General features: G+C 46.2%; 1 protein-coding gene across 1 annotated transcript; it reads right to left on the reverse strand.

Moving 5' to 3' along the window:
* Nucleotides 1-11,329: 11,329 nt before the first annotated feature.
* LOC147107900 (lysozyme C-1-like) lies at nucleotides 11,330-58,812 on the reverse strand. The gene is made up of 5 exons (XM_086006086.1): nucleotides 58,569-58,812; nucleotides 24,775-24,939; nucleotides 20,710-20,883; nucleotides 13,095-13,170; nucleotides 11,330-11,652 (listed from the first exon to the last, which is right to left on the reverse strand). Exons 1-5 carry the CDS (start codon nucleotides 58,810-58,812, stop codon nucleotides 11,589-11,591), a joined length of 723 nt encoding a protein of 240 aa, XP_085862212.1. The 3' UTR covers nucleotides 11,330-11,588.
* Between the last annotated feature and the right edge of the window lie 13,277 nt (nucleotides 58,813-72,089).

A 72,089-nucleotide genomic window follows, 5' to 3' on the forward strand; every position in this document is an offset into this window, starting at 1 on the left:
CTGGCCGGCGCAGGGTGACGCATCATTGCCGGCGTTTTCAGCAAGGAAGGACCAGTTGTCCGTATGCCGGGGCACATTGATGTGCGGAGCCAGGGTGGTGGTCCCTCAAAAATTACAACATAAAGTGTTGCGGGACTTACACGAAGGTCATCTGGGGGGTGTGAAAATGAAAAGCCTCGCCAGAGCCTACGTCTGGTGGCCCGGCATTGACAGGGACATCGAGGAAGTAGCAAAAGCATGCCAAGGGTGCCAGATGGTACAGAACGTACCACCCCAAGCCCCACTACATCCGTGGGAGTGGCCCTCAACGCCGTGGCAAAGGATCCACGTGGACTTCGCTGGGCCCTTCATGGATGCGATGTTCCTTATTGTAGTGGACGCCCACTCAAAATGGCCGGAGGTCATAAAGATGTCATCAACGACAGCCGAAAAGACGGTCGCAGCCTTAAGGACCATTTTTGCCCGAAACGGGGTGCCCGAGCAAGTCTGTTCGGACAATGGGCCACAATTTGTGGCAGAAGAATTTCAAGCATTCCTAAAAAGGAATGGAGTGCTACATTATACGTCCGCACCATATCATCCGGCTACAAATGGGCTGGCAGAGCGATTTGTACAGACTTTTAAAAAGGCCATCAAGGCGATGGGGGAGGAAAGGTTGCCACTACAACACAAGGTGGACAATTTCCTATTCGCGTACCGTAATGCTGCACATACGGTGACCAACCAGGCCCCCGCCGTCATGTTCTTTAATAGAAGGTTAAGGTCTCGCCTCGAATTGCTCAGACCAAACATCCGGAGAGATGTGGAAAACCGAGTATTTCGTAGGGCTCCTGACAGACAGACACGGAGCTTCGAGGTGGGGCAGCAAGTGTTGGCCCGTGATTATAGAAATGAAAAGTGGCGGTCTGGTACGATAAAGGCCCGCCAGGGACCTTTGATGTACACAGTGGATACTGGGGACGGCATAATCAGACGACATGCTGATCAACTTGTGGAGTCCAGAAACCCAACTGATTCACTACCTCAAATGTCTCAGCATATTGTTCCAGCGGAATCACGGCCCAGCTCGTCGCTACAGAAGTCTCAGGATGGCGAGGAGTTCAGCACTCCAGTGAGCTCCACGGCACAGGATGTGCCATCAGACACCGACGACTCCAGCGATGAAGTGGTGACGGAAGTACCGCCGCCTACACCGAGACCGACTAGAGAAAGACGTTATCCTAGTCGAGACAGGAGGCCTCCTCAGAGACTGAATCTATAACATGTTTCTTTTTATATATATATAGGTAGACAACTCTGATGTAAATATGTTATGTATGTTGTGTTACCAAATGTTATTAGCCCTAGTTATGGTGCATCTGTTGACTTAATTGCACGGGTACGTTTTAATTAAAAGGGGAGGAATGTTGTGTATGTAATATGTATGCTACTTTAACCCTATGGCCAGGGCAGCACTACTTTGTAGGGCGTAGTGATACCGTAGTACCACTCCTGGCCATAGGGGTATAAATAGTACTGCGGGTACTGATCTCCCCTCAGTTCCCGCCTGTGGGTATGAAGTAAAGACCTAAGTTAAACCCTTCCAAGCTGTCTCTTCCTTTTTGTATCAAGTATATGCGCATACTTTACAGTCTGGACAAACTAGATGCAGGTAGAATGTTCCCGATGGTCAGAGAGTCCAGAACCAGGGGTCATAGCCTAAGGATAAGGGGTAAGTCACTTAGGACAAAGATGAGGAAGAATTTCTTCACCCAGAGAGTGGTGAACCTGTGGAATTCTCTACCACAGAAGGCGGTTGAGGCCAACTCTTTAAATATATTCAAGAAGGAGTTAGATATATTTCTTAGAGCTAAAGGTATCAAGGGATATGGGGTGAAGGCAGGTACGGGGTACTGAGTTTGGATGATGAGCCATGATCTCATCGAATGGCGGAGCAGGTTCGAGGGGCCGAATGGCCTACTGCTGCTCCTATCTTCTATGTTTCTGTGTTTCTATGAGGATAAATTTCTACATTCAGAGGGTTGTGAATCTTTGGAATTCTTTATGCTGTGAATGCTGAATCATTGAGTATTTTCAAGGCTGAGAAAGATAGATTTTTGGACTCTAGGGGAAATCAAGGGATATAGGGAGCAAAATTCCCCTCGTTTGCGCCCCTGGTTGGAGGCGCTAACAGGATGCAAATGGCTTTCGTCCCCCCGAGACGATAACTGCGCCTCCTGCGAAATTCCGTGGGCGGTTAGAGGCGGCGCTACCAGTTATCGCCCCGATCTTCTGCGCCTGGAGATCATGATGACATCGCCGGACGCAGCGCCCCGGTAGTGACTCGGAAGAAAAATTCACACTTGCGCCTCACGGTGGCGCCGGGCGATGTTACCGTCAGCTGCAGGGGTCGCGACCAGTGAGGCCGGCTGCTGGTGGGGTGCAACTTAAAGGCCGGTGGGCCAAAAAAAAAAGGCCGATTTAAATTTTTAAAATTTTTGGCCACCGGTCGCAGTGTCCGTGCCGCGATCGCTCAGCCTGGCACTCTGCTTGATTGCTGGGCTGATCGTGCGGCACTCCCGCTCACCGGTGGCCCATACATCTACGAGGAAACTGTGGTGTATGTAACCTGTTCCACCTTAAGAGAACTACCTTAAGAGATGTACTACTTTCTCTTGGCTGCTGTATACTGTAATACCGGTGGTGACCACACCGGTATATAAGTGTTGTGTAGGGATTTGCTGGGCAGTTCAGCCCTAACCTCCAAATAGTAAAGACCTGTTAAAAGTTATTCTTGTTGTCTGTGTCCAGTGATTGATCATAAGCATAACTGGAACACACAGACTCAACAGTGGCGACGAGTCCGATCTTACCCTGCGGCAGTTTTACATCCAAGGCAGCTTCGTCCTCAGAATGGGCGTCGAGAAGAGGCATCCGCCCTCATCAACCTGCTGAGCACCATCGCACGGGAGGCATCGAGAACCCGGGTTAAAAAGAAAAATTCTGACCACGAAGCCCTCCATCAGCGACAGGCAGTGATCATCCCTTCTACCACGGTGGTGGGTAAGCCGAACAGCGACACGAACAGAAAGTCGGCCGCATTGGCTGTGGAGTAGGGGAGGGAAAACGGAGGAATAAGGGTGGAGAATGCGACCACGGCCGGTAAAAAGGGCCGGGCTGCAATCGAGGCCGAGAGGCGCAGCGACTGGGGCAGCTTAAGGCACGAGAGCTGCGGAGAACTCAAACGCAGCCGGTGTAAAGGACCGGGCTGCAAGCGGGGCTGCGAGGCAAAGCAGCGTCGGGGAATTGAGAATCGCTGGGGAGGCGAGAACGGCAGCAGCACGGCAATCGCCATTGCAGCCAGCGGGGGAAGAAGGCAAACGCGGGAATCCGCCATTGTAGTCGGCGGGGGAAGAAGACGAGCGCGGGAAAGACCGCCAAGCGCGGGAAGCCGCCATTTTAGTAGGCGGGGGAAGAAGACAAGCTCGGGAAGCCGCCATTTTGAGAAAAAGAAAAATTTTAAAAACTTGCAAGGATGCCTAAACATGGGAACATTAATACCTTTGATAGCGATATCGAAGATTGGACCACGTATGTAGAACGCATGGAAGTTTATTGTAAAGCAAATAAGGTACCAGATGATGAGAAAGCACTAACCTTATTAAGCTCAATGGGTGCGAAGACATACGGGCTATTGAAGCACCTTCTATCACCAAATAAACCGGCGGATCAGACTTTCGCGAATATTGTTACTGTCCTGAAAAATCATTTAAACCCCACGCCGCTGATGATAGCGGAACGATTTAAATTTTACAGAAGAACGCAGCTGAAAGACGAAAGCAACGCTGAATTTTTAACTGAACTGCGTAAGCTATCAAAGTACTGTCAGTTTGGAACAGGACTAGCAGATGCGCTGAGAGATAAATTTGTGTGTGGATTGTTAAAAGAAGGAACACAAAAGCGACTGCTTGAGGAGAATGATCTTACGCTTGATAAAGCTGTCACTATTGCAGCATCGCAAGAAGCCGCAGCGAGAGGCACGGCGGAAATGCAGCTACGGTCACCGGAACTCAGCACCAATCAAATGGTCTTGGGTACAGTAAAATGTTATCGTTGTGGAAAGACAACGCATGATCAGAAGCAGTGCTGGTTCAAAAATCAGGAATGCAGAAAATGTGGCAGGCTTGGTCACGTAGCTAAAGTATGCCGGTCAGGAAAGAAGACCAGCAACAAAAAGTCACCGCAGGAAAAGTACAGAAAGGTACACAAGGTGACAGAGAACAGTTCGAACGAACAGAAGTCAGATTCAGACTCCAACAGTAATGAACTGGGTAGTCTAAGAGTACACAATGTTGGTAAGGAAGCAGACCTCCAAACAATTTGGGTCACACTTCAGATAGCAGGAGTCCAAGTGAAGATGGAATTGGACACTGGATCGGCATTGACGGTCATGAATAAGCAAGATTACAAAAGGTTATTCCCACATATTCCCCTATGGGATACGGAGATTGTATTGAAAACATACACGGGGCAAAGAGTATACCCCATCGGGAAGATAGAGGTAAAGGTGGTCCACAAGGGCAAAGAAAGCCGAGGAATGGACTTATATGTGCTACCTGAGGGAGGTCCACCACTACTGGGACAGGAGTGGATTAGGAAAATAAATATGGACTGGCATTCCTTAAAAGCACTAACGGTAGATTCCGGTAAAAAAGATGTCAAACCTAAACGATTGTCCAGAATATTGGACGATGCTAAAGAGGTGTTCCAACAGGGACTGGGAACACTGAGAGGAATTACGGCAAACATCAAGGTTGAAGAACATGCAAACCCGAAATTTTTCAAAGCCAGACCGGTACCTTATGCGATACGACCTGCTGTGGAAGCTGAGCTGGAAGGGCTAGAACATTCAGGAGTACTGTCTAAGGTAGATTGGAGTGAGTGGGCCATGCCCATTGTTCCCGTCATGAAGCGTTCATCGAGCAACAAGCCGGGGGAACCAGGGAAGGTTCGCATCTGTGGAGATTTCAAGATCACTGTTAATCGCCAGAAATGTGAGTTCTTTCAGAAGCGGATCTCGTACTGTGGTCATGTCATTGATCAGGAGGGGCTTCATAAGTCTCCTGACAAGATCGAAGCTGTTGTGAAGGCTCCCGCTCTGGATAATGTATCCCAGTTGAGGTCGTTCCTAGGGTTGATTAACTATTACCATAAGTTTCTTCCAAATTTATCCACGGTGCTGCACCCGCTGAACACTCTTTTGCAGAAGGGAGTGCCATGGAAGTGGAGCGAGGACTGTAAGAGGGCCTTTCGCAAAAGCAAGGCATTGATCACCTCAGAGGAAGTGTTGGCTCACTTCAACCCAACGCTGCCTATTCGTTTGGCTTGTGATGCTTCTCCATATGGTATTGGGGCAGTACTCTCACACAAGTTGCCAAATGGCCTGGAGAGGCCAGTCGCGTTCGCATCCAGATCATTGACTTCCGCGGAGCGCAACTATGCTCAGATAGATAGGGAGGCTCTCAGCCTTGTGTGGGGAGTAAAGAAGTTTAATCATTACCTGCAGGGCCAAAAGTTTACGCTTCTGACAGACCACCAGCTGTTGGTATCCATTTTTAACCCTAAGAAGGGTGTTTCGGTGATGACAGCACAGAGACCCCAGAGGTGGTCCCTTTTCCTAGGGGCACATCAATATCAGATTGAATTCAAAGGTACAAAGCAGCATGGTAATGCTGATGGGCTGTCGCGCCTGCCACTACCTACAGAGGAGGAGGCACCGACGGCTGACCCTGTTGAGTTATTTCACTCGACCATCATCGAATGTTTACCAGTCACCAATGCAAGTATTGAAAGAGAAACCAGGAATGACCCGACACTGTCCCGGGTCTACGAAGTGACAGTGAAGGGATGGCCAGCACATGGTGATCCACTGTTACCGGCATTCTCAGCAAGACGAGAACAGCTGTCCGTCTGTCAAGGAACATTGATGTATGGAACAAGGATGATTATTCCTCCTAAGTTAAGAGAGAGAGTTCTAAAGGAACTGCATGAAGGTCACTGGGGGGAGTCAAGATGAAAAGCCCTGCTAGGGCTTATGTGTGGTGGCCGGGTATCGACCAACAGATAGAGGGTCTGACAAAAAGCTGCTCAGGGTGCCAAAAAGTGCAAAATGCACCTCCGATTGCACCGCTGCATCCATGGGAATGGCCTTCAACCCCATGGCAACGTGTGCATATTGACTTTGCTGGTCCATTCATGGACTCCATGTTTTTAATTGCGGTGGACGCACATTCTAAATGGCCAGAAGTGATTAAGATGACTACCACTACCTCGGAAAAGACGATCGCGGTGCTAAGAACGATATTTGCAAGAAATGGATTGCCAGAACAAATATGTTCAGACAACAGACCGCAGTTTGTGTCAGAAGAATTCCAGAAATTCATGAAGAAGAATGGGTTGAAACATTATACCTCTGCCCCATATCATCCGGCTACAAACGGGTTGGCCGAGAGATTTGTACAAACGTTCAAAAAAGCAATAAAGGCCATGAGCGAAGATCAGATTCCACTACAACACAAGGTGGACAAATTCCTACTGGCATATCGAAACGCCACTCATGCAGTGACAAACCAAAGTCCTGCCATGATGTTCTATAACAGGAGGTTGCGGTCCAGGTTGGACTTGTTAAAACCAAATGTGCGGAGGGAAGTTGAAAACAAACAGTTCCAGCATATAAATAACAAGACCACTCGGAGTTTCAAAATAGGACAACCAGTGTTAGCCCGGGACTATAAAAAGGAGAAATGGCAATCTGGAACAATTCGGGCCAGACATGGACCCCTGATGTACACGGTAGATATTGGTGAAAATGTAATACGGCGTCATGCTGACCAACTGGTAGAATCGAGAACAAGGGTCGAACCCATGGTTACGGCAGAGACAACCGTGGAAGAAGTTAGTGAACCTGAAGCATCTACCTCAGAAGTGAATGCACCTGATGATGATGTCCAATCCATAAGAGACCAACTAGATGAGTCACCCCAGCAACGAGAATCAGAGACCCCTGAAAGGCGTTATCCAACTCGAATCAGGAGGCCTCCTCAGAGACTGAATCTTTGAACTGTTTTGCATGAAGTTGTATATATATATATGTTATTATGTTATGATAAATGGGGATATAACTGTTAAGCTAAAAAGGGAGGATTGTGGTGTATGTAACCTGTTCCACCTTAAGAGAACTACCTTAAGAGATGTACTACTTTCTCTTGGCTGCTGTATACTGTAATACCGGTGGTGACCACACCGGTATATAAGTGTTGTGTAGGGATTTGCTGGGCAGTTCAGCCCTGACCTCCGAATAGTAAAGACCTGTTAAAAGTTATTCTTGTTGTCTGTGTCCAGTGATTGATCATAAGCATAACTGGGACACACAGACTCAACAGAAACCTGCAGAGCTCGCAAAGTGGGGCACTTCCCTTTAATGCAGTGAAGAGCCCCTGCAACACGGCAGCGCCAAGCGTGGCCACACGTGGTGCTGCTGAGCACATTGCCCCGAATCGGGACATTCCCACCTCTTGTGCTCCAAGAGGCAACTGGAGCGCTTGATTTAATGTTCCACTGCCCTCTTGGAGCAAAAAGAGGGAATTTAACAAATGTTTGAATAGCCTGGCGCTAACTTTCCAAACATATTTCACTTAGCGCCCCAAATGGCCCTCTGGGGGATTTTCTCCCCCATAGAGATCGGGCAGAAAAGTGGAGTTAAAGAAAGAAAGGCTTGCATTTCTCCAGCGTCTTTCACGACCACTAGATGTCTCAAAGTGCTTTACAGCCAATGAAGTATTTTTGAAATAACAATAGAAAATGCTGGAAATACTCAGCAGGCCAGGCAGCATCCGTGGAGAGAGAAACAGAGATAACGTTTCAGGTCTGGGACCCTTCATCAGAACTGGAAAAAGCTGGAGATGTAACAGATATTAAACAGGTGCAGAGACGGGGCGGGCGCGTTAGGAGGGGAGGAAGGAATTGAAAGAACATCTTGTACTTTTGTAAGAGGCAGGAAAGATAAAATGTTGCAAATGGGAATGGCAAAAATCATACTGCATGAAAAATGGGGGCAGGGATAATTATCTGAAATTGTTGAACTCAATGTTGAGTCCGGCAGACTGCAAAGTGCCCAATCGAAAGATGAGGTGCTGTTCCTCGAGCTTACGTTGAGCTTCATTGGAACAATGCAATAGCCCGAGGACAGAGAGACCAGAGAGGGAGTGAAGCGGTGAATTAAAGTGACAGGCGACCGGAAGCTCAGGGTCACCCGTACGGACTGAACGGAGGTGTTCCGCAAAGCGGTCGCCCAATCTGCGTTTGGTCTCCCCAATGTAGAGGAGACTGCATCGTGAGCAGCGAATACAGTATATTAAATTGCAAGAAGTACAAGTAAATCGCTGTTTCACCTGGAAGGGGTGTTTGGGTCGCTGGACAGTGGGAAGGGAGGAGGTAAAAGGGCATGTGTTGCATCTTCTGCGCTTGCAAGGGAAGGTGCCAGGTGAAGGAGCTGGGCTGTTGGGGGTGATTGAGCAGTGGGCCAGGGTGTCGTGGAGAGAGCGGTCCCTTCGGAATGCTGAAAGGGGAGGTGAGGGGAAGATGTGTTTGGTGGTGGGATCACGTTGGAGGTGGCGAAAATGGCGGAGGATGATCCGTTGAATGTGGAGGCTGGTGGGGTGAAAGGTGAGGACAAGGGGAACCCTATCGTGGTTCTGGGAGGGAGGGGCAGGGGTGAGAGCAGAAGTGCGGGAAATAGAACGAACACGGTCAAGGGCCGTGTCAACCACGGTAGAGGGGAATCCTCGGTTGAAGAAAAAGGAAGACATGTCAGAAGCACTAGTATGGAAGGTGGCATCGTCAGAACAGACGCGGCGGAAACGGAGAAACTGGGAGAATGGAATAGAGTCCTTACAGGAAACGGGTGGGAGGAAGTGTAGTCCAGGTAGTTGTGGGAGTCGGTGGGCTTGTAGTGGATGTTTGTTGAAAGCCGATCGCCAGAAATGGAGACGGAGAAGTCAAGGAAGGGAAGGTAAGAGTCCGAGATGGACCATGTGAAGGTGAGGGAAGGGTGGAAATTGGAAGTAAAGTGAATGAACTTATCTAGTTCAGGGCGAGAGCAGGAAACGGCACCAATACAGTCATCAATGTACCGGAAAAAGAGGTGAGGGAGGGGACCTGAGTAGGACTGGAACAAAGAATGTTCCACATATCCCATGAACAGGCAGGCATAGCTAGGGCCCATGTGGGTTCCCATAGCAACACCTTTAATTTGGAGGAAGTGAGTGGAGTCAAAGGAGAAGTTGTTCAATGTGAGAACAAGTTCAGCCAGGCGGAGGAGGGTGGTGGTGGATGGGGACTGGTTGGGCCTCTGTTCAAGGAAGAAATGGAGCGCCCGAAGGCCGTCCTGGTGGGGGATGGAGGTGTAGAGGGATTGGATGCCCATAGTGAAAAGGAGACAGTTGGGGCCAGGAAACTGGAAACTGTTAAAGTGACGGAGGGCGTCGGAAGAGTCGCGAATGTAGGTGGGAAGAGACTGGACAAGGGGAGAAAAAATAGAGTCGAGATAGGAAGAGATAAGTTCCGTGGGGCAAGAACAGGCTGAAACGATGGGTCTACCAGGGCAGTCCTGTTTGTGGATCTTGGGAAGGAGGTAGTAGCGGGCTGTGCGGGGTTGGGGGACTATGAGGTTGGCGGCCATGAAGGGAAGATCTCCAGAGTAGATGAGGTCAGTGACACACTTGGAAACAATGGCTTGATGTTTGCTAGTGGGGTCATGGTCCAGGCAGAGGTAGGAGGAGGTGTTGGAGAGTTGGCGTTCAGCTTCCGCACGTTAGAGGTCGGTTCGCCAAACAACAACAGCACCACCCTTATCAGCAGGTTTAATGATAATGTTAGGGTTGGACTGGAGAGAATGGAGTGCTGCAAGTTCAGAGGGAGTTAGGTTGGAGTGAGTGAGGGGAGCAGAGAAATGGAGACGGCCGATGTCACGTCGGCAGTTAGCAATGAAAAGATCTAGAGAGGGTAGAAGGCCAGAGGGAGGGGTCCAAGTAGAACGAGAATTTAGAAAGCGGGAGAAAGGATCGGCCGTGCGGGGGGAAGACTCCTGGCCAAAGAAGTGGGCACAGAGACGAAGGCGACGGAAGAAGAGCTCAGCATCGTGCCGAGCTCGAGATTTCCAGCATCCGCAGTATTTTGCAATTATACAAGTATTTTTGAAGTCTAGTCACTGTTGTAATGTAGGAAATGCAGCAGCCAATTTGCGCACAGCGATCTCCCACAAACAGCAATGTGATAATGACCAGATCATCCGTTTTTGTTTATGTTGGTTGTGGGTTAAATATTGGCCCAGGACACCAGGGAGAACTCCTCTGCTCTTCTTCCAAATAGTGGCCGTGGGATTTTTTACATCCACCTGAGAGAGCAGACGGGGCCTCGGTTTAACGTCTCATCTGAAAGACAGCACCTCCGACAGTGAAGCACTCCCCCAGTTGAGGTCGAAGACCAGCCATGATCTTATTGAATGGCGGAGCAGGCTCAAGGGGCCGTATGTCCGACTCCTGCTCCTATTTCTTATGTTCTTATGTAGGTAACTCCTACCACAGTCTTGCACCCTTTGCGTGCCTTAACTCTCCCATTACTGTTTCCACTGCCCGACCACCCTTAGTGAAACCCTTCATTCTGCTGCTGGTAACTCTGTCTTTTATCAATATTGCTACACCCACTTCTTTCCCAATTTCTGTGTCCTTTCTAAAGATCCTGCAGTCTGGAACATTCAGCTCATGCTCAGGTTACAGGGCTCTGTAATGCCTATTACATATTGTCAGTTTCCTTCATAATCTTTCAACTTTCAGATCACCTCAATGTTGCTTCCCTTCTGATACAGGAAAATTTCTGATATCCGGCACTGACGGGACCGAGCTGGTGCCGTACCATCAAAAGTGCTGGACATACCAGCGTTAATGTTGAAACATACGGAACTGAAAAGCTCCATGTGAATCAACAAACCCTGTTGCATAGCAACAGCTTCAAAACAGTCGGCTGCAGCTGCAAGCGTCTCTAGCTGAAGCTGTTGCTATAGCTACAGACCTTGCAGTGCCTGACTGGGAAAAGAAAAGCAACGAGAACTAAAAAAACTGATAGAAAACAGCTTCTGATTTTTGCCGTTAGATCGAGTATTCCAGACATATAACCTCCGGATAAACCAAAGTTTCCTGTAACTGGATCCCAACTTCCTCAACATTCCATCATAGCTTAAATTCCTCACATCCGGAATTATCTCGATTGCTCAATGGGAATGAAACACTTGAGGTTTGATATTTGCTTGCGTTTATTTGTAATGAGCAGTGACAGAGAGCTGGTTCCTTCCCTTACTGGGTTCCCAACAGTCGCAGCAATGCAGAGCTAGCTACTGAAGAAGTCATTTTCCACAGTTAACAAAATGTGCAATAGGGTACATAACACATGGGTGAGGCTGGTGAAGCAAGGGTAGAGTTAACTACTGAAAGCGTCACATGCTGTGATGAGTCTGAAGCGAGCGGGTCTGATCAACGGGATTTCCTCCATCTTAATCAGAAGCAAAAGAACGTGTAATAATCGATCCACTTCGACTTGCAGTTCTTGACCCAGCTGTTCCTGCAAAACCAGAGCGTCAGACACAGGCGATCAGTCAGAGAGAATCACAAGAGCTCAAGTAACAAATGTATTTATTATTTATTGATGTGAGGTATAGAGGTCACATATCCCTGCCGCTCAAAGTTTTCCCCCCTCCTCTCCTGAAGGTCCTGACTCTTACCAGGATATGGCAGTCCCCACTTACCCCACCCAGGGGCCATTCCCCATGTGTGTGCCTGTTACAAATTCTTGGGCTGCACTAGAAATTCTCCTGTACTGGGCTTCACCAGCCTCACCCATGAGTTATGTAGCCTATTGCACATTTTGTTAACTGTGAAAAATGACTTCTTTATCACTGTATACCTGTGCTGCCAAATATCTAGTCATACCATGCGGTGACCTGGGATTGGTGCATAATAATGAAGCTGCTCAATGTGTGTGCTGGATATTGTAATCTCACATGTGTAACTCGTGTCTTCTAGAAGGTGGACTGATGAACATTCTTGTGAGACGAGGCCAATTATAAACCAATAGGCTGATTTATTTTAAGTATAATACATTAATAGAGTAATGTTTACAGTGAAATTTCCACTATTGTGTAGTGCTCCTTGTAACACATAATGTAACAAAAAATGCCACACTCTCCCTGTTAGTACTTTTTAGACCGATAATTTCTCCGGTCAGTACCACATTTAAGCAGTGTTAGGCCACTTACATATATAACTGAGAAGTCTAACACATGTTTGAGGCCCCCAGTATTAGAGCTATCCAATTAGTTCCACGACGCTGCTCTTTCACCACAGCCCAGTAAATTTTCTTCTGAAAGTTGATGAGCTGGAAATATTTCTATGACACATTCGTCACTGGAATACAAGGTATAACAGACCCTTCACTGTAATACACTGTATAACACACCCCTCACTGTAATACACTGTATAACACACCCATCACTGTAATACACAGTATAACACACCCCTCACTGTAATACACTGTATAACACACCGCTCACTGTAATAAACAGTATAACACACCCCTCACTGTGATACACTGTATAACACACCGCTCACTGTAATAAACAGTATAACACACCCCCCTCACTGTAATACACTGTATAACTCACACCTCACTGTAATACACTCTATAACACACCGCTCACTGTAATAAACAGTATAACACACGCCTCACTGTAATACACTGTATAACTCACACCTCACTGTAATACACTGTAAAACACACCCTCTCCCTGTCATACACTGTATAACACACCCCTCACTGTAATATACTATAACACACCCCTGACTGATCGCTGAAATGCCTGTTTATCCTGAGCTCTTTGTGCGGGTCCACAGTGTCATTGCAGTATTTGTAACCTCGATATAGAAACCAGCAGCGCTTCATCACTCAATTACAAATTCAACACTTAAATTCTCAGAGAGAGGGAAAAGATCGAGGCTTGAACATACCAGGCCTCCATTCCTTGTTCAGCCACTATTTTTGCTGCACATTCCATGTCAGGGTGCAAGTTATCGCCCAGGAACTCTGCAGTGAGAAAAGAAATGTGATATTAGATCCATTAGACCTTTGAAAGGTCTAGGACAAAGGTCCCAAGGGTGCAGGGTACTGGGTGCTTTAAATGTTGTTGCTTGTGGCATTAGAATCCAGGGGTTCTTCATCTAAGCTGGGGGTGGGGAGTGAGGGGTGGGGAGTGAGGGGTGGGGGGTGGGGTTCATTGATATGTGTGGAAAATGAGGGAGCAACACTGAAGGAGAGAGGCATAATTTAAATCTACAACATAAAGAAAGGATCAACACCTCATCACGTCATGTAGACGACCCTGAAGAATGTCACATATAGTAAATCCACTTGAAATGCAGTCGCTGTTGCGACGGAGCATAAAACAGCGCCAACCTGATTGGAGACACCAGCAGCGGACAAACCCGCAATGATTTCCCCCCCCAAAAAACGAAGAATGACATCACAGGACAGCAGGCCGGTGATTGGTTGGTGAGTATTAAGGTTTTTTTTCTCTCTCTAGGTGCGGGAAACTATAGCGTACTGCATTCGTTTTATAGCTTAACCATTTAAACTATTTAATATAACTGTAAATAATCATTGAATAAAGGCTTTAACTAATTAAATAAATCAAATAAGGTTAGTCTAAGATATGGCAGGGTAGGTTGTGCATCTGGACTGCAGTATGTGGGAGTTTGGGGCCGGCGAGACTATCCCGAGCGAACACGTCTGGAGGAGATGTCTTCATCTTGAGGAGGCTCGCGTGGAGCATAAACGCCGGCATGGGCTGGTTGGGCCAAAAGGCCGGTTTCTGTGCCGTATATCCTATGTAATCCTCTGTAATTTAGGTTTCCATGTGGACAACAAGGTCCACCAGCTGCCATGAGGAACATGGCCCGTTAATCTGTCCTATGTGAGGTATGTTCCGACACAGAGTTAGAAGGGCCTAGGATGGAAGGCACTTGGTATTTTATATTATTAGGGTCTAAATTCACCATCTCAGCAGGGTGTTGGTATGGGGCGGGGGGCGGGCGTGAATGCCCATGGAAAATGTTACCGAAAGGGCAACACAGAGGGAAGGAGAGACAGTGTCACCCCGCCTCTGACGCTCTCAATCTCAGTCGCTTTGCAGCTGAAAGAAAGAAAAATAATTGTCTTTCTTTAACACAACCTAACACAACCTATCACATCTCTCAGGAAATCCCAGTGTCATTTTACACACAGTCGCTTGCTCTGGGATGCAATCAGTCTTGTCGGGTCGGTGACATAAGAACATAAGAAATAGGAGCAGGAGTAGGCCAATCGGCCCCTCGAGCCTGCTCCGCCATTCAATAAGATCATGGCTGATCTCATCCTAACCGCCAATCTACTATCACAGAACCATCTCCTGAATCTAACAGAATTAGACACACAAAATAGGAGCAGGATCAGGCTACAAGGCCCCTGGGCCCGCTCCGCTACCCACAGGGCCATGTCTGATCCGAACCTAGACTCATGTCCAAATTCCTGCCCGCTCCCCGTAACCCTTAATTCCCTTTACTTCTAGGAAACTGTCTATTTCTGTTTTAAATTTATGTAATGATGTAGCTTCTACAGCTTTTTGGTGCAGCATATTCCATGGACCTACCACCCTCTGAGTGAAGTAGTTCCTCCTCATCTCAGTTTTGAAAGAGCAGCCCCTTATTCTAAGACTATGCCCCCTAGTTCTAGTTTCACCCATCATCGGGAACATCCTCCCCGCATCCACCCGATCCAACCCCTTCACAATCTTATATGTTTCAATAAGATCGCCTCTCATTCTTCTGAACTCCAATGAGTAGAGTCTCAATCTACTCAACCTCTCCTCATATGTCCATCCCCTCATCCCCGGGATTAACCGAGTGAACCTTCTTTGTACTGACTCGAGAGGAAGTATGTCTTTTCTTAAGTATGGACACCAAAACTGCATGCAGTATTCCAGGTGCGGTCTCACCAATACCTTGTACAACTGAAGCAATAGCTCCCTATTTTTATATTCTATCCCCCTAGCAATGAAAGCCAACATTCCATTGGCCTTCTTAATCACTTGCTGCACCTGCATACTAACCTTTTGAGTTTCGTGCACCAGGACCCCCAGATCCCTTTGTACTTCAGTACTTTCCAGTTTCTTGCCATTAAGATAATAACTTGCTCTACGATTTTTCCTGCCAAAGTGCATAACCTCACACTTTCCAGTATTGTATTCCATCTGCCAAATCTCTGCCCACTTACTTAGCCTGTCTATGTCCCCTTGCAGGTTTTTTATGTCCTCCTCACTCACTACTTTCCCTCCCATCTTAGTATCATCTGCAAACTTTGATATGTTACACTCGGTCCCCTCCTCCAAATCGTTAATATAGATTGTAAAGAGCTGGGGACCCAGCACTGACCCCTGCGGAACACCACTAGTTACTGATTGCCAGTCTGAGAATGAACCATTTATCCCAACTCTCTCCCTTCTGTTAGATAGCCAATCCTCTATCCATGCCAGAATATTACCCCCAATCCAGTGATTTTTTATCTTGAGCAATAATCTTTTGTGTGGCACCTTGTCAAATGCCTTTTGGAAGTCAAAATACACTACGTCCACTGGTTCCCCTTTATCCACCCTATATGTTACTTACTCAAAGAACTCCAGCAAATTTGTGAAACATGACTTCCCCTTCATAAAACCATGCTGACTTTGTCCTATTAAATTATGATTATCCAAATGTCCTGTTACTGTCTCCTTAATAATGGACTCCAAAATTTTACCTACCACAGATGTTAGGCTAACCGGTCTATAGTTTCCAGCCTTCTGTCTACTGCCCTTTTTAAATAAGGGTGTTACATTACCAGTTTTCCAGTCTGCCGGGACCTTTGCTGAGTCCAGGGAGTTTTGGAAAATTATTACCAATGCATCCACAATCCCTACCGCCACTTCCCTCAAGACCCTAGGATGTAAGCATTCAGGTCCAGGTGATTTATCCGCCTTGATTCCCATTATTTTACCGAGTACCATTTCCTTAGTGATTTTGATCGTGTTTAGCTCCTCCCCGCCATAGCCCCCTGTTTGTCCAGTGTTGGGATATTCTTAGTGTCCTCTACTGTAAAGACTGATACAAAATATTCATTCAGTGTTTTTGCCATCTCCATATTTCCCACCATTAATTTCCTGGTCTCATCCTCTAAGGGACCAACATTTACTTTAGCCACCCTTTTTCTTTTTATATAACTATAAAACCTCTTACTATCTGTTTTTATATTTTTTGCTAATTTACTTTCATAATCTATCTTCCCTTTCTTAATCAATCTTTTTGTTATTTTTTGCTGTCTTTTAAAGTTTTCCCAATCCTCTATCCTCCCACTAGATTTGGCTACCTTATATGCCCTTGTTTTTAGTCGAATACTATCCTTAATTTCTTTACTTAGCCACAGATGGCTGTCTTTTCTTTTACACCCTTTTCTTCTCAGCGGAATATATATTTTTTGGAAGTTGTAAAATAACTCCTTAAATGTACACCACTGATCATGTATCATCTTACCCTTTAATCTATTTTCCCAATCCACTCTACTCAATTCAGCTCTCATACCTTCATAGTCTCCTTTATTCAAGCTTAGCACGCTTGTTTGAGATCCAACCTTCTCACCCTCTAATTGAATATGGAATTCAACCATGTTATGGTCGCTCATTCCAAGGGGATCCTTTACTAGGACATTTTTAATTAATCCTGCCTCGTTACACAGGACAAGATCTAAGGTTGCTTGCCCCCTGGTCGGTTCAGTTACATACTGCTCAAGAAACTCATCCCTAATACACTCAATGAACTCATCCTCAAGGCAGCCCTGCCCAATTTGATTTGTCCAATTAATATGATAGTTAAAATCCCCCAAAATTATAGATGTTCCCTTATTACAAGCCTCAACTATTTCCTGATTGATACTCCATCCAACAGAGTTGCAACTGTTCGGAGGCCTATAGACTTTGTCCACTAGTGTTTTTTTCCCCTTATTATTCCTTACCTCCACCCAAACTGTTTCATTATCCTGATCTTTTGACCCAATATCATTTCTCTGTATTACAGTGATTCCTTCCTTTATTAACATAGCCACCCCACCTCCCCTTCCTTCCTGCCTGTCCTTCCTGATCGTTAAATAACCTGGTATGTTTAATTCCCAGGCATTGTCACCCTGCAGCCATGTTTTTGTAATGGCCACAAGATCATACCCATATGTAGTTATTTGTGCCATTAACTCGTCTATTTTGTTACGAATGCTACGTGCATTCAGATAGAGAACTTTCAAAGATGTTTTGTGACACTTATTTCCTGTTTTTGCCCTTTTTATTACTTTACCTTTTACTCCATACCTTCTGCCCCTTCCTGACACGCTCTGGTTTTTAATTTCCCCACTGCTACCTAAGTCTATGACCTTCTCTGTTGTCATTTTTATTATTTGCTCTCTAGGAACCTCCCCCCCACTAGTTAGTTTAAAGCCCTCTCTACAGCCCTAGTTATATGATCCGCCAGGACTCTAGTCCCAGCACTGGCCAAGTGAAGCCCGTCCCAACGGAACAGCTCCCTCCTGCCCCAGTACTGGTGCCAGTATCCCAGGAAGCAAAACCCATTTCTCCCACACCAGTCTTTGAGCCACGCATTTAACTCTCTAATTTTATTTGTCCTAGCCAAATTCGCTCGTGGCTCAGGTAATAATCCAGAGATTATTACCCTTGAGGTTCTGTTTTTTAATTTGATCCCTAGCTGCTCATACTCCTTTAACAGAACCAGCTTCCTAGTCCTATCTACTTCGTTTGTACCAGCATGGACCACGACAACTGGATCCACCCCCTCCCACTGCAAGTTTCTTTCCAGCCAGAGGAGATGTCCTTAACCCTGGCACCGGGTAGGCAACACAGCCTTCGGGACTCTCGCTCTCGGCTGCAGAGAACTCTATCTATCCCCCTAATAATACTATCCCCTACCACTATAACATTTCTATTTACTCCCCCCTCTTGAATGGCCCCCCGTTCCACGGTGCTGTGGCCAGGTTGCTCATCCTCCCTGCAGTCCCTGCTCCTGTCCCCACAGGGAGTAAGAACCTTGAACCTGTTGGACAAGAGCAAGGGCTGCGGCTCCTCCAGCTCTACCTCCTGGATCCCCATACCTGCCTCACTCATAGTCACATCGTCCTGTCCCTGACCATGGGCTACATCTGAATTAATTAACTTCATAGGTGTGACCACCTCCTGATACACAGAGTCCAGGTACTTCTCCCCCTCCCTGATGTGTCGCAGTGTCTGAAGCTCAGACTCCAGCTCATCAACACGGAGCTGGAGTTCCTGTAGCAGCAGACACTTGTCACAGACGTAATCACCGTGAGCCTCAATGGGGTTCACCGGCTCCCACATCTCGCAACAGTAACACATCACCTGCTCCATTCTATGTAATTAATTAATTTTTTTATTGTTAGTTATGGACACCCTTTGCCCGATTTTAGATGCTAGTATCCCCTTTAATTAATTGGATTTAAATTAAATCAATCCCTCTAGTTACACCAGTTAAATGGCTTACCAACAGTCACTCTGCACCGGAAAAGCCTTATTAACTACAACTCACAGAGTTAAAGTTTGAAAAGAGCACCTAAGACCCCACTTACCCTAACTCACACTTACCCAAACTCACAGCACTCTTTGATGACTCGCACTCAGTGCTTGCTCGCACTAGGACTGGTCTTTTTATACTGTTTGTTTGTTTACAGCCAAATGAGTCACCCCTGCTGATTGGTTAGAAAACTGGTTTCCACTGCCTGCTGTGCCAATTTACTCCTACTGCAGTGTAACCTTGTTTTACTCTTCTTAAACCAACAGAATCCCAAATATTTAACTTTTCCCCTTTACTTAAACTGCTTAAGTAATCTTATCAAGAATGATTTAAAGAGAAATAACAATTTAAGAACTCTCACACTTACCCAAACTCACAGCACTCTTTGATGACTCGCACCCAGTGCTTGCTCGTACTAGGACTGGTCTTTTTATACTGTTTGTTTGTTTACAGCCAAATGAGTCACCCCTGCTGATTGGTTAGAAAACTGGTTTCCACTGCCTGCTGTGCCAATTTACTCCTACTACAGTGTAACCTTGTTTTACTCTTCATAAACCAACAGAATCCCAAATATTTAACTTTTCCCCTTTACTTAAACTGCTTAAGTAATCTTATCACAAATGATTTAAAGAGAAATAACAATTAAAGAACACTCACACTTACCCAAACTCACAGCACTCTTTGATGACTCGCACTCAGCCATTTTATATAGAGCAAGGTTCCACAAGCACCAATGAGATGAAGACCTGTTAATCTGTCGATTTCTCATTGGTTGACGGGAGAATATTAGCCAGGACACTGTGATGTATTATCACATGGTTTAGTATGAGCATGCTCAGTTCGCTTTGGCCTAATAAAGCAAGCACATGGACCGGCAACTCATCCTGTCTCTGTCCTTCATTTGTTCTACCCACATTTTTGGCGACGAGGATGGGATCCCAAAGCCATTTTAGTGATCACGGAAGGACACAGTGTTCAACCTTTGAGTGGAAAAGTTTAAGATGAATTTGTGACTCCTAAACTGAATTTCTGCGAAGTTTTACTGTTAAAACTCAAGCTGAATCATCTGTGCTTCACCTTCGCGTGTATGTATACAGAGCAAGAGCGGTGTTGATTCTCACATGTACAGAGGTAACGTGCTGAGTCACTGTTCGACGGGATCGGGACAATCATGGCCGCGCCTACAGGATTCATCGGAAGCCTCGGCATGTATGACCAAGCTCGCGAACCATTCAGTTCTTACATTGAGCAGATGCAGATGTTTTTAAGGTTAACAACATTATTGTGACCGAAGGTGCAGATGAGAATGTTCAAGCTCAAAATAAAGTAATTTGTGACTGGAAGAAAGCAATTTTTCTAACAGTGAACAGGCCAGATGTCTACAGATAATTAACAAACCTACTCTCGCCAAGGAAAACAAAGGATGCGTCGTTTGAAGACATTGTCGAGAAACTCGAGGACCATTTCGACCCAACGCCATTAGAAATAGCAGAGAGCTATAAGTTTGGTACCAAAAATGAAAAAAAAATTAAAACCTGAGTGAGTACATTGTAGCCCTTAAGAACATGTTTTTGCATTATAACTTTGGCACATTTTTGGATCGTGTGTTGTGAGATAAGTTTGTGTGTGGACTGGTGGATGAGCGCACACAGTCCATGTTACTGAACACTCCGAGCACATGGACTAGCAACTCATCGTGTCTCTGTCCTTCGTCTGTTCAACCCAAGTATATTACAGACGCCAAGGGGGGGAATTTTCACTCTTATCGAGTGGCAAAACCCAGGTGATATTGAATCAACGGCTCATATTACACCACCGTAGATTTTCTTTTCCTATTTAATTCAATGACAGAGAAAATCGGGCGAGCTGTAAACTGGGTTAGTGATTCACAATCACTTCATACTTCTCTGCGTTAAGTTGCATCTGCAAATAAATAAATATGAGATTAATATTATATTGGTTCACGTACCACTACATTTCATCCCACAGCCATTTACAGAACCCGGAGTCTTTCCATCGTCACACCACCATTTACTGTTGATCTGCAAGATCCCATAGTCTGATGACCAAGTGTTTCCATTCCTTGTCTGATGACCGATTTCATCGGTGTTGAATCGACTCTCGTGCCAAGCCAGGCACACCCCTAAAATTAAAATGAAGACAAGACACTGTAGTGTAGAACACGCGACCAACACAAATGTGATTCACACTGCGCCCCGCAGACCGGAGACAGTCTACAGCGAGGTTTGTCTTTGCAGCAACCTCGGGGTGAATTTCCTCGGAGCTTCTCACGCTCCACCGCCGTCACTTAGACGTAAACGGGGGGACCAAAGTGAGAGGAAGAATGAAAGAGGGAACTAGCATCTCAGAACAGGATACTGACACTCACTTATCTCCAGTCCGTTCAGCGGAAGGCAGTGATTGTGGGAATTGGAGCTGTGTACAAGGTGGGACTTCATTTTGCTGATTGTCTCTCCTGCTCTCCTGGTGGTGCTGAGTCTCGCTGGGGCTATTATTATTATATTATATAAATATTATTATTATTATTACTATTATTATTATTATTACTATTCTGTAACTATTACCATGATTGAGTCCTGACCGTTAGAAATGGAAGGCTATTCTCTCTTAGAGAGCATCACAGCCAAACCAATCCCAATCGTGTTAAAGGCAAAATACTGCAGATGCTGGAAATCTGAAATAGTAACAGACCCTCTAATTCAGACACAATACATAAGAGTTTAAGATCCATTTCCACAGCCTTAGCCTATGTTGTGACATATGTTGCAAAGGTTTAATTTTATAGTCTTCTTGGTAACAAGCTTGCGAGAAAGTCTAACACCATGTCAAAATTGTGACTGGATCAGCTATTTATTGAATGAGACTAGCAGTTAGGATTTTATAACAAGCTTTCACAACACACATTGAACAGTATAAAAAATTATGAACTTGAGAACTGTTGTTTGAGTGCAGTGGAGTGGAATTGACCAAACTTGTTGTTTCGTATGATGGGCAAACCTTATAATGGGATGTCTAGTTTGGCTGTCCATTCGATGGCCTCCTGAGATGCCGTGTGGAGAAATGAGGTGCCTCCTGCAACAGATCTCAGTGGGCAGGTTGATGTGATGTGTTCCGTGGTCTGGGACTCATGGCCACAGTCCCACTCCGGGTCGTCCCTCATCTTCCACTTGTGGAGCAGGTGGCCGCAGCGTCCGTGCCCAGTGCGGATTGGATTGAGCGCCGTCCACTGTCTTCGAGGGAGGTCGAAGCCAGGGACATCCCGGTTTGAGAAGCATGAAAACATTGACCAAACTGAAACCAATTTTAGGGAGACAAAGATCCCGGCTGTGTTTATAACCGATGTTTGTAGAGAAAGGTGTAGGGTGCAGATCACAGACATTTTTTCCCTTTCAAGGAGATAGATGATAGAATTATTACCATAATTTCTGTTACATTGTTCAATTTATTTAATAATTTAAAAGGGGATAGAGGCCTGGTGTGACATTCTATCCCTTATTGAAGACTGTAGATAGATCTACTAACAGCTAGAAATAATTCTAGTAGCTTAAAACCTGATTGCACAGAGCTTTCTAACAGTTGCCCTGTGCACATTATTACATTTTTACATTGTAAAGCTAGTGAAGACACTCTCAATGGCATAAGGACTTGTGACTCACGGGGATATTGATCTCCGATGCTACAGTCAAAAAGTCTAAGACAAGTCTGCAAAACTGACTTAGTAGTTAGCAAAACTGAAGATTAAAGGGGCAGTGTCAGCATGGGTCCGAAATTGGCTCAGAGACAGAAAACAGAGAGTCGCGGTGAACGGTTGTTTTTAAGACTGGAGGGAAGTATACAGTGGTGTCGGTATTAGGACCATTGCTCTTTTTGATGCATATTAAGGATCTGGACTTGGGTATATAGGGCAGAATTTCAAAGTTTGCAGATGACATAAAATTTGGAAATGTACTAACCAGTGCTGAGGATAATAACAGACTTCAGGAGTGCGTAATGGGCAGGCTGGTGAAATGGGCAGACAGATAGCAGATGCAATTTAATGCAGAGAAGTATGAAGTAATGGCCCGGAAATTTGGGTCGGGGGCTTCCCACTGGTGCAAGCCCCCGATCTGCACTTACCTTGCGCGCCGGCCGTTGAGCTGCAGGGCCCTGTGGAATTCCGATCCGGGGCCTGGTCCAGCTGCCGGCGCGCAGTGCTTGCGTACCCCAGGGGCGCAGTTAGTTCGATGCATCCCCTGGGATCACGTGGGCCATGGGCAGCCAATTGGAGCAACGAATGCTCCATTCATAAGTTTTGACAGGAAGTGCTGTCAAGACTTATAAATACTACGGCCCCAAAATAGCACTAAATCTTCAAAGAATTTTTTTTTTTAAATCACATTTTTTAAATAAACTATAAATTACATTAAATAACTATTTTAAACAATAATTTAAATTTTTGAAAAAAATAATTTTATATTCTAACGGGGCTAAAAGTAAACTTACCTTGCTTTAAAGTATTTAAAAATAATAAACCTGTGGAAAAAATGTTTTAATTTTAATTAATTCACCACTTACCTCGTAAAAAGCAGGCCTTACGCCTGCTTTTTAAATGTCTAAATCCTGCAGGCTTACCCTCGCGTGTAAACCTGCAAAAAAAACGTAAGTTTGATGCGCACGCGCAGCCTCTCCCGCGCACGCATTCAAACTCTGAACCCCTGCTTTCAGAGGAACGGAAGTGCTGGTTTCCCGCGTGTGCGCAGTGCATGCAGAAAACCGACACTTCCATCGGGCTTACGGTTGAGTACCCCGTGCGTACTCACCCGTGGAGACCCGAATTTTTGGGCCAATGTATTTTGGTAGGAAGAATTACGAGAGGCAATATAAAGTAAATGGTACAATTTTAAAGGGGGTGCAGGAACAGAGAGGCCTGTGGGGGGTGTATGTACTCAGATCTTTGAAGGTGGCAGAAGTTGAGAATGCTGTTAGAAAGTATATGGGATCCTTAGCTTTATAAACAGAAGCAAAAGCAAGGTACTAATGATGAACATTTATAATCACTGGTTAGGCCCCAGCTGGAGTGTCGTATCCAATTCTGGCCACCTCATCTTGCGAGAGGATGTCAAGGCCTTGTAGAGGGTGCAGAGGAGATTTACCAGAATGGCACCAGGGATGAGGGACTTCAGTTGCGTGGAGAGACTGGAGAAGCTGGGGTTGTTCTCCTTAGAGCAGAGAAGGTTAAGAGGAGATTTGATAGAGGTGTTCAAAATCACGAAGAGTTTTGATCGAATAAATAGGGAGAAACTGCCTCCAGCGGCAGAGGGCTGGTAACCAAAGGACACCGATTTAAGGTAATTGGCAAAAGAATCAGAGGCAAAATAAGGACAATGTTTTTACGCAGTGAGTTGTTGTGATTTGGAATGCGCTGCCTGAAAGGGCGGTGGAAGCAGATTCAATAGTAACTTTCAAAAGGAAGTTGGAGAAATACTTGAAGGGGGACATTTTGCAGGGCTATGGGGAAAGCGCGGGGAAGTGGGACTAATTGGAGAGCTTTTTCAAAGAGCCGGCACAGACAGGATGGGCTGAAGAGACTCTTTCTGTGCTGTATTATTCTATGAACATAACACAGCAGAGTTCAGAGGGCAGTGATCAAGGGTAAGGACCCTGGACGATTTTCCCTGCCCCACTCCGTCCTCGAGACCAATTGTCGCTTGGCTAAGATCGTTGTACTCAGTCCGGACCAGGCTCAGGCATTCCCTAGCCCCACCAACTTAACATGCATTTACCCACTGACTGAGCGAGTGGAACGGAGAGAGGGTTTAGGATATGGAAAGGTCTGTCGATTTATGGGCAGTTCAACATCAAATTAAAAAAGGCTTGAATGGAATACTCAAAACATCCAACTTTGGCACGTTTACAAAATAAATATTGTGCAATTTATTTATTTTTAATAAATTATTTTTAATAAGAGGAAACCACAGCCACAATCTGCGCCTACATTCGGCAGCTTAATTAGGACAGAGAAAGTGTTACTCACAGTCGGCCACGCTGTATTCGGTGAATTGACTCAGTTTAGACTCCTTTACAATTTTAGCAAACTGACATCTTTCAAGGATCTTGGCGCTGGCGACCGTGAGCAGGATACTGAGAACAACGAGAGTCTTTATCTTGCCTGTAGGTGATGATTCCGGGTCTGGTAACAGTCAAGCTTTTATACAGGATCGTGCCTGTGGTTATCAGTTCCACATATCTAATCAGACTGGAAAAAAACAAGTGCAAACTATGTTTGTCAGATTAAGTTCCTGAATGACACGCTGTGATTTAACAAACACTGCGATACGAGGGGAGGGAGTAAAGACTTTTAGGACGGACTTCACTAATTTTATTCCTGGAGCAGAGGTGTGGAGAAAGGGTGAGGTTTGAACAATTCAGGCATCTACAGTAACATCAGTCACATTACAGAGGGTTCACTGCAAGATACAGATACGACACATTGGCCAGGAAAGCCCAGCAGTGAGGGTGCTGCTACCGTATGAGAGTGAGGATTGGAGATGAGGAGAAGACCCCAATCAGCTGAATCACTGGGACATTGCAGGATAGTGTAGGCTGATTGCTGAGTTGTCTGAAGTCATTCAGATTAACAAAGGGCCCAGCATTAGTGCTGGCCTGATCAGTGGAAGAGAAATGGAGCCAGTGCTCATGTTGAACATTGGTGTTGCCATGAAGCTGATTACAGCAGACAAGTTACAGTAGATAGATTCGGGATGCAATGGCAGGTTTGGCGGTGAACAGCGTTAATTGGACTTTCTTGATCACCGCTGAGATGGCGCTATATTTGCACCGCCAATGGCTGTGACGTTGATTCGGTAACGGCGCAGCGATGTCAATGTCGCCTCTGGGACCTCGGGAACATCGCGCCCAATGGCTTATCTCCCTGACCAATGAAAGAAAAGGATAGAGAAAGAAACAACGTGAAAGACAGCGAAGGAAATAGGATCGATCAGAGTCAAAGGAAATATAACGACTGAGATAGGAATAATGAGAGGGAAAGAGAGAGAGAAAAGTGACATAAAGGAAAAGTAAGAAAATTTTTAAAAAGAACAAGCAGAAGAGGAGGGCATTGTAAGCCAGTTGTGTTTGGGAATTGCTCTATTGGTCCTTGGGAAGGTAATGAGTGAATGGCAGGGTCGGTGTGCGAAATGTACAAACATTCTTGATCCATAAAGTACCAGCGATCCCGTCCATCATAATTAGAAACAGTGAAAGATCGAGTGGGAACATCAATGCACCGCTTTCATAGGAACATTGGAATTGCGAGACCAAAACAGACCACGGTCCGTCTAGTTAGTCTTCTATCATCCTCGGAGCCACATGAAACAATGATAGTGGAGTTGTTGACTGATCATAACAATCAATCATTATCAATTAGTCTGTAATTGAAAACTTTGGAACCATAGGTCCAAAGGCACCTTTTTCCTTCCAAGCACGCTACCCTGTCATGTCTCAAATTACTCAGATACTGTTTTTCTGCAAGAAATCTAACTAATCTGCATTTGTATAAGTGATCCTCTTCTGAGTTTCGTAGCAGCTTTGCTGAAGCTTATTACCTCCCGACACTAACAGGAGTGTGGATGGCAAGACTGGCACAGAAAGACTACCAAGACAGGTACAAAATATTTAGGCACGCAATTTACTACCTGCTGGAGTGAGACTCCAATGCTTCATTGATCCCTTTATGGGCCACCATGCTTGAGTGAGGACCATAAATCACCTCGTTAGCAGGGTTCTCTACCATATCAATTACCAGCTTTAAATGGCTGTGGGAGGAATAATTTCAATATTATCATAAACCCAGCAATTTCACGATGGCCATTAAGTTCAGCGGGGAGCCTCACAGCGAGAAGCGACTTTTATCGGCTTTGGTGAGGCTAACGGTGTGTGAGGGAATAAGCCATATTTTAGAAAGATACACCATAATATGAACAGAATACTGATATTATTAATACATGATATACTGGGTTTAAAAATCTAAAGCCTTGGGGACACAGGCTGTAAACAGAAAACAGGCTCCTGAGATAAAGATCAGTTGTATAACAAAGTTGTAAACAAGCTTTGAAATGGGAATGAGTTAAAAATACTAAAATAATGAAAGATTGAAGCAAACTATTGGTGCTTCCGAAAGGTCTAGGCCTAGAAATTGAGTGGGGTTAGCGCCCATTTTGAGGCGCTAGAGGGCCTAGCGCCGCAAGTACAGCCGATTGAGAAATTCACTTGGGCGCTGCCATCGGCGTTAGCTGGTTGCGCTGCGCCGGCACCGATGACGTCATCGGTGTGCGCAGCGTCCCGGTTGCCGTGGCAACGCGCCCGAACGCCGAAATTGAGTTGCGGCTGCCTCGCCCGTGGCAGCCGCAACCAACGATTTTTCAAAAGTTCGCTACGGGTCTTAGTGCCGGCGCATTAAGGTCGCGCGGCGGCCGGCCGCTTTCCCGGCGGCCGCCTGCCCGCACCTCCCTCCCCGGACTCCTCCAACACCCCCCCGCGGCACAGATGCGTGTGGGCCGCGAGCCCGGCACTTCTCCGAGGTGCCGGGCTCATTTTTCTCCACAGATCAACGGCCAGCGGTCGGGTGCAGGCAGCTCCTCCTTAATGGAAGGAGGAGGCCTGCACTTCCCCAGCCTGCCGCACCGCATCGGGTGCCGCAGCGGCGGATTAGCGCCGCAATGCGGCAGTCAGCGTCCATTGCGAGGCGCTGACACCCTCCAGTAGCGCCGGCAGCCGTCTGGGCGCGGCGCTACTGAATTTTTGGTGCGCGCAGGGGGACTTAGCGCCGGCGCTAAATTTCCGGCGCTAAAGCCCTGGCGCGGCGCCAACTCAATTTCTAGGCCCTAGAGTTTGGAGGGAACACAATGAAAATGCCCAGTTTAAGGTGTTACCAGCTAACACATTGAACAGAAACACAAACATTAAAAGAGGCAAGTGCCGTTGAAATGATGACATCAAGTAAAAGAAACACCTGCTGGTCAAATAGTTTTTATGTTAAACTTGGAAGACAGGAAACACGATTAAATATGCAACCAATTGAGATAGCTAGAAATGCATGAAACACTATGGTCAAAGTGTCTTTAATATATACATAGTAAATATGATAACAACAAGAACACTTTGAAGATATGACTTCAATAGATACACCATGCAATTACATTGTGTTTGTATTGAACTTGGAGCAGTTAGGAGACTCGATGTCTGCTAAAACCAGTAAAGCCAATATTAAGAATTGAATGAAAGAATTTTGTAAGAATGGCATCAAACAGAAGCCATAGCTCTCATATTGTTTTTATGATGGTTTTTGAAACACCTAAAGGTAGAGACATAATTATGCATGCAATAGTTGAATTGACAGTAAGATAGAAAGCATTCAAAAGAGAGTATCAATCAAGACAATTAGCTGACATCAGCAGAGAACTTCAAAGAAGAAAACACTGCAAAAAGGGTATAAAATAAGAGCTTTTCAAACAGAAAGTCAGAACTCACTGAACAGGCCAAGCATTTCTCAACTTCACAGGCACGCTCTGTAAGTTTTTAACTATGAGTCTCGGGTACTCAAAGTAATTGATTTTGGTGGATAATCTGGATTTAGAAATATGTAAGAGATGTAGAAATGTAACGAAGTAAAGATTTGAGAATAAGGATCTCTGAGAAATAAGAAATGTAAGCTATTAGTATTTTGACTTGTTAATGTAGCGACTGATTCAACAGATGTTAAATGAATGTCGGCTCTTAAATAAAACTATATATTTTTAGAATTGTCTCAAAGAGTAATTCTGTATAAACTCGCAAACCCAATTTCTGTAAGGAGTTGCAGAATTCTGCGGGGTATTCCGGACCCTCATAATATCCAGAAGGTTACAGTCTAGATCAACTTATTAAAACTGCTATCTGGAGGATGGTAACATCTTCAGTCGTTCCTTTCCTTTAGGGAGAGATAGCCTGAACCTTTAGACCCATTTAAGCGTCTTATGTAATTCGGCTATCTCCAACTTAAGCTGAAGGTGAACGTCTGGGGAATACGCCTGATCTGGGATAGCCCGGGAAGGGCTAGGACTTGTAATTATCCCTTCAGATCCAAATCGTCCAGCAGTTGGCGGAGGGTCAGAACTCATGCTATATCTCTTTTACTCCGCAAACTGCTGGATTTATTTTACAAATTAATAATGGCGAGCGCCGTTAATGCTACATTCTAATGATGGAACCTCCCAGTAAGTTCTGGCCCCGTACAGGAAAAGGGGCGGGAGGTGAATTTAATGAGGTGCAAGAGAGATACTTTTAGTGACACCGTTCACCCAGCACCCCTGTGCTCACTGACTTATATTGGCTCCCCGTTAAGCAACGCCTTGATGTTAAAATTCTCATCCTTGTGTTCAAATCCCCCTCCCTATCTCTGTAATCTCCTTCAGCCCCACAACCCCCTCCCACAGAGATATCTGTGCTCCTCCAATTCTGGCCTCTTGTGCATCCCTGATTTTAATCGATCAACCATTGGCAGCCGTGTCTTTAGCCGCCTGGGCCCTAAGCTCTGGAATTCCCACCCTAAACCTCCCCGCCTCTCTACCTCTCTTTGCTCCTTTAAGACGTTCCTTAAAACCTACCTCTTTGACCAAGATTTTGGTCATTTGCCCTAATTTTCTTTATGTGGCTCGGTGTCAAATTTTGTTTGATCATCACTCCTGTCAAGTGCCTTGGGACGTTTTACTGTTAAAGGTGCTATATAAATACAGTTCTGACAAAGGGTCATTGACCAGAAATGTTAACTCTGTTTCTCTCTCCACAGATGCTGCCTGACCTGCTGAGTATTTCGAGCATTTTCTGATTTTATTTCAGTTTTCCAGCTTCCGCAGTATTTTGCTTTTGTATAAATGCAAGTTGTTGTTGTTGTTATTGACAGAATTTAAATTCATGGAATTCAAATCTGCTCATGTGAACTTAATCAAGACTGAAAGTTAAGTGCAGTACTGAGAGAGTGCTGCTTTGTTGGATGGGCTGTCCTTCAGATGATATTTCAGGTGCATATAAAAGATTGCATAGAACCATTTGCAGTAGAGCAGGGTGTCCATGGGCCAGGATTTATCCCTTAACCATCATAGATTAACAAGTCATTGTTGTCTATGGGACCTTGCCGTGTATAAATTGGCCCGTGGGTTAACCTATGTAGTAAAATTGACTACAATTTAAGAGTATGTAATTGGTTGTGAAGTACATTGAGATTGGCAGAGAATGTGAAAGGTACTCTATCAATTGAAGTCCCTTCTTTCTCTCGTGCACCTCCTTTGGACAGAAGTTAGTGCCCTAACTCACACCAAGTCCCGTTCGCCCATCACCTCTGTGCTCGGTGACCTACATTTTCTCCCGGTTAAGCAGCGCCTCGATTTCAAAATTCTCATCCTTTTTTTCAAATCTCTCCCTGGCCTCGCCCCTCCCTATCTCTGTAATCTCCTCCAGCCCCACACACCCCGAGATCTCTGCGCTCCTCTAATTCTGCCTTCTTGAGCATCCCTGATTATAACCACTGCACCTTTGGTGGCCGTGCCTTCTGTTGCCTGGGCCCTAAGCTCTGGAATTCCCTGCCTAAACCTCTCCGCCCCTCTACCTCTCTTTCCTCCTTTAAGGCGCTCCTTAAAACCTACCTCTTTGACCAAGCTTTTGGTCACCTGCCCTAATTTATCCTTATGTGGATCGGTGTCAAATTTTTTGTCTTAAAATACTCCTGTGCCGCGCCTTGGGACGTTTTACTACGTTAAAGGTGCTATATAAATACAAGTTGTTGCTGTTGTTGTAGAAAGAGTAGCAGGGAGATTGGAAAAGGACAAGGCAGAAAGATCAAAAACTGGTGTTTCAGTGAGAAACAATTGATCAGGACTTGATGACTGGAGATGGAGAGATTTGAGGTTCATTCGGTCCATGAACATTGATGAGGTTTAAGATAAAGGTATTTTCGAGGTGATATTTGTGCTGGCAATGTAACGCCCTCTGGAAACAAACCATATCAGTTCATTTCTGACTCGCGTACCATCCTGACCTGGACATATGTCTCAGTTCCATCATCGTCGCTGGGTCAAAATCCTGGAACTCCCTCCCTAACAGCACTGTGGGAGCAACTCCACCACACGGACTGCAGCGGTTCAAGAAGGCGGCTCACCACCACCTTCTCAAGGGCAACTAGGGATGGGCAATAAATGCTGGTCTTGCCAGCGGCGCCCACATCCCAAGAAGGATAAGAAAATATTTTTTAAAGTTGATGGGAAGGGTGGTATTCAAAATGAAATCCAGTGTTACTGTACCAGGCACTGAATATACCCAGGTGAGACTGTACTAAATGCTCAATGTATCCATGTGATTCTGTACTAAATGCTCAATATCTCTGGTATACTGTCCTAAATGCTCACTATATACATGTCAGCAAGCTGCCAACTAATAAAGTTTATGTTGATAACCGATCCTGATTAACCATTTGAATCCAAGTGGGCTAATTGAGTGGGTAGTTCACTCAATTCTTTGACCCCGACCCTCCTCCCGAAGGCATTGCCTCCTGCTGGGGTACAGTTCCATGGGTGTTGCAACCCAGCATCATGGAGTGGGTCTGTGTGCCTCATTAATTGGCATCAGTTACAAATGAGTGTTCATTGTTCTTACCCCCTGTACCTAGGAACGTAAAGTGTGGAATAAGGAAAGGGGCCCTCGGCCCAGGGAACCTGCATCTCCTTGTAGGTGATGTTGAATTTATCACATCAAAACAGTCATCGCACTTTGCATAATGGATTAATTTTTGAAGTGTTGTTTGTGGGATCTTGCTGTGTGCAAATAGTCTGCCGCATTTCCCTACATTGCCACAGTGACTACACTTCAAACAGTACATGGCCGTGTCACACATTGGACCATTCTGAGGTTGTGAAAGGCAGCAAATTCCAGGTCCTCACCACTCACAGCGTAAAAAAGTTTTTCCTCACATCCCCCCTGTATCTCTTGCCCAAAACCTTAAATCTGTGTCCCCTAGTCCTTGTACCATCAACTAGTGAGTGCAGCCTTTTCCCGTCTAGCCTATCCAAACCCTGCATTATCTTGTACACATTTATCAAATCAGCCCTCAACTTCCTTTGCTCTAATGAAAACAAATCCAGCTTTTCCAACCTGTCCTTGTAGCTAAGATCCCCCATCCCAGGAACCATTCTGGTAAATCTCCTCTGCACCCTCTCAAGAGCCTTCATATCCTTCCTAAAGTGTGGTGACCAGAACTAGACGCGATAATCCAGTTGTGGCCTAACCAGTGCTTCATAAAGGTTCAGCATAACTTCTCTACTTTTGTACTCAATTCCTCTATTTATGAAGCCCAAGATCCCATATGCTTTGCGAACCACTCTCTCAATATGTCCCGCCACCTTCAGGGACCTATGCACATTAACTCCCAGGTCCCTCTGTCCCTGCACACTCTTTACAACTGTGCCATTAAGTGTATATTGCCTCTCCCTGTTCCTTCTGCCAAAATGCATCACCTCACACTTCTCTGTATTAAATTCCATCTGCCACTTGTCTGCCCATTCTGCTAGCCTTTCTATGTCCTGTGCAGTCGATTGGTATCATCATCACTGTTTGCCACACCCCCAAGTTTGATGTCATCTCTGAATCAATTCAGTGATCCTGTAAAAGAATGTCTATTGCTCTATTAATGAACCCACCCCTTCCCCCCTCTGATACAGAGGAAATGATAAACGTGTTGTTGTAGCAGTTCGTGTTCACCTAGGTAGGTATTGGACGAATGACTATTAAATAATCGAATTCGACTTCAGGAAAACAATCTAGAAGTTGTTTATTTACAAGAACAGACGAAATACAGCAGGTAAGGCGGCTGGATGCAGGAGCACCGTGAAGTAGGTCTTTCCCCAGTGGGGACGCGATGAGGACTGAGTCCGCAGTCCTGTGGATAGCGTGATGACGTCATCACGCTTGGCTGTGTTTTCCCGTGCTTTGGGCGTCACGTGACCGCATCGTGATGTCAGCGCATTCACCCGCGCTTGGGGCGGTCACGTGACCCGCGCCGATACGTCGGCGCATTTACCCGGCACTGAGGCTGGCTGTTGCGGCCAAAGTCGCGGGAGCGAGAGGCACCTGGCGCTGCCGCTGGCCGATGCGGCCGAAGTCGCGAGCGTGGTAGGCCGAGCTGTGCCGGCGGCCGTCACGGGAGGCCGAGCCGGGCCGGCGGCCTCCGCGCGTGCGTCACGTGATGCGTGACGTGACGTCAGCACGTTAGGACGCATCATTAAAGGGGCAATGGCCCAAACAGGTAAGTTAAAGGGGCAACGGCTCAAACAGGTAAGTTAAAGGGAATTATTATGTATATACATAGTAAGGGACACCCGGTGGAACCGTCACATGCGCCCCCCCTGAATTCGCTTTAACGAGAGTCCAAAGATGAGATGGTCTGACGAGCTAGTGGTCTCGGCGGGCATGCTGTCTCGACTTGGCGGGCCAGGTCTAAAGATGCTGGTCGTAAGCAGATCATTACGCACGTCGTGGTGAATAAAACGTATCCATCAGGCGAAGGACCATGGAGACGTGTGAAACAGCAGGCCCTGTCAGAGTGACGGGCAGGTTGGGCGGACGCAAGCGATGTCTCCGTCGATGTTGAAACAAGTCCTTGTTCTGACGAACTCTGCAGGAACGCCAAACGGGCGATCCAGAAGGACTTGACAGGCGAGGTCGGTGAACTCGCCAACAGGTGAGCGAAACCTTCAGGAGGCTGGAACGCATGGAACAGTGCATGCCATAGTGCTATGACGATAACACAACGGAGGGTGAAAAGTTGCTGCGTTGATCAGTGATCGGTGAGGACAGCAACTTTCACGTGGCTGATCGCGGCCGCGAGATGCCCATTGGACCCGTCCTCGATGTTTGCAGCATCAGTAGATGTTTGCGTTTGTTAAGGGGAAAACTGGAGAAAGGGCGGCAACGGTCCGGGTTGATGTTGATTGCGGTAGGGGTAAACTCTGCCCGGAGGGCGGCAACACTTCTTGTCTTGCCGAAAAGTGTGGTAGGTAACACAACCAGCAGGCTGACGGGCTGGTGAGTCGTTGGCGGGGCATGAGTCTCCGTGTTTCGGGAGGAGCAAGTCCTCGTGTTTCGAGAGGAGCGAGTCCTCGTGTTTTGAGAGGAGCGAGTCCTCGTGTTTCGAAAGGAGCGAGTCCTCGTGGCATCTCCGCGGGAGTGCGCTCCGATCTTGTGGGCTCGAAAACCTGCAGACCCCGCGCTTGGAGGGATTCATGCTTGCTGTTGCGCTGGGAGATGTCGTAGAGGCGGACGATCCGTGTGGCGGTAGAAATATCGAATGCGGAGACCGTAAGCACGTGCGTGGTCTGTGCCGCATCGATGTTCCCGGTGTACGGGGCTTCTACCTTTAGAAAGCACGAGGGCGGTTGCAGCACCCGGAATGGCAGTAGCGACAGCGGAACGGCTGATGCTTGCATAGCGTGCTTCTTTTTTGAAAGACGTTCACAAAACTCACCCGTTGTAGGCGTTGGCATTTGTGAGTTGCTGTTGGTCATGCTCTACCTCTGTAAAATCGATCTCCGATGCAGGTGTTGTTGGCTGCGCTTCCTTTGCGAATACGTTCGCAAAGACTGGGTCGCCAATGTAGGAACTGGTGTTCGTCGGCTGTTGTTCGTCGATTGTTCATTGGTTGTTCGTCGATCGTCTTCTGTGGAGACAAGGTTCAGGCTGTGCGTTTCGTTCGTGAAAAACGTTCACGGATACGGGGTCACCAATGTAGGTATTGATGAGCCCCCGCACTCACGTCGTTGGTCACCAATGTAGCAGTTAATGAGCTCCCGTATTCACGTCATTGGGTCACCAATGTAGCAGTTCGTGTTCACCTAGATAGGTATTGGGCGAATGACTACTAAATAATCGAGTTCGACTTCAGGAGAACAATCTAGAAGTTGTTTATTTACAAGAACAGACGAAATACAGCAGGTAAGGCGGCTGGATGTAGGAGCACCGTGAAGTAGGTCTTTCCCCAGCAGGGACGCCATGAGGACTGAGTCCGCAGTCCTGTGGATAGCGTGATGACGTCATCATGCTTGGCTGTGTTTTCCCGTGCTTTGGGCGCCACATGACCGCGTCGTGACGTCAGCGCATTCGCCCGCGCTTGGGGCGGTCACGTTACCCGCGCCGATACGTCGGCGCGTTTACCCAGCACTGAGGCTAGCCGTTGCAGCCGAAGTCACGGGAGCGAGATGCACCCAGTGCTGCCGCTGGCCGATGCAGCTGAAGTCGCGAGCGTGGGAGCGTCCACCCGGCACTGTGGCTGGCCGATGCGGCCGAAGTCGCAGGCGCGGTAGGCCGAGCTGTGCCGGCGGCCATCGCACGTGCGTCACGTGATACGTGACGTGACATCAGCGCGTTAGGACGCGTCCTTAAAGGGGCAACGGCCCAAACAGGTAAGTTAAAGGGGCAACGGCCCAAACAGGTAAGTTAAAGGGAATTATTATGTAAATACATAGTAAGGGACACCCGGTGGAACCGCCACATTGTTAAGAATGATGGGCCAGAAATTCGGGACTCCAAGGGTGAGTACGCGCTGGGTACTCACCCATAGGCCCAACAAAAGTGCCGGTTTCGTGCATGCACTGCGCATGCGTGGGAAACTGGAACTTCCGTTCCCTTAAAGGAACGGGTTCAGAGGTCGAACGCGTGCACAGGAGAGGCAGCGCGTGTGCCTGGAACTTACGTTTTTTTTCCAACTTTCTCCGGGAGGGTCAGTGTCCAGCAGTTATACTTTTAAAAACAGGCGCAAGGCCTGCTTTTAACAAGGTAAGTGGTGAATTAATTATAATTAAAACATTTTTTCCACAGATTTATTTTTAAATACTTTAAAGAAAGGTAAGTTTATTTTTAGCCCCGTTTGAAAATGTAATTAATTTTTTTTAAAGTTTAAATTATTGTTTAAAATAGTTATTTTATGTAATTTATAGTTATTTTATAAAGGTTATTTTTTTAAAATTTTATTTGAAGTTTTAGTTATGTTTTGGGGCTTATAGTCTTTATAGTTTTGATAGCTCTTCCTGTCAATTTTATGAATGGGCATTTCCCTGCTACCATTGGCTCTCCATGGCCCATGTGATCCCAAGGGACGCTTCGATCTAACTGCGCCCCTGGGATACGCAAGCACTGCATGCCGGCAGTTGGAGGCGGCCTAGGATCGGAATCCCATGCGGGCCCACAGCACAACGGCCGGCGCGCTAGGTAAGTGCAGGTCGGGGGCTTGCACCCGCCAGTTTTCTCTCATAATTCATCTTCTCACTATTATTTTTTTAGTCATCCTTTGCAGGTTTTTCAAAATTTCCCAATCCTCTGGTCTCCCACCAATCTTGGCAACATTGTATGCCTTCGTTTTCATTTTGATACCATCCTTTACTTCCTTAGTTAGCCACAGATGGTGCTCCCTTCTCTTAAAATATTTCTTTCTCACTGGAATATATTTTTGTTGAGAGTTATGAAATATCTCCTTAAATGTCCGCCACTGCATTTCGACTGTCTTACCCTTTAATTTATTTTTCCAGTTCACTTTAGCCAGTTCTGCCCTCATGCCATTGTAATTGCCTTTGTTTAAGATCAGGACACTGGTTTGAGATACAACTTTCTCACCCTCCAAATGAATATGAAATTCAACCATGCTATGATCACTCTTTCTTAGAGGATCCTTTACTGTGAGATCATTTATTAATTCTGTCTTATTACACAGTACCAAATCCAAGATAGCCTGCTCCCTGGTTGGTTCTATTACATACTGTTCTAGGAAACCATCCCGGATGCACTCTATGAACTCCTCCTCAAGACTACCATGGCCAATTTGATTTGTCCAATCAATATGGAGATTAAAATCCCCCATGATTATTACCGTACCTTTTGTTACAGGCCTCCATTAATTGTTGATTTGTACTCTGTCTAACAGTATTGCTACTGTTTGGGGGCCTGTAGACTACGCCCACCAGAGACTTTTTCTCTTTATTATTTTTTATCTCCACCCAAATCAATTCTACATCTTGATCTTCTGATCCAATATCACTTCTCACCACTGCACTGATCCCATCCTTTACCAACAAAGCCACCTCCCTTTCCTTTCTGTCTGTCCTTCTGAATTGTCCGATACCCTGGAATATTCAGTTCCCAGCCCTGATCACCTTGCATTCACATCTCTGTAATGGCGATCAGATCATACCCATTTGTATCTAATTGTGCCGTCAACTCATCCATCTTGTTACGAATGCTGCGTACATTCAGATATAGAGCTTTTAACTTTGTCTTTTTACCATTTCTCCTTGTTTTGGCCCCATTTTCTGTTGCAATCTTATTTTTAAACATTCTGGCCTAGAAACAGAGAAACATAGAAACATAGAAGATAGGAGCAGGAGTAGGCCATTCGGCCCTTCGAGCCTGCTCCGCCATTCAATGAGATCATGGCTGATCATCCAAACTCAGTACCCTGTCCCTGCCTTCTCCCCATATCCCTTGATCCCTTTAGCCTTAAGAAATATATCCAACTCTTTTTTGAATATATTTAATGAACTGGCCTCCACCGCCCTCTGTGGCAGAGAATTCCACAGGTTCACCACTCTCTGGGTGAAGAAATTCCTCCTCATTTCAGTCCTAAATGGCTTACCCCTTATCCTTAGACTATGATCCCTGGTTCTGGACTCCCCGGCCATCATAAACATCCTTCCTGCATCTAGTCTGTCCAGGCCTGACAGAATTTTATAGGTTTCGATGAGATCCCCTCTCAATCTTCTAAACATAAGCCCAATCGACACAATCTCTCCTCATACGTCATTCCTGCCATCCCAGGTATCAGCCTGGTGAATCTTCGCTGCACTCCTTCCATGGCAAGAACGTCCTTCCTCAGGTAAGGCGACCAAAACTGCACACAATACTCAAGGTGCGGTCTCACCAAGGCCCTGTACAACTGTAGCAAGACATCCTTGTTCTTGTACTCGAACCCTCTTGCTACGAAGGCCAACATACCATTTGCCTTCTTAACCGCCTGCTGCACCTGCATGCTTACCTTCAGCGACTGGTGCACAAGAACACCCAGGTCTCTTTGCACTTCCCCTTCTCCCAATCTATTGCCATTCAAATAATAATCTGCCTTCCTGTTTTTGCCACCAAAGTGGATAACCTCACATTTATCCACATTATAGTGCATTTGCCATGTTTCTGCCCAATCACCCAATCTGTCCAAATCGTACTGGAAATTCAGTATCGCCACGTTTGGGGTGCTGCAGCCGGGCGATCGCTAAATTTAGCGACCGGCGCAACTTAGCGCCACCTTCGCCGAAATTGAGTTGCATCGCCCCAAGAGGTTGCTGCTGCGCTAAAGCAGGCGGTGCATGACTATCATAAGGCGCTAAGCCGGCAAGCCGGGGCGCTACCACTGAGGGTGGGCACAGCGCAGGTGCGGCGAGTTGTTGATTGAAGGCAGACACACTGGCGCCGGTCAGCTCTTAAAGGGGGAGGGTCGATTTGTTTTGCTGTGACGCCCTGCACACTGCAGCCCTGAATCAAAGCCTGAACATAGCTGCTACACCAGTTCAATGCCTAGGACTATGGATAAGGCTAGGGAGCGAGCGCAGTGCTTCAGCGAGGGTGCCCTGAAGCTACTGGTTGGCGCAGTGGAGCACAAGCGACCTGTCCTCTTCCCTGATAGTGGCAGAAAGCCGCTGCTCAGCGAGTATAGAAAAGCCTGGAGGGAGGTGGCAAACAGGGTCACCTCCAACAGAATGGTTGCCAGGACTCCTGTGCAATGCAGAAAAAAGTTCAACGACCTCACTCGGGTTGTCAGAGTGAGTACCCTTTCCAGTAGCCTCTTCATCCCTGCATGTGCACCTCAATTTATGGCCAAAGGGCCCTGAAAGCCTCAATGCTGTAGAAATAGGGGGGGGTGTAATGGGGTTATTGTCTCTGGCCAGTCAGATGTATCTGAGCTGCTCCAGAGCCCCGTGCAGTTTCGAATAGCTCCCCTTTTCTGGCTCTGACCGCCGGACTTATTTCAGTAGCGATATAGGCAAAATGAGACTCGTGGTTGGGTGCAAAGAAGGCCAGTATTTATTGAAATAAAGAATAAATTGAAAATAATGATGAATAGAGCACACTTTTGCTTAACACAGCACACCTTTGCTTACTGCAGCACTTTTACTTATTACAGCACACTTTTGCTTAATACAGCACACCTTTGCTTAATACAGCACTTTTGCTTAATACAGCACTCCTTTGCTTATTACAGCACTTATACTTAATGCAGCACACCTTTGCTTAATACAGCACACCTTTGCTTAATACAGCACTTTTTCTTAATACAGCACTCCTTTGCTTATTACAGCACTTATACTTAATGCAGCACACTTTTGCTTAGTAGGGGAGGAGAAAACGGACATATCGAGGGAAAATTGACTAAAATAATGATTTAACAAAATTCCCCTTTAATTCCCACCCCTAATACCTATCTAGGTTGCCTTGTAATGGGCCAGAAAGTTTTATGCTCACCAGTGAACGCCTGCTCCGTGCCCCTGCGGTCTGTATTCTTCACCGCCCCGAAGTAGAGATACCCAAGTATTTAAAAGTAACTGCTGGTATTCCACTTCTTTGGGCGGGCTTCTGAGCTGTTCCTCTGGTAGGCAGGGTACGGAGGCAAGGCGACAGAGAGAGAGAGAATGGCTTCCTGAGAGGCTATCTTTATACCCCATTGGGAGCCGCAATCTTCGCACCCAAATCTGGATATATCTGGGCTATACAAAAAAGGATTGATCTGTCCCCATTGACTGTAATGGGTTTGAATGTATTACCCATTCATTTTAACTGGTTTGTGCTTAATACAAATGTCTCAGGCATCCTTAAGTGTTCAGTCAACATCACTCAAGTGGTTTGTAAACAAAACCATTGTCCTGCGGTCACCGCCCAACCGCAACTGATTGACAGCTTTAAGTACTTAGGCCTTTGAGTCAACATTGTAGAGTTCTGTAAACAAACATCCTTTGTCCTGTGGGTGAAACTTCCTAAACTGCAGTTGATTGACAGTTTTGAGTACTTCATGCATATTCGCACAGGCTGGTGTTTTTTTCAAATCCTTTGTAGATATACAAGCAGGCTGTCTTTGTCTCCTGCCACGAGGCCTGACGGCCATTTTTGATGCCCTGGATTTTTAAGGTATATTCCACCCAGGTTTTCTTTAATCAAAAATAATCTTCGGGGCTGTAGAAATTTTCAAAATTCTTAGGAAACCTTACAGTCCCCCATCAGATACTAAAACTTGCTTGTAGTGTCATGTTCAAAGGTGAGCAATAATTTCTGACCCCCCACAAACAACCTTCCCTTATACTTATCTATATCTATCTTTGATCCCCCGACACCTCCATCCCCTTTACCCAGAGAGAATCGCAGTACACGGTAGGTATCTATTGACAGAAAAACATGATTAGTTACAATAATTCAAACACGGAGGGGGTCCAATGCCCCTGCACCATTGAGTACTTACAATAATTCAAGCATGGAGGGGTCCAATGCCCCTGCACCACTTGTGACATAGTTTTAACACGATACAACATCTTTAATGGGATTACCACCAAGCCAAAACATATCTGTTAAAAATACAAACGGAAGAAAACGAGCTTCCTTTTTTTTTATAATGCAATTGCCTGACACTTTAATAAATGGCACCATTCTTCAGCCATAAATGTATTTCAAACTTTCACAATCTACAAACACAACAATTCATAGGCATATGCAATTTGTTCAATTAACTCTAAACAAGTAGTGCAATTCACACATTATTTCCTTTGGAGTTGGGACCAGTACATAATACAAAATATAAAATAATTAACAAGCCTTTTGTAAACTCTTAATCTTAATCGGGATTTCCAATAACAGTTTTAAATGCTGTGGGCATCTGCCTCCTGCAGACCCCTCCCTTCGTGGGCTAGGGGTGCTCCCTTCCTCGAGCATCCAAAGACACGATGGTTCTCTGTACCTTCCGGAACTCTGAAAAAGACTTTAATTTTAAAAAACATTTAGCCAGGTCCCCTGGCTCGGGGGAATGTGATCGGGTCCCGCAACCTTGGCTCACATAATACAACACTCTGGAACGGTACCATACTGAAAACTTATACTCTAATAATTAACACTACCGAATTGCAATATAAAATTTTAAAATTAACACATACTAACTTAATCCTCTATACACGTTACTTGAACAAAGCTATATACAAGCACCGCCCATCTCCGGGCGGCCAGCCTAATCCCTGTTTGGACTGTTGCAGGCTACTGCCTGCAACGAAGCTGGACTGATTCTAACTTCTAGTCCCTCGCAGCTTATGGCTGCTGGTTGGGGACTTCTGTCTTTTGGCTTCTCCCTGACTCGGGAGCCCGCCCTATTCCACTGGAAAGCTGGTGACCATACTTTCTTGGGCTGGGGTACCCGAAGAGACCTCCTAGGGAGTGTCGCTGGTGGGGCTACCCTGGCAAGCAGACCCTTAGCTTGGGTCACCATCCTTGCTGGCTGGGAACCTTCTCCCTCGGGTCCCTCCCTTCCCAAACCTGGGCTGGGGACAGGCAATCCCTTGCCACTGGCTGCCGGTGGCTGAGAGTCTTCCCCTTCAGGTCTAAAACCTGGTTCAGGCTCCTCCCCGGAGTCCCACAAGAGAGGGGGAATCGCTCGAGCCAAGTGCTGGGGAACTTCTCCACTCACGCACACGACTGCACCTGCGTGCGCAGTCTGTGTGAGTGTATGCGCTGCAGGCTGAGGATTTCTATTCTCAGGTTCAATCCCAGCTGCCCGTTTCCCTGCCTCCGGCTTAAACAACCTGCATTGTTTAATATAACTGGCAGCTTGCCAGTAACCCTGTTCTAAATCCTTTTCCCTTACCAGGGCGGCCTTAAAGATGGAATCTTGGGCTTGGACCTACTTTTGGTCCGGGGCCAAAGCTATCCCCCGTGTGCCTCCCTTGTCCTGGATTACTGCTACCGGACCTGCTCTACAGGGGTCCCAGAACTCTCCTTTCCTGTCCCCCTGCTTAAACAACTTACACTGGTCATGATTGGCTCCTCCCTTAGCACAAGCCACAGTGCCTGCCTGTGTAGCCTGTGAGCTTGTACCCGCTGCGGGCTGAGGATTTCTGACCTCAGGTTCACTCCCAGCTGCCTGTTTCCCTGTGGGTCCCATTAAGCTAAATGGGACCTTGTTAGACCGGGGTGAATTGGTCAGGTCTTCCGAGTGGACCACTGTGCTGGAAGCTCCAGTGTCCACCAAATATCTCCCCTGCACCTTCTTCGCCCCCATCTTATCATAGGGCCTGCTCCCCTCAGCATTTACGCGGGGACACAGGTCGACAGGCTGCGCTGGCTCTAGTCATTGCTGGGAGTGGGATGGGGCAGATGGGGTCAAAGCACCGGTGGTGGCTGCTACTCTCCCCTGGCCAGTCAGAAGAGACCGTAGGGACTGTAAAAATGACTCGATCGCAGCGCAAGGGATATCTGGCCCTGCTTTTTGGGCTGGGGCTGTGGGATCCTTTCCCTTGTTATCCTTCCAGGGATTCTTACAGTCTTTTCTCCAGTGCCCATCTGTCCCGCACCCATAACAATTTAACCTAGCCTGGGAGGGATGGTTCCCCTCCTGGTGCCACTCTTTCTTACTCTGGCTCCCAGGTTTAACCTCATGGACTTTACCCTTGGGTTCGGGTGCCTTGATACACCTCATGTTCCTAAAGGCCACTGTGGGTGGCGGTCGTGGGACCTCTGATTCCCTGACCAACCTTGTTCTGGGTGTTGCCTGTGGGACGGTTCTATTAGGGTTGTCGGTAAAATCCGACTGACCTGTCTTCAGGCTGATAAGACATATCATCCCTTTTGCCCTCTTTAAAGCCATATTCAAGCTTTCTATCTCTGCCCTACAGGGGCCATGATCTGCTTCCTCAAACCCTTGGTCGCAGGCCAGCTTATATGCTGCCTTTACCTCCCTAACCTTTTCCTCCTGCTCTTTTACTTCTTGTATGAGGCGGGCGTTCTGCTCCCACACCCTCATCTCATTGCTCTTGGCCTCTGCAACTAGGCACTTCAGGTACTCTAATTCGTACCTCGTGTGACTTTTGCCCTCACCAAGCTGGTCCACCAGGCGCTCTATCTTGGCCTGGTATTCTTCAATCTCCATTTCCCTATCCCAACTCTCTGCTTTAACTTCCCTAAGCCTGCAGGTAACTTCTGCAAGCCTGCGGCCACCTAACCACAAACAGATCAGTGAGATAAAAAGAAAACCAATAACTGCTGCTCTCTCCAGACCTAGACCATCGTCTGCTACATCGCATACTGTTGCCTGCGGTCCTGCCGTGGTCATCATTTTGTAGAAATAGCGGGGGGGGGGGGTGGTGTAATGGGGTTATTGTCTCTGGCCAGTCAGAAGTATCTGAGCTGCTGCAGAGCCCCGTGCGGTTTCGAAGCGCTCCCTTTTTCTGGTTCTGACCGCCGGACTTGTTTCGGTAGCGATATAGACAAAACGAGACTCGTGGTTGGGTGCAAAGAAAACCAGTATTTATTGAAATAAAGAATAAATTGAAAATAATGATGAATAGAGCACACTTTTGTTTAATACAGCACACCTTTGCTTACTACAGCACTTTTACTTAATACAGCACACTTTTGCTTAATACAGCACTTATACTTAATGCAGCACACTTTTGCTTAATACAGCACACCTTTGCTTAATACAGCACTTTTGCTTAATACAGCACTCCTTTGCTTATTACAGCACTTATACTTAATGCAGCACACTTTTGCTTAGTAGGGGAGGAGAAAACGGACATATCGAGGGAAAATTGACTAAAATAATGATTTAACAAAATTCCCCTTTAATTCCCACCCCTAATACCTATCTAGGTTGCCTTGTAATGGGCCAGAAAGTTTTATGCTCACCAGTGAACGCCTGCTCCGTGCCCCTGCGGTCTGTATTCTTCACCGCCCCGAAGTAGAGATACCCAAGTATTTAAAAGTAACTGCTGGTATTCCACTTCTTTGGGCGGGCTTCTGAGCTGTTCCTCTGGTAGGCAGGGTACGGAGGCAAGGCGACAGAGAGAGAGAGAATGGCTTCCTGAGAGGCTATCTTTATACCCCATTGGGAGCCGCAATCTTCGCGCCCAAATCTGGATATATCTGGGCTATACAAAAAAGGATCGATCTGTCCCCATTGACTGTAATGGGTTTGAATGTATTACCCATTCATTTTAACTGGTTTGTGCTTAATACAAATGTCTCAGGCATCCTTAAGTGTTCAGTCAACATCACTCAAGTGGTTTGTAAACAAAACCATTGTCCTGCGGTCACCGCCCAACCGCAACTGATTGACAGCTTTAAGTACTTAGGCCTTTGAGTCAACATTGTAGAGTTCTGTAAACAAACATCCTTTGTCCTGTGGGTGAAACTTCCTAAACTGCAGTTGATTGACAGTTTTGAGTACTTCATGCATATTCGCACAGGCTGGTGTTTTTTTCAAATCCTTTGTAGATATACAAGCAGGCTGTCTTTGTCTCCTGCCACGAGGCCTGACGGCCATTTTTGATGCCCTGGATTTTTAAGGTATATTCCACCCAGGTTTTCTTTAATCAAAAATAATCTTCGGGGCTGTAGAAATTTTCAAAATTCTTAGGAAACCTTACAGTCCCCCATCAGATACTAAAACTTGCTTGTAGTGTCATGTTCAAAGGTGAGCAATAATTTCTGACCCCCCACAAACAACCTTCCCTTATACTTATCTATATCTATCTTTGATCCCCCGACACCTCCATCCCCTTTACCCAGAGAGAATCGCAGTACACGGTAGGTATCTATTGACAGAAAAACATGATTAGTTACAATAATTCAAACACGGAGGGGGTCCAATGCCCCTGCACCATTGAGTACTTACAATAATTCAAGCATGGAGGGGTCCAATGCCCCTGCACCACTTGTGACATAGTTTTAACACGATACAACATCTTTAATGGGATTACCACCAAGCCAAAACATATCTGTTAAAAATACAAACGGAAGAAAACGAGCTTCCTTTTTTTTTATAATGCAATTGCCTGACACTTTAATAAATGGCACCATTCTTCAGCCATAAATGTATTTCAAACTTTCACAATCTACAAACACAACAATTCATAGGCATATGCAATTTGTTCAATTAACTCTAAACAAGTAGTGCAATTCACACATTATTTCCTTTGGAGTTGGGACCAGTACATAATACAAAATATAAAATAATTAACAAGCCTTTTGTAAACTCTTAATCTTAATCGGGATTTCCAATAACAGTTTTAAATGCTGTGGGCATCTGCCTCCTGCAGACCCCTCCCTTCGTGGGCTAGGGGTGCTCCCTTCCTCGAGCATCCAAAGACACGATGGTTCTCTGTACCTTCCGGAACTCTGAAAAAGACTTTAATTTTAAAAAACATTTAGCCAGGTCCCCTGGCTCGGGGGAATGTGATCGGGTCCCGCAACCTTGGCTCACATAATACAACACTCTGGAACGGTACCATACTGAAAACTTATACTCTAATAATTAACACTACCGAATTGCAATATAAAATTTTAAAATTAACACATACTAACTTAATCCTCTATACACGTTACTTGAACAAAGCTATATACAAGCACCGCCCATCTCCGGGCGGCCAGCCTAATCCCTGTTTGGACTGTTGCAGGCTACTGCCTGCAACGAAGCTGGACTGATTCTAACTTCTAGTCCCTCGCAGCTTATGGCTGCTGGTTGGGGACTTCTGTCTTTTGGCTTCTCCCTGACTCGGGAGCCCGCCCTATTCCACTGGAAAGCTGGTGACCATACTTTCTTGGGCTGGGGTACCCGAAGAGACCTCCTAGGGAGTGTCGCTGGTGGGGCTACCCTGGCAAGCAGACCCTTAGCTTGGGTCACCATCCTTGCTGGCTGGGAACCTTCTCCCTCGGGTCCCTCCCTTCCCAAACCTGGGCTGGGGACAGGCAATCCCTTGCCACTGGCTGCCGGTGGCTGAGAGTCTTCCCCTTCAGGTCTAAAACCTGGTTCAGGCTCCTCCCCGGAGTCCCACAAGAGAGGGGGAATCGCTCGAGCCAAGTGCTGGGGAACTTCTCCACTCACGCACACGACTGCACCTGCGTGCGCAGTCTGTGTGAGTGTATGCGCTGCAGGCTGAGGATTTCTATTCTCAGGTTCAATCCCAGCTGCCCGTTTCCCTGCCTCCGGCTTAAACAACCTGCATTGTTTAATATAACTGGCAGCTTGCCAGTAACCCTGTTCTAAATCCTTTTCCCTTACCAGGGCGGCCTTAAAGATGGAATCTTGGGCTTGGACCTACTTTTGGTCCGGGGCCAAAGCTATCCCCCGTGTGCCTCCCTTGTCCTGGATTACTGCTACCGGACCTGCTCTACAGGGGTCCCAGAACTCTCCTTTCCTGTCCCCCTGCTTAAACAACTTACACTGGTCATGATTGGCTCCTCCCTTAGCACAAGCCACAGTGCCTGCCTGTGCAGCCTGTGAGCTTGTACCCGCTGCGGGCTGAGGATTTCTGACCTCAGGTTCACTCCCAGCTGCCTGTTTCCCTGTGGGTCCCATTAAGCTAAATGGGACCTTGTTAGACCGGGGTGAATTGGTCAGGTCTTCCGAGTGGACCACTGTGCTGGAAGCTCCAGTGTCCACCAAATATCTCCCCTGCACCTTCTTCGCCCCCATCTTATCATAGGGCCTGCTCCCCTCAGCATTTACGCGGGGACACAGGTCGACAGGCTGCGCTGGCTCTAGTCATTGCTGGGAGTGGGATGGGGCAGATGGGGTCAAAGCACCGGTGGTGGCTGCTACTCTCCCCTGGCCAGTCAGAAGAGACCGTAGGGACTGTAAAAATGACTCGATCGCAGCGCAAGGGATATCTGGCCCTGCTTTTTGGGCTGGGGCTGTGGGATCCTTTCCCTTGTTATCCTTCCAGGGATTCTTACAGTCTTTTCTCCAGTGCCCATCTGTCCCGCACCCATAACAATTTAACCTAGCCTGGGAGGGATGGTTCCCCTCCTGGTGCCACTCTTTCTTACTCTGGCTCCCAGGTTTAACCTCATGGACTTTACCCTTGGGTTCGGGTGCCTTGATACACCTCATGTTCCTAAAGGCCACTGTGGGTGGCGGTCGTGGGACCTCTGATTCCCTGACCAACCTTGTTCTGGGTGTTGCCTGTGGGACGGTTCTATTAGGGTTGTCGGTAAAATCCGACTGACCTGTCTTCAGGCTGATAAGACATATCATCCCTTTTGCCCTCTTTAAAGCCATATTCAAGCTTTCTATCTCTGCCCTACAGGGGCCATGATCTGCTTCCTCAAACCCTTGGTCGCAGGCCAGCTTATATGCTGCCTTTACCTCCCTAACCTTTTCCTCCTGCTCTTTTACTTCTTGTATGAGGCGGGCGTTCTGCTCCCACACCCTCATCTCATTGCTCTTGGCCTCTGCAACTAGGCACTTCAGGTACTCTAATTCGTACCTCGTGTGACTTTTGCCCTCACCAAGCTGGTCCACCAGGCGCTCTATCTTGGCCTGGTATTCTTCAATCTCCATTTCCCTATCCCAACTCTCTGCTTTAACTTCCCTAAGCCTGCAGGTAACTTCTGCAAGCCTGCGGCCACCTAACCACAAACAGATCAGTGAGATAAAAAGAAAACCAATAACTGCTGCTCTCTCCAGACCTAGACCATCGTCTGCTACATCGCATACTGTTGCCTGCGGTCCTGCCGTGGTCATCATTTTGTAGAAATAGCGGGGGGGGGGGTGGTGTAATGGGGTTATTGTCTCTGGCCAGTCAGAAGTATCTGAGCTGCTGCAGAGCCCCGTGCGGTTTCGAAGCGCTCCCTTTTTCTGGTTCTGACCGCCGGACTTGTTTCGGTAGCGATATAGACAAAACGAGACTCGTGGTTGGGTGCAAAGAAAACCAGTATTTATTGAAATAAAGAATAAATTGAAAATAATGATGAATAGAGCACACTTTTGTTTAATACAGCACACCTTTGCTTACTACAGCACTTTTACTTAATACAGCACACTTTTGCTTAATACAGCACACCTTTGCTTAATACAGCACTTTTGCTTAATACAGCACTCCTTTGCTTATTACAGCACTTATACTTAATGCAGCACACTTTTGCTTAATACAGCACACCTTTGCTTAATACAGCACTTTTGCTTAATACAGCACTCCTTTGCTTATTACAGCACTTATACTTAATGCAGCACACTTTTGCTTAGTAGGGGAGGAGAAAACGGACATATCGAGGGAAAATTGACTAAAATAATGATTTAACAAAATTCCCCTTTAATTCCCACCCCTAATACCTATCTAGGTTGCCTTGTAATGGGCCAGAAAGTTTTATGCTCACCAGTGAACGCCTGCTCCGTGCCCCTGCGGTCTGTATTCTTCACCGCCCCGAAGTAGAGATACCCAAGTATTTAAAAGTAACTGCTGGTATTCCACTTCTTTGGGCGGGCTTCTGAGCTGTTCCTCTGGTAGGCAGGGTACGGAGGCAAGGCGACAGAGAGAGAGAGAATGGCTTCCTGAGAGGCTATCTTTATACCCCATTGGGAGCCGCAATCTTCGCGCCCAAATCTGGATATATCTGGGCTATACAAAAAAGGATCGATCTGTCCCCATTGACTGTAATGGGTTTGAATGTATTACCCATTCATTTTAACTGGTTTGTGCTTAATACAAATGTCTCAGGCATCCTTAAGTGTTCAGTCAACATCACTCAAGTGGTTTGTAAACAAAACCATTGTCCTGCGGTCACCGCCCAACTGCAACTGATTGACAGCTTTAAGTACTTAGGCCTTTGAGTCAACATTGTAGAGTTCTGTAAACAAACATCCTTTGTCCTGTGGGTGAAACTTCCTAAACTGCAGTTGATTGACAGTTTTGAGTACTTCATGCATATTCGCACAGGCTGGTGTTTTTTTCAAATCCTTTGTAGATATACAAGCAGGCTGTCTTTGTCTCCTGCCACGAGGCCTGACAGCCATTTTTGATGCCCTGGATTTTTAAGGTATATTCCACCCAGGTTTTCTTTAATCAAAAATAATCTTCGGGGCTGTAGAAATTTTCAAAATTCTTGCGAAACCTTACAATGCCCAGCCCTCATCCAATAGCTGTGGGACACTCATGAAAATCACTTGCACATTCAGCACTTTACACACTGTCAGAGCTATTCCACCATGGGAGGCAGTGCAGCCAAAATGAGGGCTTGACACTGTCAGGGCTATTCCACCATGGGAGGCAGTGCAGGCAAGATGAGGGCTTGACACTGTCAGGGCTATTCCACCATGGGAGGCAGTGCAGGCAAGACCAGGGCTTGTCACTGTCAGGGATATTCCACCATGGGAGGCAGTGCAGGCACGATCAGGGCTTGACACTGTAGGGCTATTCCATCATGGGAGGCAGTGCAGGCAAGATCAGGGCTTGATAGTGTACTTAGAGTCCATCCTTTCTCTTGCAGGGCAAGCTGGCCCACAATCACAGGCAGCAGCTGCAGACCGGGGGAGGCCGTCCTGACCTTAAAGAGCTCAGCGACCTGGAGCAGCAAGTGGAGCAGATCATGGCAGGCTGGCTGATTGGCCCTATCGCCACTGGAGATGCCGACCCCATTCTGGACAGCAATGGTAAGGTCATCACCTTTTTGACCTCTCTCTTTCCACTTGTGCCTCACACCAGCATCCTTTGCCACTCTCGTACCAATGCAGTGCATAGCAACACTCATGCCTCCCTTGCTGCCGCACTGTCCTCACTCTAAAGCAACTCTTGTGCCTCCCTGCTTTCAGATGCTGATTCGGCAGGTGAGGAGGCGGGCCCTCAAGCTGGCACTGTGTCTGATTCAGGATTCGAGGAGGAGGAAGAGGAAGCCGGCCCATCAGTGCCACCCTCAGCCGACGCAGCCCATGGCCATGATGGGGACACGTCTTCTCTGGAGGGGAGCAGGGGGGGCAGGGTCTGATGAGGGTGAAGCTCCGGGGCCCAGCGGGCTGCAGCAACATGGGAGGGGTGGGGAAGCTCGGTGGCCTTCTCCCCGGAGGGTGAGTGCGGCCTCCAGTCCTGCTACAGTGAGTGCAGAGGAGGTGCGGCTCCTTGGTGAAATGGGTGCCCAGGCTGAGCGCAGGCACACTGAGCTCATGGCTGCAGTGGCAAGGATGCCTGATTCCATAGAATCACTGGCAAGGAGTGTTCAGGAATTCGGGGCAGCACAGGTGGCTTCCAGCCAAGTGCTCAGTCGTGCCTTGCATTCACTGGCTGGTGTGGTGCAGACACAGATCAGGGCCACATGGGCACTAACTGTTGTCACCCTCGTTGGATCGGCCAGGCATCGACGGGGCCCTCGCCGCGCCGCAGCAGCCCAGCAGTCAGTGCTGGCCCGTGCGAGTGCCAGTGTCTCGGCCGACCAGGGAGTGCCTGTGCTCTGTCAGGTTGGCAGCATTCCTGCAGCCAACACTGTCACTCCTCCACTGCAGCTGCCACCACCCATAGGACAGACTGCTGCCGCCCAATCAGAGTTGGAGCAGTCAGAAGCCGGGCGCTCCAGGCCCAGAGCTGGTCCAGGCCGTCCCCCAAGGGCATCTGCCGTCTCACCATCTGACCCTCAGCAGCCTTCCCCCAGCCTTGCTGCAGCCACTGGGGTCCCATTGAGGAGGAGCTGTAGTTCGGGAAGGGGCCAATCGCGGAAGCGAGGCGGATCACCCTCGCAGGCGAAAAAGTAGAAGGTGTGGCAAAATGTTTTTTTTATATGAAGTCCGCGAATGTTGTGTTTGTTTTTTATATGAAGGCCGAGAATGTTGTGTTTGTTTTTTATATGAAGGCCGAGAATGTTGTGTTTGTTTTCTATATGAAGGCCGAGAATGTTGTGTTTGTTTTTTACATGAAGGCCGAGAATCATGGTCATTTTTGTTTAACTGTTTTTTCCATTTTCTCAAGGTTGTGAGAGCCAGTTATGCGTCTGACTGTTTTTTGGGGGCGTTTCTCTGAATTTGTTTGTCATACGGGAAGGGCACAGAGTTTGTAAGATAAAAAATGTTCTTTATTCAGATTGTCCATGTTTGCACTTTGAACTATTTGTTGCCTTGACCAGCTGAGGGTTTGCGGAGCGGCTCCATTCATGTTCTTTCATTGGCACAAGCCATTCCCTGAGAGGGGGCCTAGAACCAAGTTGCAATAATCCGCCGACGGACGGCCCTTGCACTTTGTGCCTCCCTCCCGTCTTGGTGCTCCTCCTCCTCCTCCTTCTCCTCCTCTAGTGGTCCTCCAATGTCTGCTGGCAGTGGCTGAGTCCTGAGGATAGCCAGGTTGTGCAGCATGCAGCACACTACAACGAAATGGGAGACTCGCTCAGACGAGTATTGTAGGGCTCCTCCGGAACGGTCCAGACAGCGGAACCATTGCTTGAGCACGCCGATTGTGTGCTCAATGATGTTCCTGGTAGCTTGATGGCTGTCATTGTATCGTTCTTCTGCAGGTGGCTGGGCGCACGGAGCGGGGTCATCAGCCAGGTGCACAAAGGATAGCCCTTGTCCCCGAGAAGCCAGCCTCCTGGGTGAGCCGGGGCTTCGAAAATGTCTGCCACAGAAGTCTGGCTCAGGATGTAGGCATCGTGGCTGCTGCCTGGAAAGCGGGCATTGACAGCTAGTATGAGCTGCCTGTGGTCACACACCAACTGGACGTTGAGCGAATGGTAGCCCTTCCATTGCGGTAATCCTCGGCATTCTGTAGAGGTGCCCGCAAAGCCACATGCGTGCAGTCAATGGCGCCCTGGACCATGGGGAAGCCCGCTATTCTTGCAAATCCCATTGCACCTTCTTGCTGTTTGTCCAGGGTCATGGGGAAGGAGATGTACTGACATCTCCTTCTGAAGAGGGCATTCGTCACCTGGTGGATGCAGCAATGTACCGCGACCTGGGAGATATTTGTGTTGGTGAAAAATAGATTCACTCGAGTCTGTCTTAAAGTAAAAGTACACAGTTTATTAACAGAACGTTCTGGGCGAAGAGCCATAGACCCCACGGTCTAGTGATCACCTTCTCACCATTACAGTGATATCGAACTTCTTTTATACAGGCAAAACACTACACACAAATGTGTTCACCCAATTATGTGCCCCCAGCAACAATTCTCTTGTCCTCATCCAATCACGTTCCCCCAGCAACAAGGTATTGAAACTTTACACAAATGTGTTCAGCCAATTATGTTCCCCCAGTAACAGTTCTCTTGTCCTCATCCAATTACGTTCCCCCAGCAACAAGGTATTGAAACTTCTTTTATACATTATAGCAAAATATTACACACAGGTGTCTTCAACCAATCACGCTCCCCCAGCAACAACTCCCCTGTCCTCACAGGAATGATATGGAACCTTCTAGAACTTTGGGCGGTTTTTAATAGTTAATTACAAAATGGGCAGTTTTGCAGCTACCAATTACTGTAACTCATCAATACACACAATTTTGATTCATCTACTTTGCATTATAGAATAGTAGAATTACATTAATACATCCAAAGGGCTTCCAGCAAATAGTTTGCAGAAGGCTACACCACTGAATAATTGTGAAATATTTAGTGTTTCCCACATTCAATAACTGTTCAACAATAATGTCAAGCACAATGGTTTTAATGGGAGCAGACACAAACAGTTAATTCCTGCCCCGTCTTAAGCTGAGTTTGTTTTGTCTTGTGCCATTGTTTCTTATTTACAAGTTCACTTCTTACAATACATTCTTTAACTCTTTATGTTGCTGCTTTAAGCTATATAATTTTCACCCTAACAGTCCCTCCTGTTGGTCCCTGATCAAAACTTGATTTGTCCTGGGAACCAATGTACCAGGGTAAAAATGGCGGCACGCAGCTCCTCGAAATCCAACGACGATCACAATTGTTTATGACACTCTTGATGATTCCTTTATGCCATTATTGGCTATTGTCCATTTTGATCCTTCATTCTTATCTGATGTGTCGAAAACATGTCCTTCTCTTTGATATCCATTTTCTCCTTTTCTTTTGTTCGTGTTTCCTTCTTCATCTGTTTATCTGTTTCTTCTTGTGCCTTATGCCATAACCATTGGTTGAACCCTACTCTATCTCTAAGACATTTCTTATACAAATATTCATACAAACGTTACCTGCGCAAAAGCATTTTCCATCTAACTGTTTGTACTCCTAAATAAACAAAGCTCTCTCTCGAACGTTACAATACTCCTGTCCGACTGGTGTGGCAGGTACAGCATCTTTTGCCAATTGGGCACAACAACATTTTATCGCTAAGAATGCACAGTACATTAGGATTATTATAACAAAGACCAACATCAATCCATGTAACAATGAGGGTCCGATTGATCCCAACCACCCGGTTGTCCAATTCCACAGAGTCGATTCAGGTGGTTGTCTAAGTTTTCCCACCTCCTTCCGAATATGTTCGACCAAATTAGTAATATTTTCTGAACTGTCAGGAATGTATGTGCAACGCTCAGATCCTATCAGGGCACATGTTCCACCCTTCTCCGCTAGCAGATAATCTAGAGCCATTCTATTCTGTAAGGCAACTGTGCATATTGCCACCATCTCGGTGTTAATTTTACTCAGTGACTCAGCCGCATCATTGGCTACTTCCTCAAGAATCGAGGCTACAATCCAGATTTCTTTTATTGCCCTGGCCGTTCCATACCCGGGGAATAGGATAGCGAAGAATCGTTCTGTTTCAGTAATAGCTCTTTTGGATCGATAATGATAATGATTCACTAGAGAGGGCAAGTGATAAATGTATGGCACCACATATGCCAGGTAACATGATCCTGTCCAGCCCCGTGGCAACCAGGGGTATGCCTTGTGGCCACAAATAAAGTATGTCCCATTGTACGGGGTGGTTTTATCAACATCAAACCCTGCAGATACCAGGGAGTAGTTGAAAGTACCTGTCTGGTTGGAGTATGGGACTTCCAGCGTACAACCATAATACTGAGAGGACGTATAAAGGGGAAACCCGTCAGCAGTACCAGTTACTGTGAAATTATACGCGCACCGACTAGTGCCTACAAATATTCCCCCAGCCAAATTCCTTACTAAACATATTGTCCCCGGGAGCCTTCCCATACCTGTGGCCTTGGGTGAGTGTGAGGGAGGGAGGCTGTTGGGAGTGGTCGTACCCTGGCTGGTACCACCCTTTGAAGGTATTCATATAATATCCCCCCGCTTCCCAGGGCTCTGCAGATATGGGGTAAAATGGCAAAGTAGAGGATGCCTCTCTCTTTCCGTCTGTTACCACAGACGCAACTCTTATCATCCTGGGGGATTGGTGTGTGCCATTCTGGTATATATACCACTCTACTACTTCTGACAAATTAAGTGGGACAGGTCTAAGAGGAATCCCTCCTTTAGAGTGGATAGGGATTTGGGTACATACCCAACAACCTCCTTCCTTATTGTTTTCCGTAGCATATTTGTGGGACATATACAAAAAGGTATTCACCTCCAGTTCTCTACGTCGCTTGTTATCATTCTCTGGTCCGGGGACCTGTCTCATCATAACAATTAGGCAGGCACCCACTACACACACACATAACAGCAGTATCTCTTTTTCCATTTTTACAACAGTTGTCCCCCTTTATTTTTAACAAGAACCGGAAATCACGCACGCATTACGCTTGCATTAACATCGAACAATTCTTATCACTTTATGTTAACAACTTCCCAAAGGCTATATTGCCAACCCTAACTGTTTGTTGCTTGTAGATTCTATTCTCCTGTGGGGAAGGATCAAATATCATCATTAGCTTAAGTCCTCGAACATAACCATTTGGACTTCCTCCCGCCTTGGGGCTAGTTGGGGTCGGCGGGATTGTTCCCATACGTACTTCAGGATGCGCCCCAAGGTGTATCCCATTACGATAATACATATTATCCATACCAATGTTCGTACTATCATCCATTCCCATTCTTTGTATTGCCTGATATATTCTTCACTATCTGTAAAGGGTATCTGTTCTGGTGTAGCCATTGCTAAGCTGATGAAGGGTCATAGACTTTCAACTGCGTCCAGTGCTTCCATCGTCCCATGCCCTTCATATCAATGTAAGCACACGTATCCCCACTAATTAGAATCTATTATGGCCCTGACCACTGTGGTGCAAATCCGGGTTTCTCAGGTAGATTTTTAACCATTACCTTAGTCCCCGCTGGAGGAATGTACGGGAGCGCAGTTAACTCCAAATCTTTGTCCTTTTCCTCCTGCTGATCCCGAGTTTGTTGCCTCATTTCTTTCAACTGGTCACTTAATTCCAATACGTATCTACGGATTTTGTCCTTGAGGGGGCCTACCTCTTCCCCACCAGTTATTATTCCATGGGGAAGCCGCATTGCCCTTCCTGTCATTAATTCATATGGGGATAAGCCCGTCGTTCGATTTGGGATTGCCTGCAACTTCATTAATACGGCTGGCAACACATCTACCCATTGCTGTTGCCTTTCTCCTAGGGCCTTGGCTAGGGCTGGTTTTAAAGTTCGATTCAGTCGTTCCACCATCCCGGAACTTTGGGGATGATAGGGATGTGGAATTTTTGTTTTATTCCCATCCATTCACATATCTTTTTCACTACAGCTCCTGTAAAATGTGTCCCTTGGTCGGAATCGATCTGTACTGGCACTCCCCATCTGGGAATTACTTCTTCTGCCATGATTTTAACTACAGTGGTGGCTGTACAATCCCGAGTCGCAAACGCCTCAACCCATCTGGTGAATTGATCTACGATTACCAAACAATATTTTCATCCCCTGGAAGTGGGAAGTGGACCCGTGAAGTCTATCTGTATATTTTCCCATGGCCCCCGTGGTCGGGGTTGGTGGGCTAATCGTATCTTTATCAGTCGCCCTGAGTTATACTGTGCACACCTCAGGCACCATTGACAGTACTTTGCAGCGTCCTTTCCCAAACCCGGCCACCACCATTCTTTACTTAATAACTCAATCATTGCTCCCCTTCCTGTGTGGGTATCCCCGTGGTGCAATTCCAGGAGTATCTGTCGGATACATGTCGGAGCCACCACCTTTCCATCCTTTCGCCAGATTCCCCCGGAATCTGGCCTGCCCCCTGCGCGATGCCACTCTTGTCTTTCTCCTTCAGAGACATCTTTGTGCAACTCACTGATGTCTATGTGTTCTACCTGGACGCTTGACACTCTCTCCTCAACTAGTTCTTGTTCAAGGGCTTGTCTTGCAGCTAAATCTGCAGCCTGATTCCCTTTTTGCTCTGGGCTTTCCACCTTCTGGTGTGCCTTTATTTTTACCATGGCTGCTTGTAAGGGAGCCTCTGTGGCTTCCAAGAGAGCCTTTATCCATTCCTCATGTTTGATGGAATCCCCCCCAGCTGTCAGAAACCCCCTTCTCCCCCAAGCAGTCATATAATCGTGTACTACTCCGAAGGCGTATCTACTATCTGTATATATATTGGCTGTTTTCCCCTTTGCCAATTCCAACGCCTTTGTTAAAGCTACTATCTCCGCTACCTGCGCCGATAACCCACCATCGAGTCATCCTGACGCCTCGGTTTTCAACTGCCCATTGACCACCGCCCATCCTGTACATGGGGTCCCCTCTGTATTGATTTCTTTGTGGGTTCAATGACGAGACATTTATGAAAGAGAATGTCTTTTAATCTAAAGTCTGTTCAACTCAGTTAAACAGCATTACAGGAGACACCATGCTAGAGATCCCTCTAAAAACCGAAAGTAAAACTAAACTGCTTGTCTCTCACATGCCCTCTGCTGGTCAGGCATAAGTAATCAATCAGGCAAACATGCTGGTAAGGCATCATAATCAAACAGGCAAATACCATCACTATTTGCTGATATCATTACATCTCCCTTTCTTAAAACAAAAGTATTTTACTTTTATCTAACAACATGTTTTCTTTGTATTAATCTGCATTTTACCTGTAACACTTAATGAACTTACATTATCATTATCACGATCAAGGTTTTTTAACCTTGCTTTGTGTGTTCACATGAAATATGTAAATACACTAGAACTTGAAGAAAGAATAAGATAACATTACTTCCTTCTATAACAATAGTCCTTAAATTTGATCAATGAGTCTCTCAGGAGGCTTCACGCGTCTTGAGGATTTTCTGATTGATTGTCCTTGAATCTGAGTTGTTGCCTCAGATGATGTGTTCTCAGCTGTGTGATCAGGTTGTTCAACAGTATCAGTCTTTTGACCTGCTGTGTGATCAGGTTGTTCAACAGTATCAGTCTTTTGACTTGCTGTGGCTGGTCCCATGAGAAGATCGCGATGATTTCTTTTCAGAACAGCACCCTCATCTGTCTGAATGGTGTATGATCTTGGTTGAACTTCACTCAGGACAGTTCCCTTCTGAGTCCATATGTTTGTTTTGTCTTTGAACCTTACTTGGTCACCAATGTGGAGTTCAGGTAGGTTTTGTGTTCCTCTATCATAGTGGTACTTTTGCTTTTCTTTCTGTTGTTCTTTGAACTTCCTCACTTTCTCCCCCTCTTTTGTTTTTAGGAGGTTCTCCGGGATGGGTAGGTTTGACCTTAGCCGACGTCCCATAAGGAGTTGGGCTGGTGACATACCACACTCGAGCGGCGTTGTGCGGTGTACAAGCATGCTTTGGTAGAAGTCAGTTCCACTGTCTTTTGCCTTGTACATCAGTCTTTTCACTGTCTGGACCGATTTTTCCACTAGACCATTGGACTGTGGAAAATGAGGACTTGACGTTGTGTGGACAAAGTCCCACTCTTTGGCAAAGTGTCGGAAACTTGCATTGTAAAACTGGGGTCCGTTGTCTGTGAAGACCTCGCTTGCCACGCCATGTCTGGAGAATATGGCTTTCATACATCTTATCACAGCACCTGCAGTGGTGGTGTACAGTCTACAAACCTCTGGATACAGGGAGTAATAGTCTGTGACTACAAGATAGTCCTTCCCTTGACATACGAATAGGTCACTATTTGCTGATATCATTACACCCTCAATGTACTTTCTAGACCCATCAACATACAAGGTGACTTGTGCTCCTTCCAACGGTTCATCTCGTATTTTTCCTTCCCCTACTTGCACGTCTACGTCAGTGCATCTATGGGGGCCGCCTGCCCCCAACATACCTTCCGCCGGGTTTTCCCCTGTATTGCGGACAATCAAAACTGACTTGTCTCGGGGAATCAGGACCGCCTCCCAACGCGCTCTGCGAATGTTGGACACTGACCGTAATTTGTTATTGTTTAACATTTCTACCAAAGTGTGCTTAGTGTGTAAAATAATATCCCTGGTCATCACAGTTGGTTCACTCACTTTTACTGCCCAGGCCACACAATCCAGTGCCGCCACACACCGTGCTAGTCCTGCCACAACTGGTGACTGTTGCGTAGAATAATACGCTACTAGGCGTCTTCTGTCCCCATGTTGCTGCGTCACCACTGCTGCGTAGAATCTTCCCTCATTCTCACAGTGGAGATGGAAGGGTTTCTCCATATCGGGTAATCCCAGCCCGGGGGCCGCCATTAAGGCTTGTTTCAAATCCCCATATGCGCTCTCCTGCTCAGGTCCCCAGTCAATCCCGGCATTACCGGGGTTCCCTCCTTTTACCAGTCTCTGAATTGGCTCTGCTATTGCTGCAAATTTTGGGATGAAGTTCCTGCTGTAATTAAACAACCCCAAGACCTTCCTGACTCCTCCTCCTTGGCATGTCCTGTATGGTTTTTTTACGGTCTTCGGGCATAGATCTGTCCCCTTGGGACAGCTGTTGCCCCAAATATGCTACTGTGCTCTGTGCAATCTGTGCTTTCTTTGGGTTTGCCTTAAAACCACCTTCCGCTAGTGCCTGTAAAATTATGATCAGGGCTGCGGCATGACCCTCTTCGTCCTCTGACGCTATCAACAGATCGTCCACGTATTGGAGTACCGTGCTCTGGTACGGGGTGAGGTCGATCGGCTCTAATAAAGAACTCATCACCCGGTGAAATATTGCCGGACTGTTGTGGAACCCCTGAGGCAATCGGGTCCAAGTATACTGTTTATCCCCGATTGTAAAAGCAAATTTGTCCTGCGATTCTGGGTCCAATGGTAAGGACCAGAAACCGTTTGCTATGTCCAGAACTGTAAATACCTTATGTTCTGGGCTCAGTCCGTTGAGAATCGTGGTGGGACTAGCCACTATTGGGTGCAGTTTTGGGGTTACCTTATTTAGTTCCGTGTAGTCAATAGTTAATCTAAATGACCCATCCGGTTTCGTGATGGGCCACACTGGGGAATTAGTAGTACTTTCTGTAACCCTAACTATTCCTTTTTCTTCCAGATCACGTACTATCTTAACTATTGCGGTCTGAGCCTCTGACTTAATTGGATACTGTTTATGTGGTTTGTGACTTGGGCCAGGTACTACTATAGGGGGCGTTTTTGCCAAACCCATGTCTTGTTTTGATTCTGCCCATACTGCCTTTACTGCTTCACATATTACCTTATATGGCTGTTTCACCTGGTTCCAATCTTGGGTCAATACCCCGGCACTCCCTGCCTTTGCCAAATGGGACAAGGGTTTGGTTGCTTTTGCCTTATTCCCATCCGGCAGAGGCCAAATTATCTTACTCTGTCCGGGATCCACTAGTAAGTTAAACTCTCTTAGTAAATCAATGCCCATTATTGTTCCTTCGTTATTGGGGCATACATAAAATTGTGCCGGTAGTAACTTCCCGGCTATTTCCAATGTTTGCACTTCACTTCGATATGCTGGGATCTTGGTTCCTCCCAGACCTATTATATACATTTTGTGTTTAGTGACGGGTAATGGTAGATTCGTGAGAGACACTGTCGCTCCGGTATCTATTAACATATCACACTGTTGGCCCCCTAACAATGCTGGTACATAGACCCGGTTCTCATCTGCCTCCCTCCTAACGGGGGCCGCTGCCTGTCATTTGGTTCCCTGTGCTTTTAGGAAGTCGAGCAACTGTTGGTAATCCCCTGGGATACTTGGGGTAGTTGTGTTCACTTGGGTCTCCCGTTTTGTCCAACAATGGTTAGTGGTCTGGCCCAATTTTTCACAGTTATTACAACTGAAGAGGTTCTGTTTTGGGCCCCTACATTCTTTAGCTATATGTCCCATTTTCCCGCAGTTAAAACAGACCCCTTTCTTCCTTTGTGGTGCCTGTCCTGACTGGGTGCCAGCAGCGCCTACCCGTTCCTGTTTTATCTGTCTTTCATGCGGCTGGTCATCCTTCCCATCTATCTGGCAAGCCCATCTTATGGCTGTGTCGTATGTGTCGGCCACCACCACACCCATTTTCAATATTTTCTGATGTTCTGCGGATAACCCGTCTTTAAACATTTTTATAAGCACGGCATCATCCCGCAGGGGATTATCTTGTCCTGATGACTCTTGATACTGATACCACAGCCATTCTCCATAGGTGTTTGCGTTCTCACCTTTCTTTTGCCTTATTTGCATGATCAATTCCCAGTTGGCTGTTGCTGCCCCCATTACAAGTTGTACCGCATTCTTAAAGTTATTCCTAGCTGTGTTTCGATTGGCTTCGGTTTCGTTAATTTGGGGTATCCAATCCCCACTTTTATATAAGTCAGCTACTTGTTTCCACTTATCTCTGGGGCATTTAGCCCATACCAACTGATGTATATCTCTCTCATGCATGTCATGGATCTCATAGAGTTCCTGTAGTTTCTGCCAGAACTGGACATTCCAGGTCGTCGCCCTCATCTCCCCTAAATCTTGATTAATCATCTGTTTCTCAGCAGGCGTGAAAGCCTTGTACATCAAAGGGTTTTGGGCATTCTGTGTGCATCTAAGTAATGCTGCCTTGATGGTCTTAATGTTGTCCTCACTTTCTGAGTCCTCTAGTGGTGCAGTGGCTTCCGCCTTGTTGTAAGGTGGGGGCCTTTCCTCAACCCCCCTTCCTGCGGCGCATAGTCCCACATTTATTTCATTCCAAAGTTCTGACCTGTCCATCCTATATCTATCTTTCCATTGTGTTCCATTTTTCAGGAACTCATTTTTCTGTTCCAATACTTCTATCCTTTCTCTATGCCTCATCAGTCTACAGTGCAATTCGTTATTCTTTTGTGTCATTGGTACCAATTGATTTACCAAAATGACTCCCACTTTTTGCCTCTTTTTTGGTTCTGTTTATCCCACCACTCCATCTGAGCGGCTGGCATCTGAAACGGGTCCCACCCATCCTTCCGCATCTTGTCTACCATACCCTTCCGGTCATCTGCATAGAACCTCGAGAGAGACCCAGGGGGTCCCCACTCTATTTCTTTCCCCGATGCCATAACTAGTCCAACTTCAGACTTACCTTCGGCTGAGTTCCTCTATTCGGGCTGGTCTGCGACTCCTGAAATAATTTCTGGTTAGACAATTTTGGCGTTTGTATCTCAATTCGGACCTACTCTTACCCTTTCTCCTATGTTCTCTTCCTTCTCACACAGTCAGACACATATATAGTCCTCGACCTCATGATCCTAGGATACCTTTGAGTCTCTCAGCCTACTTAATCCTGGTCATCACGTGGGGCCCAATTGCCCTCTTAATTCCGGCTCAAACTAGGATCGATGAGACAGGTATCCTCCTTGTCCATGTCGATCAGTCAAGTACCATTCATTCCTTCACGACATTTATCGCAACACAGTGTTCCCTATTTCTTGCAATTCACACCATACAACTGTGTTCTCCTACCTTTTGCAGACTTTTACTTGATTCGTGATGCTACGGCACTGTTCCTCCACCTCCCCAGATGACTCAATTTCTGGATGGTCAAAATTTGACTTCTCGTCCGGGTTCACTGGTGCGGGCGGTCTTTCAGTTAGGGAGCATCCTGCCGACTACGCCAATTTATTCATGAAAAATAGATTCACTCGAGTCTGTCTTAAAGTAAAAGTACACAGTTTATTAACAGAACGTTCTGGGAGAAGAGCCATAGACCCCGCAGTCTAGTGATCACCTTGTCACCATTACAGTGATATCGAACTTCTTTTATACAGGCAAAACACTACACACAAATGTGTTCACCCAATTATGTTCCCCCAGCAACAATTCTCTTGTCCTCCTCCAATCACGTTCCCCCAGCAACAAGGTATTGAAACTTTACACAAATGTGTTCATCCAATTATGTTCCCCCAGCAACAATTCTCTTGTCCTCATCCAATTACGTTCCCCCAGCAACAAGGTATTGAAACTTCTTTTATACATTATAGCAAAATATTACACACAGGTGCCTTCAACCAATCACACTCCCCCAGCAACAACTCCCCTGTCCTCACAGGAATGATATGGAATCTTCTAGAACTTGGGCGGTTTTTAATAGTTAATTACAAAATGGGCAGTTTTGCAGCTACCAATTACTGTAACTCATCAATACACACAATTTTGATTCATTTACTTTGCATTATAGAATAGTAGAATTACATTAATACATCCAAAGGGCTTCCAGCAAATAGTTTGCAGAAGGCTACACCACTGAATAATTGTGAAATATTTAGTGTTTCCCACATTCAATAACTGTTCTACAATAATGTCAAGCACAATGGTTTTAATGGGAGCAGACACAAACAGTTAATTCCTGCCCCATCTTAAGCTGAGTTTGTTTTGTCTTGTGCCATTGATTCTTATTTACAAGTTCACTTCTTACAATACATTCTTTAACTCTTTATGTTGCTGCTTTAAGCTATATAATTTTCACCCTAACAATTGGCATTGTCCCCAGTAGCGGATTGGAAGGAGCCGGTGGCATAGAAGTTGAGAGCCACCGTCACCTTCACTGCCACCGACAGAGATGTCCTGCTCCTCAGCTGTGGCTGCAGATCTCTCTGAAGCAGGTGGCAGATCTCTGTGACCACCTCCCTTCTGAATCGCAACCTCCGAACACACTGCTCCTCAGACATGCTCAGATATGAGAACTGCTGGTGGTATACCCTGGGTGGGTAAGACCTCCTGTGCCAATGCCTGTTGGCCCTTCTCCATCTGGCCATGACTGGCACTCTCTCTCCACGTCTCTGAGCCCTTTGAATGCAATACAGAAACCCAACGTTTCCACCCATTGCAGCCCCCATTATATGTGGCGACTCAAGACTATGGCACTGAAAGTTAAATCAAACTGCAAAGCTCTGGCCTGAAGCCAGAAGTACCTGTGCGAGCGCTGAGTCAAAGCAGAAAGCTCTCTCCCTTTGTCTCTCTGCAAATCTCTCTCTCTCACACAGAAGGAGTGGAACAAAATGGCTGCCACAAAGACTGGAGAAAGAGTCCCCTTTAAATAGTGACCCCGCGCCCCGCAGCGACTGGGAACCATTCCACTCAACCAGACACTGGGGGCGCTAGGTGCACAGAAGGGAGGTGCGACTGAAGTTCTGGTTCGGGGCGCACCAAGGGCGTTGCACCATGAAATGACGTCAGGATCTGCGCGCGCAGCTGAGCGGGCGCTACAGTTTTGTGCCGCCGCTAAATTTTCACTCAATTTCGTGAGAGGCGCAGATCGCGCTGCACCCGGGCGCTAGCCGCTTCGTGCCCCACTTATCACCCGCTTAAGGCGCTAGCAGCTGGCGCAAACAACTGAATTTCTAGGCCTCTGTCCCTTCCTGTCACACTGGTTATTATTTCCCCCATCTCTATCCTGCTCTATTGTTTTCTCATTTCTCATTGACTTTTTAAATTCCCGCTCACCTGGATCCTCCCCAACACTATTTAGTTTAATGCCCTCTCTACAGCCCTAGTTATTCGATTCGCCAGGACACTAGCCCCAGCATGGTTCAAGTGAAGCCCGTTCAAACGGAACAGCTCCCTCTTATCCCAGTACCGGTGCCAGTGCCCCACAAATCGAAACCCATTTCTCCCACACCAGTCTTTGAGCCACTCGTTCATTTCTCTGATCTTATTTATCCTATGCAAATTTGATCGTGGCTCAGGTAGTAATCCAGAGCTCGTGGCTCAGTAAGCAATACCTTTGTGGTTCTGTTTTTTAATTTAGCCCCTAGCTGCTCATACTCTCTCAGCAGAACCTCTTTCTTTGTCCTACCTATGTCATTAGTGCCTATGTGGAACATGACAACAGGATCCTCCCCCTCCCACTCCAAGTTCCTCTTCAGCCCAGAGGAGATGTCCTTAACCCTGGCACTGGGCAGGAAACACAGCCTTTGGGACTGCAGAGAACAGTATTTATCCCCCTAACTATAATGTTCCCTATCACTACAACATTTATTTTTACTCCCCCCACTTGAATGGCTCCCTGTACCATGGTGCTGTGGTCAGATTGCTCATCCTCCCTGCAGTCCCTGCCCTCATCCACACAGAGAGCAAGAGTCTCGTACCTGTTTGACAAGGCCAAGGGCTGAGGCTCCTCCATCACTACCTCCTGGATCCCAATACCTGCCTCGCTTGTAGTCACACCCTCCTGTCCCTGACAATGGGCCAAATTGGAAATAATTACTCTAGTGGGTGTGACTGCCTCCTGGAACTTAGTGTCCAGGTAACGCTCTGTACAAAAGATTGATATTTAGAGATATTTAGTAGATGAGAATCATATATGTATAACTTCAAGTGTAACCATTGACCAAATAATATTACCCATAATTACTCCTGGGTAACTAAAAAGCTAAGACTTGTTCAAAATGTAGCTGCACGGTCAAAAGCAGTTTTGACTAAGTTTTGATAACAAATAGCCACAGACTGAAAGTGAAGGTCAAATCATTAAATAACATGTTATAAGCTGTATAGAACTTAGAATTTGCTTTACAAAACTAATTGCAACGATATTTTAAAAATAATTAGTATAAGGACATAAAATGAGAGAGATCATGGAGATAAGGCATTTATCTGGTCGATTAAAGTGAGATAGTTTGGATACCTCAAGACTAGTGAAACAGCGCTGATACGGGCCATTGGTACAAAGGCCTTGTACCAGGGAAGCTAGAAATGAAAGAGATAAAGTAAATTCCAAAGGGGTGAAAAACTATAAACAAGATAAGACTGAACATGGTAAAGTTGGTGGAAAAGTATTGGAAAGGCACGATGCTACCTTAGTCTGAGTGACAATGGCATTTTTACCATTAGAACCAATTATAAAAGGTGATTTTGTTAAAGACCATATATGGACACTGGCCAAACCAACTGTTGATATGAAATGGGTTAAAACCTCGATACTCAAAGAACAACTTTACACAGATGTAAAGCGAGGACAAAGGAACAGACTTAAGATGACATCATCTGTGTCCGAGAGGTTCCAGAGGCCAAGGGCTGCGAGCTACTCGTTAAAACTATCGCCTAATATTAAGTATATTATGCTGTATGCTTAATAAATCTTGATCTATTGCTCAAACATACTGGCTGCTGCTTATTGGTGTCTTGTCCAAGAACTCAGAGATCATTAAGATCTTACAAATTGTTACCCCAGATGGGACAAGGTAAAGTGGCTAGTATTGTGTAATAGATCAGCCCTCGAAAGTAGCTTCCTGATCAGCTGCTGCTCTTGAGGAGGGATAAACCCCATGGGGAGTGGGGAGAGCCCGTGAATTGTGTGCCGATAGTTATTGATGTTAGAGGTCTGCTAAGAAAATCACCAAATGGCTAGTAAAAGTTGTGTTACTGCATATAAGAGTGAATTAGACAGAGGCGCCTGTGCGGAGGAATTGCAGGTATTATTGACGGAACGTTTAATCAAAGGAGACTGAGTCCCCTTTGAAAAATTGATAAACTTTATTCTCAGAAAAAACACAACAGGTTAAGAGAGAAACATAGCCAGGTGGTTAAGCATAAAGTGCAAGAGAGAGAGGGAGCGATAAAGAATGGAAAAGATCTAATTTGCAGGCCAACCAATTTGAAAACTCAGCAAAGGAAGGGAAAAGACAGGGATTTGGAAAGCCAGGAAAAGCTGCTGAGACACCAATTTAAGAGGAAAAAAAGAGAGGAACCTAAACTTTTACCGACATGGAAGTTATTAACATCTGTGCCGAGACAAATAAAACACAAGATTTGCTGAGTGAAAGGAACCTTAAAAAATGCTGGACTTTCAGTTTGTATGAAAATGTGTGTTAAAGTGTGAATGTTTTCCTGACTATGAATGTTTAAGAAGTTACAGTATTTCTTTTGTCTGAAAAGTCTATCTTTAAAAGAAAGATTCTGTTGTGTGTGTTTTAGCTCCACTCACTTCTCTGTGTTAAAAGTGTTTAAAACTTTTGTCTTGTCTTGGATTTTGGAAGTTTTAAGAATTTGAACTATAATTTAAGTTAAGCTGGTGTGTAAAAACTGAGAAGAACAACAAAAAGTTTGTTAAACAAAAGATTAAGGCCTAGAAATTCAGTTAGGGGCGCCCAGCTCGCCTGGGCGCCGGAATTACTGCTGCGCGCGGAGCCACTTGCACCAGCGGGATATTCAGTTTCAGCGCCCCAAGTGGAAGCCGGCCGCTAAACAAGGGTTTCGGCGCCCCGCTTGGGGCGCTGAAACTGAATATCGGCGTGCAAAGTGCCGCAGCGCCACCCGCTGCGGCACGGCAGCCTGCGGTACTGCAGGCCTTCCTCTCACTCTTAAGGGGGAGGTGCCTGCAACAGCGCGATCCCCGCTCGCGAGTGCCGGCAAATGAGCCCGGCACCAAGGAGAAGTGCCGGGCTCTCTGGAAACAGCCGGCAATGCCGCGGGGGGGGGGGTGGTGTAGGAGGCCGGGGACGGAGGTGCGGGCAGGCGGCCACCGAAAAAGCGGCTGGCCGCACCTCCACCTTAACTCGCCCCACTACCGGCACAGGTAGGCCCCGTGTACCGGTCGCTGTTTGCGGCCGGCGCAGGGGAGGTGGCAGCGACCAAATATGGCCAGCGGGGCGATAGCGGGGCGCTGTGCACACCGATGATGTCATCGGTGGCGGCACTGCGCTACTGGCTAACGCCGCCATTAGCGCCCCGCTAAATATCGTGGTAGGTTTGCACAGTGGCGGAAAAGCCCTCTTTGGGCGCAAACTGGTGGCGCAGGCCACTGAATTTCTAGGCCATAGTTTCAGTCTGAGATTTAACTTTGGAGTCGCAGTTGCTATGCTGAAATTTTCCAAAGCATTTTGATTTGATTTGTTTAAATGTGAAAAACTAATTTTTCTCCAGTTATATTCAATGTTTTTACAGTATTTTGGAAAGCCATCTGAAGAGTGATGCAATAAGAAATATGACATAATTTACTGTTTTCTGCAAGCATATGCTATTTTGTTTTGTTTTATCTGTTCAGTTCGTGTTTAGGTAAAGTGTGAAAACACAACTGTCTTTTCGATCGGGAAAGCTTTTTAAATTTATGTGAAGTGACGCAATTGCATGTGCCTGACAATGTTTCGCTCCACCTTCTAAAAACCTGCCAAGGAGTTAACCCTTTCCACTGACAGCTGTTTAAGTTCGCCGAGCAACAACTTTAGTATTACTGAATGAAATTTAAAGATATTGGACATTATTACATTTAAGTTTCTTAATTTTAAGTTAATATTTCCCCGCAGTGACAGAAGGAAAATTATGATTTGATAAATTAACCCCTTGGGCTCTAATCAGAGTCACAATGGATTCTCTTATTTCTTTTGTTATATGAAAGTTACCTTGTAAACTAATTGCTGCATTCCTGTCTCTAATGTTAAAACACTGTGTAAGCCACCTAGCCTGGGAATCACTCATTTCTGAAATTGGAAATGGAAGATAAATTGATAGAAATTAAATTGAACATTGACAAACCCTGTCAGTTCAACAATACTGCTGTTTGGATTTTGGGATAATTTTAAAATAACAAAATGGACTCAGGCACTATATATTGGGTTACTTTTGGGAAAATAAAAGATCCTCTAAAATAATGATAATAAAAAGTGTTAATAATTTGGGCCACGTGAGAATGTTTGATCTTAAATAATTAGTATAAGGACATAAAATGAGAGAGATCATGGAGATAAGGCATTTATCTGGTCGATTAAAGTGAGATAGTTTGGATACCTCAAGACTAGTGAAACAGCGCTGATATGGGCCCTTGGTATAAAGGCATTCTACCAGGGAAGCTAGAAATGAAAGAAATAAAGTAAATGCCAATGGGGTAAAAAACTATAAACAAGATAAGACTGAACATGGCAAAGTTGGTGGAAAAATACTGGAAAGGCGGGATGCTACCTTAGTCTGAGTGACAATGGTATTTTGACCATTGGAACCAATTATAAAAGGTGATTTTGTTAAAGACCATATATGGACACTGGCCAAACGAACTATTGATATGAAAAGGGCTAAAACTTCGATACCCAAAGAACAACTTTACACAGACATACTGCGAGAACAAAGGAACAGACTTAAGACGATGTCATCTGTGTCAGGGAGGTTCCAGAGACCAAGGGCTGTGAGCTACTTATTATGTCCGTGTATAATTGAGACACGGACTGCAGGAGTTGATTATAGCAAGTCTTTACTGAATGGAGACAACCTGGAAACTGAAACTACAGAAGCCTGCTAGGACCTTTTATACAGGGGTGGTCACTGCCGGTACTGCAGTCTGAGACCAGTTATTCCCTTAAAGGTACATACACAACAATTCCTCCCCTTTTAGATAAACAGTACATAACATTCATTTAACAACTAAATAATAACTAATTACAATTACAATTACGGTTGCTAGATATATTGGTTGAAGTTAAGCAATTATAAGTTCAGTCTTTGAGGAGGCTTCCTGATTCTGTCTGGATAACGCCTCTTTGGGATATCAGGTTCTTCTGGCAAGGTTGAGTCAGGATCAATGTTGTTGTTTGGTTCGTCTGCTTCCAATATCACCGATTCTGCGGTAGATGCAATTGGTACTTCGGTTTCATCGTCAGGTGTATCAGATCGTGGTGTGGAGTTGACGTTTTCCAGTGACTCTAGAATCTGGTCAGCATGGCGTCTTACAATGCTCTCCCCAACGTCCACGGTATACATTAGAGGTCCTTGCCGTGTACAGATCGTTCCTGGCTGCCATTTCTCTGTGCGGTAGTCCCGGGCCAAAACTGGTTGACCGATCTTAAAACTCCTGGTCGGCCTTTCATTCATATTCTGAAACTGCCTGTTCTCCACATCTCCTCTGATGTTTGGCGTAACCAAATCCAAGCGGCATCGTAGTCTTCGATTGAAGAACATCATGGCTGGAGTTTGGCTGGTAACCGCATGTGTAGCATTCTGGTAGGCAAACAAGAAGTTCTTACTCCCTGTGAGGATGGGAACAGGGACTGCGAGGAGGATGAGCAACCTGGCCACAGCACCGTGGAGCGGGGGGCCATTCAAGTGGGGGGAGTTAAAAGAAATGTTGTAGTGGTAGGGGATAGTATCGTTAGGGGGATAGATAGAATTCTTTGCAGCCGTAAGCGAGAGTCCCGAAGGCTGTGTTGCCTGCCCGGTGCCAGGGTTAAGGACATCTCCTCTGGACTGGAGAGAAACTTGGAGTGGGAGAGGGAAGATCCAGTTGTCGTGGTCCATGTTGGTACCAACGACATAGATAGGACAAGGAAGGAGGTTTTGCAGAGGGAGATTGAGCAGCTAAGGGCCAAATTAAAAAGCAGAACCACAAGGGTAATAATCTCTGAATTATTACCTGAGCCACGAGCGAATTTGGCTAGGACAAATAAAATTAGAGAGTTAAATGCATGGCTCAAAGACTGGCGTGGGAGAAATGGGTTTTGCTTCCTGGGACACTGGCACCAGTACTGGGGCAGGAGGGAGCTGTTCCGTTGGGACGGGCTTCACTTGGCCAGTGCTGGGACTAGAGTCCTGGCGGATCATATAACTAGGGCTGTAGAGAGGGCTTTAAACTAACTAGTGGGGGGGAGGTTCCTAGAGAGCAAATAATAAAAATGACAACAGAGAAGGTCATAGACTTAGGTAGCAGTGGGGAAATTAAAAACCAGAGCGTGTCAGGAAGGGGCAGAAGGTATGGAGTAAAATGTAAAGTAATAAAAAGGGCATAAGCAGGAACTAAGTGTCACAAAACATCTTTGAAAGTTCTCTATCTGAATGCACGTAGCATTCGTAACAAAATAGACGAGTTAATGGCACAAATAACTACATATGGGTATGATCTTGTGGCCATTACAGAAACATGGCTGCAGGGTGACAATGCCTGGGAATTAAACATACCAGGTTATTTAACGATCAGGAAGGACAGGCAGGAAGGAAGGGAGGTGGGGTGGTGTGGTGATTATTCTTGTTTTATAAGAAGCATTGTACTTGGCTGCCTGTTTTCCTGCCTTGAGATATATGCTGTAAACTTATTGGTTAGTTGATTCCATGTGACCTGTGGTGGCCATCTTAAATTCAGTTTTCTACAGCTTGGTTGAGACTGGGTGCTCAACATGTACTGCTGGTTTTTTAAGGTTAATAAAGCCTAGCTTTTGAAAGGCAAGCTACTCTTTATTTCAATTTATTAACCTTTTGCTATAATGGAACGATATCTTTGACCGGAACGATTTAATGCTGACCCTAATTCTGCAGGAGTGGATGATCAATGGAAACATTGGTATCATACATTTAAAAACTTTTGGGTGTGTTGGATCAGCAATCTCTGAATAAGTTGGATATACTAATCAACTACATTGCTCCGGATGTGTATAAGTATATTTTGGACTGTGAAACTTATGAATTGGCTATTGCTACGTTGGAAAATCTTTTTGTTAAACCCAAAAATGAGGTATTTGCACGTCACCTTTTATCTGCCCGTAGGCAGCAGGCGGGAGAATCCTTGGATGCTTATTTACAAGCACTCCGGCGCCTTGGTGCTAACTGTAATTATAAGGCCGTGTCTGCAGAAGAACATAAGGAAGAGTCGGTACGGGATGCATTTATTAATGGATTACTGTCTAGATCAATTCGTCAGCGGATATTAGAAAATAAGACCTTGGATCTTATGAGTGCTTTTGAGCAAGCCTCTACATTGGATTTGGCTCAGAGAAGTTCGGATTCTTATGCTCTTTTTGATCGGCCTGCGACCGTGGTTTCGGCAGTTCCGGATGAAAGGAGTGGTTTACCAGATTCCGAAACAGTTTCTACTTCGGCAGCTGTTGCCTCTAGGAGTCAGAAGTGTTATTTTTGCGGGAACGCCCAGCACCCCCGTCTGAAGTGCCCTGCCCGGGAGGCTGTGTGTAGTAAATGCGGCAAGGGAGGTCATTATGCACATGTTTGCAAATCGGTTGACTCCTCTGCGACCATTCAGCCTTTAGATAGGGCGTTTATTGCATCAGTTTCTGCCGCCTTTTCCCATGGCCTAAACAAAGCTATAGTTATGGCCCAAGTAAATGGGTTAGAAGTGAAGGCCCTTATAGATACGGGTAGTACTGAGAGCTTTATAAGTCTTCAGTTTGTGAGGGAGAAGCGTTTGAAAATTTCGCCTGCTTCCTATCAGGTGTGTATGGCTCAGACGACTCTCACCTCACAAGTAGCTGGTTGTTGCCTTGTGAAATTAATTCTCCTTGGTAATACGTATATTGATATACACCTATCCGTTCTGCCTAATCTCTGTGCGGACATTTTGATTGGTCATGATGTGCTTCAATTACATGAGTCTCTCAGTCTTTCTTTCGGAGGAACTAAGCCACCTTTGTCTATTTGTGGATTAACCTCTTTATTCATTTCTCCATTATCACTTTTTTCCAATTTGATACCGGACTGTAAGCCAATTGCTACCAAGTCAAGAAGGTATAGCAGTCAGGATAAAGAATTTATTAATTCTGAAGTTCAACGTCTTTTATCGGAAGGAATCATTGAACCTAGTTTTTCGCCCTGGCGGGCACAGGTAGTTGTCACCACTAATGAGAGACATAAGAAGCGAATGGTGATAGACTACTCTCAAACTATTAACAGGTATACTCAATTAGATGCGTACCCCCTACCTAAGATTGATGAGCTTATCAATAAAGTATCTCAATATAAGGTTTTTAGCACTATTGACCTAAAGAGTGCTTATCATCAGATTCCTATCGCTAAGAGGGACAAACCATATACGGCCTTTGAAGCTGGCAGAAAGCTGTACCAGTTTTGCCGAGTACCATTCAGTGTTACTAACGGTGTCGCCTGTTTTCAACGGGCAATGGATGCTTTTATAAGTGATAACTCTCCTCTGACACCTTCTCATATTTAGATGACATCACGGTGTGTGGCAAATCAAGGGTGGAGCACGATTGTAATCTAGAAAGATTCCTTCAAGTTGCGGAAAAAGTTGGCTTAACTTTTAATAAAGAGAAGTGTATCTTTTCGACCACCGAGGTAAA

The sequence above is a fragment of the Somniosus microcephalus genome, chromosome 14 (assembly GCF_052327205.1).
Source record: "Somniosus microcephalus isolate GS21.2 chromosome 14, FLI_Smic_1.0, whole genome shotgun sequence".
Taxonomy (NCBI): domain Eukaryota; kingdom Metazoa; phylum Chordata; class Chondrichthyes; order Squaliformes; family Somniosidae; genus Somniosus; species Somniosus microcephalus.

Coding starts and splice junctions, on each gene's coding strand:
- LOC147107900 (XM_086006086.1), bottom strand. CDS start 58,812: ATGAGTTCTTTATTAGAGCCGATCGACCTCACCCCGTACCAGAGCACG. Junction 13,171..20,709: donor CTGTGGGATGAAATGTAGTG/GTACGTGAACCA, acceptor TTCTCACTGCAG/AGTTCCTGGGCGATAACTTG. Junction 11,653..13,094: donor GAACAAGGAATGGAGGCCTG/GTATGTTCAAGC, acceptor CTGGTTTTGCAG/GAACAGCTGGGTCAAGAACT.